The sequence below is a fragment of the Ischnura elegans genome, chromosome 4 (assembly GCF_921293095.1).
Source record: "Ischnura elegans chromosome 4, ioIscEleg1.1, whole genome shotgun sequence".
Taxonomy (NCBI): Eukaryota; Metazoa; Arthropoda; class Insecta; order Odonata; family Coenagrionidae; genus Ischnura; species Ischnura elegans.
Genome location: NC_060249.1, coordinates 59743091 through 59815179, shown reverse-complemented (window position 1 = coordinate 59815179; position 72089 = coordinate 59743091). Strand labels below are relative to the sequence as shown.

The window sequence follows — 72089 nt, the reverse complement described above, 5'->3', positions numbered from 1 at the left end:
CTCAAACCGGACAAATTTTTAGATACGTGTTGTTATATCCTGGCCGTCGATATATTCTTAACGAAAAATACGTTCCACACAACGATCCGAGGGAGAGAAAGCAATAAGCGCAGCATGTTGGGCAAACGATGAAAGTGACCGAGAAAAGTAAAGGGTACATTGATGAGATGAACAGGTGTATAAACAGTATAGCCATGATATAGTAGTCTGGAAATAAGTGAAGGAATTCATTTTTGGAAGCAAAGATTCGGCCCCCATCTAATTCCATCTTAAAAAGCTACTGACTCAGTGAATGAAACTGATTATTTGCTATCCTCAGTCCGAAATAATATTTCACATACTTGAGCCGTAGTCTTCAGGTAAAGCTTATAGCAATTTTCCACACACTCACAAAGCAACATTTAACATTGGTATTTCATTGTTAACATTGTTCATATTTCTTTAGATATTAATTCATATAAATTACACATAAAAAGTGGAGACAGGATGCAAGCAACCATACTTACTCGACGGCCTATTAGATCGGAAGGAAGTCGTCGAGTTCCCACACCGATACAGGAATTTGTAAGTGCACGGACAAAAAAAGAGAGCTTCCGTCATTATTAAAAGTATTTTCAGCTAATGAGCGAACAATAAAAGTCATTGCCGAGCACCTCATCGGTTCGAGTAATTTGCCTCATCACCTCCACAACTTTCTCAAATTTTCTGTTCCGATTTTTTCTGTTAGAGTCGGTACCATCCTTTCTAAAACAACAGTGGACTCCGAAAGTTTTCTGCTCTTTTCTTTTTTACGATCCAATACATTTTTCAACTTACTACCTGGATGAGGAAATAATTCTTTTGGGAAAAAAACATCTGAGAAACGCTTCTTACTTTCAAAAGCCCTGCCTACTCTTCCTTTCAACTCGGTGCAACACAATAAACTTAGAATACCACAAAACATCCCAGGGATACATCTAATTTGGTGCATAATCGGCCGGAAATATATTTCTAAATAAACAACTGATTGTAGGACAATTTTTGACCACTATGAAAAAAGGCGAGGTGCTCCCCATTCAGTTAAACACACGATCTATTTAAGTGTTGTGTTATTAAAGAAGCTCTACTGTTGAGCTTTAAAATCCATGATGCGAGTTCTTCTCTGCCCATTTCGAAGAATTACAAAGGGAATGGAACTTAACTCGTACATTTTTATTTAGGTATTGGTTTGCTTATAGATCATGGCATATTTAGGAAACCGAGATGATAACCTGAATTATAAATGCAATATGATTACATATACATTTTAATATATTATTATGATATTCCGTGATAGATTTACAGTGTAATTATACTTGTATTTTTCTGAGTTACAGAAGAGAGATGAAAATCAAATGGAACGACCAAATGAGGTATGAGGAAGTTCTAAGTAGAAAATACAAGCCTTATGAAAACTCTATTACGAAGGCGAAAGAACTTATCAGTCACTTCTTGAGGCATGACGGCTTTATGAAGGCAATCGTCGAGGGACAAGGAGATGGCAAAAATGGAAAGGGAAGACTTCTAACAAAATATATGGAGCTGGTGACAGAGAACATGAAAGAGAAGAAATGCGTAGTGCGAAAAGATTGGCTGATAGGAGAATCGAGTTACTGATAGTAAAAATGCGTCAGACCAATTTTAGGGTTATTGACCAATGATGATAGTAGTGACCGAATGGTACTATTAATGAATATAATTAACTTGATAATTAGTTCTAAACAAACACAGTCTTTCATCAAATTCGTTTTTCGAGCGTTTTTTCATGAAAACGACTTGAAAAAATGAAATTTAAAACAACATTATAAATCCGCATAAATATAACAATAAACGGTTTTAATTTTTCTGATGAATATTATTCAGGAATTCATCTCGCTCTCCACACCAGGTTAATTCAGTCGTATTGGCCAACGCTTCAATAAACGACTTGTCACTTGAGTTTAAATTCGGACATTCAGACAGTAGTCGTGAATCCGAAACGTCGTCGTCCAATACCACTAAAATAACCCGGTGTAGAGACCGAGAAGAATTTTTAAAATTTAATTCTGTTCGACCTACGTTTTGACGTGGCACGTCGTCATCTGGTACATTTGCATCGAAGATCACAGTATTAAATATACGTGGCATTATAAAGTTTTTTTTTCATTCCATTACCTTCCCTCATCGTTAAATTATCACTTGGCTATCAGCCATTCCCGTGATTACCACTTTGTTTTGTGCATCTATTCCTATGACGAATATCTTTTCGTGCACACTTTCCCACCATATTTTTCACGTCATTTTGGTACCAATACTGTTAAAGTTAATGAATTAATCCATTGCTAATTTAAATCAAAATAAATAAGTGTCAAGGCTCAAGAGTTGTTGATTAGTAACAGGATAAGATCAATCAGACCAAGAGACAACAACTACGTACAGTATAATTTGAGATAAATAAGATCATTATTTACGTTAATACTGTGTCTAATAGTATTTATGGAGCAAAAGAAGAACTAATTACAATAGGTTATGGGCTCGCAGGCACTTCATTAAAAGTGAAAAAGGTAAATAGTGAAAAAGCGTCAAGTTTTGGACCTTAAACACAGAAGTTAAAAAGTAAATTCAAGATGGATTTAGCAAAACACATGAAGCCGCTGGCGGGTGAGAGAGACTGGCCACTGTGGAAGAGGAAAGTTCGTGATTTGCTGGATTATCATGAAGGTGCTCTCGACGTCATTGACAACAGGTTAGAGAAACCAGGTGCGTTGGCTGAAGATACGACGGATAAACAAATCAAGGAGCACAAGATGAAGTCCGATTTGTACGGTAAGGCGGACACCTATGCAAAGTAAATGATTGTAAGCTCATTGATAGATGAGGTCTATCAAAAAATTATGGACAATGAAACTGCATATGAGACGGGTGGCATTGAAACAACTCTTCGAACCATCATGTAAGGACCAATAATTTCAATTTTGCACTGATTTCTTTGCTTTTGCTTGGACATCAGGAGAGGATGTATCAACGCACATCGCAAAGTTAAAGAGCCTGTGGAACGAGATAAATAATGGTTTTAAGGCGAAGGGTGAGAACGTCATGCCAGAGGTGAATTTTACGTGAAAAATTTTACACATTTTGCCGAGCACATTTGAGACATTCAAATCAACTTGGATGTTGTTGACAAAAGACAATGTCAATTCTATTGAGGAACTCACAAGCCAGTTAGAGCAAGAGGAATTGCAAGAAAAAGCCCCAAAGGTGAATTATTCGGTAACTTTCAACTCCCACCTGATATTACCACGCAGCTCTATGGGCTTGGCCTTTCTTTCCCGCAGCTTCATTCATTGCACGAGAACTCACTCCCACTAAAAATCTCCCAACGAAGAAGGCCCGACGGAGGGGCTGTTCTCCCAGTTTGAGTACCCACCCTCCGAGCAGGATAAAGAATCCACCCCCTGCCTTAGCAACAGGTTGTGCCGCAGGTCTTAGCCACCAGTGCGGGCAAGTCTCAACTTGCAGGGAAGATTTCGAAGCTGAGCCTTGGAAACGACGGTGAACAACTTACTCCTTTTTATTGTACGGTGGTAAAATAGATCAAGAATGTGTATATTTTACAAGATGTGTATGTATATATTACATAAGACATGCATAAAGATCTTAAAAAACAGCTTCCTTCATAATTTAATTTTCACTTGGCTATCAGCCTGTCCTGAGATTACCACTTTCTTTTGTGCATCTATTCGTATGACGAATAATTAGATAATTCATACAATGAATATAATCAATTTGATAAAAAGGCATAAACAATTTTTTAACTAATACATATTCACTGAGCAATAAGCCTATTCTGATCTACAGAAGGGAGATGAAAATGAAATTGGTCGACAAAGTGAGCAATCAGGAAGTTCTAGTAACAGTAGGGAGTAATGAAAGCCTTGTTAAAACTCTAATAAAAATACCATGCTTCCGTACCGAGAACTCATGTACAATGAACGGCGCACTTTGCATTAAGTAGACGATATGTAACATAGTATCCTGTGTTATTCTGATATGCTTTATTCGCAAAGAATCAATTAGACGAATTAAATTTTGAAAACAACTGATACGACACTCACTTATAAGAAACTTTTCAACTATATCATGTAAAACTAGTCACATCTAATTTTCATTGATTTCACCATTCAATTAGGTAGTTTAATTCAGTTAATTACGTCCTATTGATATTGAATTCCATTATTGAGACAGCATGCTCAAGAGAAGAAACTATGGAGGGTAAGCGATATGTTTTTCACGAGATGCCAAAATGTGTTTCCAAAACACGAGATTCCTCGACCTAGCTAGTCCACGGAATAGGCTGGCGGCATCATTTACAACCTGGGATGGAAAACGAATTATTTATGGCAATCAGGGGATATCTATGCTCGCGTTATTTTTTAAAGGGGTTGATTTTTGAATGGTACAGTTTTGGGAATCATAGCTAAAAATTCTTTAACACGGTCGAAAAGAAAGAAAATGGTCAGCAAGTAGGTTCACACAGATGCAAAACCTATGTTGGCGGCAGCGAATCCACAGATTACGTAAGGTCAATGTCCAGAGGAACAGGATAGGCGGAAATAGCGAGTTTTTTTTGTAGTATCTATTCTAGCACTTATGACTGCCCACTGCAGTCCATCCCATTCTTCCCACCTTGTGAACACGTAATTTCACTTTCTTCTTACTTCCTTCCTTTCCTGCCTCGTTTCCGTCACGCCCTCGCCGGTCTACGGGCACCGCGAACATACTTACGACATGACCGCTCCGGGATATGCGTAAGTAAATTCGAGGGGGTCCTTTCGCGGTGGCCTTGGGACAACCAAGCCCAGATGGAACACGGGATGGAAGACAACCGCCAAGAAAGACGCTGATAGCAGGAGGGGAGCACATATTTCAGGGGAAGCCGCAGTTTACGGCAAGCGATGATCACGGAAATTTCGGGGTTGAAAAATTACTCGAAACGCTGAGCCTCCTCCTAACTTCGTACCACGAGGTTTGGTACAGAACCTCTGGCAGAAAATAGTAGACCTTGAGTACAAAAAATCTTCGATCTACTTTAGTTATATTGGAAAACTTAAATAGAACGGAGTGGTTAAAATTATTTTTTATCAAGATATCGCGTTAAATTCAAGAAATTTCCTTCTCTTATGGCAAATAATCTCTCCCTTAACGAATTTTAAAACACTATCGAGAAAAGATTCTACATCTACATCTATATAATACCCCGCAAGCCGCCTAAAAGGCGTGTGGCAGGGGGTGTTAGGACACCAGCCGTTTACAGCTTTAAAAAAATGAAGTACTCTAACGACGTTGGTACTAGCGTTTATTAAAGTCCTTTATGGTTCGGGGGAAAAACGAATCCCCATATCTATCCGTTCGGCAAAACATCTCTCTTAATTTATCGCTTCTATCGGACCTGGAAATATAGTGTGGCTCTAATATTATGTTCTCTGTGTCGCTCTTAAAGATATCCATTCTCAATTGTTCAAGCAATATAAGCCTAGCGTGCAGCCTCCGAGTCTGCAATGGCTCCCAGCCTAATTCGCTTAACATCTGGGTAACGCTGTCTGTACGCCCGTAGCAGTTTTTGACGAAACGCGCAGCCTTCCTTTGTATTTTATTCAGTTCGCGGATTAAGTCTTTCTGCACCGGATCCCATACGCTCGCTACATATTCAAGGTGCGGTCGGACGAGAGCGAAATAGCACCTTTCTTTCACTTTCTCATCTGAAAATCTTCCCACAATACGCTTGACGAATCCTAATTTCTTCAGGGCTATACCGCAAATATTCTTTACATGTGTTCCCCACGTGAGGTTCGAGGTTATCGTAACTCCCAGGTATTTCACTTCGTCTGTTGCCTTTATGTTAATACCATCCACTGCATAAACATGGTTAGAATTGGACGAATTCCGCAAGAAATGTAACGCCATGCATTTGCTCAGATTAAGTTCGAGTCCCCACTCTTGGCTCCACAAATGAACGTTGTTTAGGTCAGATGATAGAATTTCATAATCAGAGTGATCACTTACATAGATTGTCAAGACAAGAAGTGGTGGAGACGTATTTCAAAAGGGATCGTTAGTTAGAAGCTAATTTAGGCAACGATTAACGAGCATCTCCTGCCAACAAATTCCGTGGCTCAAAATCGACTAGCAAACGACTATCAGATATTGAAAGTAGGTCCTTCAGCGATGAATTCTCCAAAAACTAATTACTGAAAATAATGTTGAGTAACCCATCACTAACATAATTGTTAACGAAATAGATCTTGCGAGTTCGGCATGTTTCACTCATTCCCGAGGCCAAGAAGAATAACTGCAGCTCCTCCTTCTTTCCGCGTACAATAATGGACCGCAATACCTGCAATAGTTTAGCTCTAGGATAGTTTGACTCGGACTAGGTAAAATTGGCTCTGCATGAGTAGTTAACAGCTTACAATATTTGTAAGCACTAGTTATCCCTATGCATTTCTTGGTATTTTATAACTCATGCAAGAATCACCAAATAAGCTAATATTTCGTTTTCTATCTCTATGCAGTAGTTTTATTTGCATTTTAGTAGTCCTAAGCACTCTCCTAGTTTCTGGTAGTGGCGTAACTATGGTGGTGATGAGGGGATAGATCCCCCCCCCAAACCTAAGAGAAATTTTAAAACATATTTAAAATTATTGTCTATTTTCGACATATAATAACTGCATCTACTTTAAGTCCAATTTTTAGTGCAAAAATGATGTAAAATGCATTTCCAGGCATGACATTTTTCATAAATATTACCAGATTTTGCCTTTGGGAGGGAGGAAGCGCCACTCCAGGCCATCCCGTCCTCCCTCCTTCTCCAAGGCATATTCCCAGTTACGCCACTGGTTTCTGCTATCGGAAATTGCGGGCTCCGCCTAGAACCGGGTGACTGGTGTGAACTATGCACTGTGCACAAAGCTTTCACTACCTCCACGAGAATGTACTAGCTACGAAAAGCACCATATTACTCACAGCCGAATCCCAATGCCGCTGTTTATCATAGATAGTCGCCAATGCCGTTTTGTGGCAACTGTGGTATCCAGGTAGGAATGTTCAAATAAAAAACTTATAGATATGATTATACGATAAATCTACATTCACGCAAATCGTAGGTAGGGGAGGCCCAAGCAAGAAGCATAGTGCGGATAAGGAAAGTAAGCGGTTTTTTCACATATCGCTAATAGATGGTGTCACTATACGCGTAGGCCGGGTCAGCTGATCGGTTTGGCGCCGCCATAGCAGTTAAATCAAAACAATACACACGCGAGTTTGTCGTTAAAGTGAACAAGGACGATTTCTGCTGTTTTATTACGACTTTCGCTCAGGTTTGTTCGCATTATTTTTGCAATAATTGTCTAGTAATCAATCATACTTTCTATGTTTTCGATGGCACGTTTATTTCGTGGCTGTATCCTTCCACTGACCGCCAAAGATATCTGAAATTTTATGCATCTTTCTAATATCATGGCTCCGGGCAAGACGGATTTGGTCAAAACGGATAGGTAGGTACTCATTTCGGAGGAGAAACATAACTTTGATGTGACTACCACATATAACATGGACAAACAGGTTTGAAGAGCAGCACAACTACCACCATTAATAGTTTTAAATATCAAAAGCAAAATCCAACCCGGAATAGTGAGCAGTGCATTAAGGGTCCGCTGACCACTATTATTTACTTCTGCAATGCAGCCGGTTACTGTTTTCTTAGCATTTTCACCAAGGTTTTTACATATTTTTTACATCAATTGTCTATAGGGTAAACAGAACACCAGCACTTCGGCGATATTCTATAAATCAGACCCATACTAGCTATAGTCACTCCCAAAACAAACCGTAAACACAAGAGGCAACAATAAGAGATACTGACGTCCAATTCTGTTAAAGCTGAGCAGGCTAAAAATATGATAAATTAAAAAACACAAAGATAACTGAATTTTAGGATCCAGCAATTGCAAGAAGACGGAGAAATCTAATAATAAAAATGCCATATATGATTTCTTTTGCTTGATGTGAACTGAAAATTACAGTGAGCCGATTATCGAAGACTGGATATAGTGCAGCCAGTGCCAAGGATGGGCACACCAGAAGTGCACATCATATGCAGGAGTAGCCAGCCACTTCTGAATAATTGTAGAGACTAACTTTTTTCATATTTCAAGTTAACCTTCTTGCCCTTACGGCGTATTCGTTTTTATTTAATTGACTTTAGGATAAGTTAGCGTTTATGCTCTCATCTTTTTAATAGCTCATCCAAAGTTTGTGAAACAAAGTACTGATTAATAATGAAGAAAATTCTGTTGATCATATATCTGAGCCATTATTTTCTACGCTTTCCCTGAAGATGTGCGTACTGCCTGGGCCTCCCCTACCTATTTGGTTGACAATGAAAGGGATTAAAAGATGTGGGGATACAAAAAGCGATTATCACTCATTCAATAAGGAATCTTTCATGAAATTCCCCAAAACAATTAACCGTCTGACAAAATCTAATAACCATTGGAAATAATTTGGTTAGCAAAACAGTTTGCCAGCCATAATATTACCTATGCTTGATGCATTGATAAACTTACCGAAGTAAGTTTTTGTCCAGCAAACAGTAATAATAGCCTCAACTATTCAAATCCTGCTGTTTTTATCCAGGGTCGCAGTCAGGGGGGGCCAGCGATAATTTTCTACAAATGTATTTATGCTAAGGATTATTTTACTATTCACTTTCATTAATCTTTTTTTATGTGTTTAAAAAAAACATGAACTGCAAGTAGTATACAATTGCATTCATTATACCCGCGCACCCATGGCAAAATATACTTGTTGCCCGACATGAAATCTATCAGTCCCCACTTGCCAATAATCCTAGTTTTACCGTATAGGTGGTAATAGCATTAGCCATATACGACAGTTATAATTGCAAATATTTTGGTAGCAATAAATTACTAAATTACAAAATTGAGTAAAACGAAAGTACAATGTTTTAAAAAATTGAAAAAATATTAACTTCCAAACAGTTGAAACGAATTTAGTCTTCTTTCGACAAAAACACCGATCATAAGAGCGAGTGCCTAATTCTCAAATATGTTTATAATTTACCAATATTCATTTCTTCTGCCAGATATCATCAGGTCTCATTATATAGTGGAAAAGTTATTTACATTCATTGTAATAAAATAAGCATAGTGAAATATTTTCCTCTCTTTCGTAGACATAGTGTTTCAAAATTTATAGGGCGTAGTCATTATCCTTTTAAGAAATTCTGAAGCCATTCATAACTAAAAATTGCCTGATTCATGCGTATTAATTTCAAATTTGATACCCGGAACACATCGCGTTCAAATACTGCACCTTGCAAACCTTTCAGTTCTCTGAGTAGATGTCACTAATGCATTTACCTCCGAAAGGCTGAATGAGTCTGAGCGAAATGTGCTGCCATCACGCGGCCAATAGTCGAAGCGCGTGATACGTGTGCACGGCTAGCGGTTGCTTGAAATAATAAGCGCGAGCACTTAAGCAGCATTTAAACATCTTAGCTGAGTTTTACGTATCTTTCAAATAGAATTGAATATACGTACTGTGGTCCCTCAAGTAAAAAATGTACAAAAAACGAGCAGCGAATCAAAATTTGGTCCATGATGCAGAAATTAGACGTAAAAAAGTTGTTGAAATCAATTGAATTATCGCACGGTTGTTACGAATTGGCCCAGAGGCGGATCAGGGACCGCACTCCCCCCCTTGCGAGGCTGCCACATTACCCAATCACAATTGTAAGTATTTATATCATAAGATAGCATTGTCTTGAATATGCATATAATCATTTTAAATAAAACCTCCATGAATTTTGCATGTAACCTGATTATTTTCATCACGATAAAAGTCTAGGTAGCTCAAAATATCTTTTGCGCTCCCCCACCTGAATTTTTTTTTCTTTATTCGTTACTGAATTGGCCTCGGAGTGCAAACGCGGTAACTATGAATGATTAACAATCTTTAGGAACACACATCCTTAGGCATTTATGGAGGCCGAAAATCTATCTAAGTGAGCACTGTGCGGCGCCTGAACAATCATGAGAAAGAGTTCATCTATTTTTGTTATAACCCATTTTTCCTTCTCAACATTACATGTAGGTACACCATCTCTGATCTCACCCTTCATGTAAAAACTTCCGTTTTAAACAAAAACCTCACCTTTACACGTATTTTCCCCCAAATAAATAAGTAGACTTCAGTATCCCGTTTAAGCTTTCGCGATCAATGATTAGGCACACGAGTAGTAATTTTTTAGGATTTTTTGCTACATATTTTTTTACAGAAAACCCGTCGTTACTTTTTTCTGACCGTTTCTTTCCATCACTGCCTGAGAATAAGCGACTAGCGTCTCACTCAGCGTCGGATTTATTTTACATAAAATACGCGGTAATGCCCAATTAAGTTGAAAAATAGTTACATTTTAGTAAATCACCTAAACTCAACCATTTTAATGCTCTACCTCAGCGTTCGGCAACCTTTTAAGAGGGAAGAGTCAAAAGTTATCATTTACAAAATTTCCTAGTTTTTACACTGCCACCGAAATTTTTGCTTTGGTATGACGGTACTTGATCAGGAATGGGTACATAAATTTGATTTTTTATTAAAAATCATTATATTTAAACACACAATAATATTTATTCATATAAAAAATTTAAACCTTAATTAAATTACTTTGATAGATCGCTGAAAATGCTACATCAATGAAAGCATTGGCCTTTTGCTTCTTGAAACTTTGCTAAAATATGGCTCATAACTTGTAACGTTTAGTTCCAATCACGTCTATAGATTTTTATTGTTGGTGGGCTTCTTACTTTAGTTTTTTATACTCGTGTAAGAGATCGCTTGCTCGCACCAATACGTTGACCCAATGATCGTCTTGCCGAACGGATAGACATGGGAATTCGTTTTTCCCCCGAACCGTAAAAGACTTCAATAAGTGCTGGTCGTAATTTTTTTTAGCATTTGCTCTTCATTTGTAAACGTCTGGTGTCCTAGCACCCCCTGCCACATACCTTTCTAAGCAGCTTGCGGGAGGGTTTGTAGATGTAGATCACTCAAAATGTCAACTTCTTCCACTCACCGTAGCATTCTGGTAGACCATTAGATGCGTCAAATATGAGTGTTCAGCAGCATTTCTTTTAGAGATGTCTACTTATGCAGTGCAACGTCCTTGCTTTTCCTGATCTCCTACTCTTCTAACTTGAGGAAAATTCACTAATTCTTGATTTACTTTGTGGTATTCCATCGTAAGTTTTCCTGGATATCAGACAATTACTTCTACCACTTATTTTTTATCACAGCGCGACCCGGGTTTCAATGAATTATCATCATCTGAAGAATGAATGAATTATCATTATTTGCGCCTGAAGCAGTGGCGGTTTGCCCATAAGGACTCTCGGACGCCGCCCCTCCCAAATATTTGAAAAAGTAAAAATAATAAAAATCTATTAATTTATAATTATACATCTGATTAATCAAAGTGTTTTTTCAGTCCCATACATCGAAAGTGTTAGAAAAACACGAAAAGAAATAGCGCGAGAAGTTCGTATTTGTAGCCGTGGGGCGCTGGCCAGAACGTCCCAATCCATCCCCATGCAGTCATATGGAGAGTGGTAGTGGTGGGGGCCGCTGGTGCTATGACGCGTCTAACGTTGTGTCTTATGGAAGTCTTGGGACGTCGTCCGAAAATGCGCAGAGCGACGTGTGAGTTGACATCGCTGCGCAGGCCGGCGGGCGTATAATCTGGCGTCTACTTGGTGCTGCCACAGAAAAGGGACGTACGGAATCAGAATGATCACTGTACTGGGTGTAGTTATACGATTTTAATTTTTAATTACTGGTAGGTATTGCTACAGAAAATAAATTATCCCATTATGCTTGCGTTTTTTGGTGTTTGAATTCCGGAACACATAAAATCCAACCAGTTAAAGGCCGTATTGATGTAGGAAAACCATTCTCGAGTATTTGCCACAGTTCTATTATGATTACGGATTTCAAGAACCTTGGGGAAACTAATATTATAATGTTTAGGCCTGAACAATGTATTCATATCTTCCCGATGTTTAGAAATGCGGTCGGTACCTATTTTTCAGATAAATTTATCAAAAGACCTGCAGTATTAGAAAAAATCAGTTAACATTCCCCACTGATTTATAATTTAAGAAATAGGCGCGTGCGTGATAGGGTGAAGGATTAAACATGATTTAACCCGTAAAACGTGACTTTAAATAGAGTCATTCAATGACTGTCAAGAAGTGCCGCGTACAACGCACCCTTTGTGTGTAGGTTCATCATTTTTCTAGCCGTCCTTGTTTTTTTAGTTCATGTTCACCTAATTCCTCAGCGGCAGAGCGGTAGCTGTCTGACGGAAAATGTCCACTTCGGTCTGATTTAAATGGCTTCGAAGAGTTCATATCAGTGCGGAGATCCTTACAACTCCTATCTGTGGCTCAGAGTCGTCGTCTTTTACGATCTAGAATTTATATTCTATTATATCATGGCAATGATTTCGAAGACATGGTTATTCCAAATGCGACCCGTTGGCGTCTCGTGTGTTTGCCACATATGAATCTTAGACTCAAGGAGATGGTCCGTGACGTCCTTGTTTGTTTAAATGCCTTTGCTGACCTTAAATTCGTCCGTCAGCTGAATCAGCATTAGTTGACCACGACTTCTATCTCCCTTGAGTCGTCCTTATAGTAACGGCAAGACTCTCGGAAGGAACGGAGTGAAATGAGTTCAGACATCATTTTCGAGGAGTTAACTGTGCGTAATTGCCGATTAAGAAGTTTCTTAGCGCTGTGTGTACATTCAAGAAGACAATTTTGAATTAATCAACAGTGCTCGTTTTTTTTAGGGAAATATAGGGAAAAATTGTCACAATTCTGTGTCCAGGCACCTTGTTCTTTTTGGTCGTATTTTTCGTCGGCCTATTTTGTGTCGTCCCTTGTTTATTTATAGACTAGTGCCCTTGCCATGCGTTCAATGGGAAAGAAATTGTTGTCCGGCGCTGATTTCAACGAACTTGTAATTGATCACTTTGCTGGACAAAAGGAAAGAAGGATGGACTTCTGCAATATAACTAAAGGCATGTGAGTATTTCAGATTATGTTAAAAATGTGTGAGAAATGTTTAATTGTTGATTTTAAATCATACTGTATTCAAGAAACAACGCGAACACCGCCATCAAAGTGTACATCTGCAATAGCAAAGCGCGCGCATTCTAGTAGTGTTTTTTGCCTAGTGGAAGTCTGTGACACTCCCCTCCCTCCTCAGGTGTTATAAGTGTCATTGTTACCTAAATCATTGCAAATGTTGTATAGATTTGACAAATAACGCATTATGATTGCAAAGCGAACAACAGAAGTGTATTGCGGGCATATCCGCACGAAGAATGTAGGCGCTAAAACGTATTTTCGTTTGTATTTGCATAATATCGCAGCAAATATATTTTTATTCTTCAAGATCATTGATCAGTATAATCGAGAGTCCGGACTAAGCCGATCCGTATGACCGAGAGTCTTCTGCATTTAGTATTTATTAATCAAGCCTTATTAGGAGAACTAGGTATTTTTGTTGAAAAAAACGGAACATATGGCATCACAAAATTTAATTCCTAGATTGCCGTAAAAACTTAATAAAATACACGAAATATTAAAAAATTATGACCCCCCGGTGGAGTGCGCCCCCCCTAGCATTTGACTCACGAGCCGCCACTGGCCTGAAGATGATGATAATTCATTGAAACCTGGGTCGCGCTCTGATAAAAAATAAGTGGAATAAGTAATTGTCTGATATCCAGGAAAACTCTTCTAACTTGCTCCTAAGTTCAGCAAACTTGCCGCTCTACAAGTGTTCGGTTTTCAAATCCAGCAATTGCATTTTATATGTTTACCAGAAAACATAATCACATGAAATAGTTTGCGGGTCACATCATCGGTTTGATACAATTGCATTTTTACAGTCGGACCATTTGATACTGGCGCAAAATTAGTCTCTGCCATATTTCTCTTCTGAAATAACCCAAAATCAAAGCATTTCACAGGATTCTATTTTGTTTAGAGATAATGTTTTCTTAACATGGTCTTGAATCACATCATAACAGTGCCAACAGGTGCAGAACAGAGACCTTTTATACGTCATTGTCTCCACGCACCGTTAGGTACCCATAGTAACAGTTGCGATAGGTTCATTAAATCAAATGCTTAGACACTCTCGCAACGATAATAAAAGACGTGTATTTTATTTCCATTTTTATGGCCATTTGTATTCCCAGTCCGTCCATGTTGACATTTGACAGGTTCTCTACGGCTAAACATTTATTATTCATGTAGTTCTAAATGATTCACTAAGTGGGATATCCCTGGCGAGGCATTATCGGTGTTTGGGTTCAGGAATGATATTGTAAAATCGAATAGGATTCAGTGTGGAGTATTTATGTGGAAAATTGCCTCCTGCCTAAGATTCTCAGTTTGATTGTGCCTCGCAGAATGTCATGAAGCTGTTAAAGATAATGTTTGGTGAAAGTCAAAATATGGCCAGCAGCCATACATCCGTTTAACCGGCGGTCAATTTCACGCCGGAGGCAAGAGCTCAGAGAATTCTGCCAAGCACAATAGTGTGTGGAATACCCGCACAGCAGAATGAAACGGAATAATAGCGTCTTTCACCGGCTTAGAGCCTAAGGAGTGGGTATACAGATATACAGTAGGTACACAGGGCCGGGTGATGAAAAGAGGCCCTTCCACCTCCCACTTAAAAGTTAGTAAATTACATAAGATGTAATACAATACATCATTTTTGTGGTATACATATATGTATATCACAACAATGTGGATATACATATATGTATATCCATATTGTATACGAAACATGTTTTTTTTAGAATAGTTTAATTTTAGTTTTTTTCAAACAATATGAATGTTAGCCCCTCTTGATCCTGAGACCTCAAGCTGAAGTATAGTTATCCAACAGGCAAATCCGGTCCTGCAAATATCTGATTCTTTGAAATCTTAGATATGTCCAGCATGGGCTGATTTGGAAGTATCCACGGAGATGTCGATATCAGGATACTAATATCAATAACCGAGCTATCAATCTATAGCAAAGTTGTTTTAAAAAACACGATTTTGCTACGCTCCTTTTCTGTACCACTGGTCATAAGAAATATGATAGGTGAATTTACACCCTAGACTGGGATTATCGGAATATTCCATTCACTTCTTTACCGTTGATTTCCATTAGATCCTTTTTTTAATTTCCATTAGCGCCTGTGATTATTAATCACAAGAGGACCAAAGTCATGCGGATAGAGCATCCGAGGGAAAGGAAGATGAAAGGAGATGGACACAAACTTGAGCAGTTGAAACAGAGCAATTACTTGGGAAGCACATTGATGGAAAACGGACACGGAATACAGCAGTAAGGACATCAGGAAGAGAAATTCGCTAGCAATGGAGACGTTCATTTAACAGGAAAGAGCTGGACTTAGAGTTAAAAGAAAAGGCGGCGACAGTCTAGTTTTATCGAGTGGCCAATTTTAGCCGGACATTCACCAAATTTATGGTTTCTCACTTATCAAAGATTCTAAAGAATTCTATACATAGACGATATCGCTGCAGCCACAACTAAATTGATTGCATGTATGATACTATTCTTAATGAGGGTATGGTAAATCGTTTAAATCGGGGTCCATCTCAGATTCACAATCATCAGGTCCATATCATAGACGGCTGAATAAACAAACAGCTAAATGATATGAAATGATTACATACAATAATTCGTCCTTCTTGTAAAATCCGAGGGAATGGATTTCGAAATTTTTATGCTGGCGGGTCGGATTATGATGTGATGGGTTGGGCCTGGTTAGTGGTTACTAATCTCCGGCTCGGGAGTGTTGCCTGAGATTCCGCTTTCACCCCTCAAACCCCTCACACGCCACCCTCAAACACAACTATCGGCACAGTGCGCTGTCACTAGGGGAAATATGTAACTAACTGCACTGTTGGCGGCGGTATATGCTTTCGACAGCGCAGTTAGTTCCATATTTCCCCTAGTGACAGCGCACTGTGCCCATAGTTGTCAGAGTCCTCTGGATTGTTGATAATACACTACAAAGACCCTATGAGGGAGTAGTGTAGAGAACTGCCATCCAGAGGACTCTGATAGTTATGTTTGAGGGAGGGGTTTGAGGGGTGAAAGCGGAATCTCAGGAAACACTCCCTAGCCGGAATATGTCGGGAGATTAGCAACCAGTGTAGCATGATGTTTATATAAAGCAGGGATGGCTATTGAAACTAAACGAAAGTCAAAACCAGTAAAATTTTAATAGCTTCGTTCCCGGGAGCGAAATGTAGAAACGAAGTGGATTTAAACCCGGAGAACAAGTATTACTAAATACAGGGTCGAAACGAAATCGGAGTCAAAACTACTTCGGGTCGAAACTAAACTAAAATTCCGGGACGAAACGAAGCATAGATAATGTTTCGCACCGGAGGTACCACGTGTTTCACCTTCGAACAGTTTAGTTTCGACCCACTCATTGAGTATGAAGTATGGTTGAATGAAGCAGAGGTTCGGCCTACCGCCATTAGATGCATGGGGCACTCAGATATCTACCACCAACAGGAGAACTGTGAACGCAAACTTTCGATATATAAGCTCAATGATTTAACCTCTCTGCATTCTGTCATGAAATTGGTCGAAACAATTCCCTCTTTTCCCCTTCCTCTCAACTTCTGCGATCGAAACTTAGGAGCAGCGGATTTTAGATTAATTAAATTTCGTTCCCGGGAGGTAAGATTCGTCTCGGGCCGAAACTAAACTCATTAGTGATTTTTATTTCGTGCGGGAATGAAACTTATCCTAGACCTCGTATTTTCCCTCGGGGTATAAACGAAACATTTTGTTTCGTTTCCCTAGCCATCCCTGATATAAAGGACACTATTTCCTCATCGTTACAAATCGTTTACTCGAAAAATCATTTTCACAGATCGAGATAACTTATTTTCCTCTAACGGCTCGCGAAATTGCACATATAATCATGTTTTTCTTTCCTGTCGCTGAGTAAATTGATTCTAAAATAGTAGACAGTAGAAAAGTAGACTGTTCCCGAAAAGGCTAGCGCAGAGACTGATACATAATGTAGCGCTTTACAATGTAGAAACATGGACGCAACGGAAGGAGGAGCACAGACTGGAGGTTTCGGAGATGTGGGTATGGTCGAGAATGGAGGTGATAAGAACGGAGAGGAAAGGGACGAAGGAGTGCAATACATGGTGGGCAAAGAGAGTGCTTGGATATAACGAGTGCGGGGATTGAAAGCTAAAAATCGAGATTGAAGAATGTTAAGTAAGCGTGGAAGGAATAAAATAGGATTTAAAGAAAGAATAAGAGGGAGTAGGCCTCCTTTTAAAATGAAAAGGGAAGTTCTGTTTGCCATGAGCACAAGTCACGGTAATTTGCATAATGCTTCAGGTAAACTTAACAGTTGGAATGCCTCGAATGATAGCCATGCATTAAAGTCGCATATGAGTATAACGGTAGAGCAATTAACTGCAGTCATGCCGGTCTCGAGTTATCATGCACAAAAAGCCAATAAACCACTTTATATGTTCAGGCCGCCTGAATAGACGTAAAATCTCTTATTTTCTATCAAAACATTTTCCGTTCCAAACAGGAAATCACCACTGAGAACAAAACAAATCAAATCAGATAGTAGTTGACATGCTTCAAGTTAGTAATGTAAATATTATAAAAATAAAATAAATAATTTAAAATACATAAATACAATTGGTTAAACATCACGGAACTACCAGAAATTACCAACACTACAATAACCACTTATGTGACTGACCTTCATGTGTTTCAGAGTGCCACAATAAATAATATAAAACAGTTTGTCTTGAAATAAAAAATAGCAAACTGAGTTTTCTCGCATATTCCATCTTCAAACTAAATTATTACAACTCTGCGTGAAAATATGGTCGCGAAATTGTTGATTTTCAAGACCAACAGTGAATGAATGTCACCTAATGACACACAAGCGTATGATAAATGAGTCATTTATAGTTGCAAATAGACCTAGGTTAACTGTATATAAACGCTGTTTTATTTACATGGGGCCAAAATTATTTCATCTACTGCCCGCAAGAATTAAAAAAATAATACCACATATGTCATGTTGAGACTTGCTAAAGACTGGCTCTTCTCGCTAGAAAAAGTTGAAAATTTATTTTGATGCTATTTACATAAAACTTAATGTATCACGTACTGCATTGTTATGTTTTGGCATACATTTTGTTAATTTATGGTGGCTCAATTCTGGTCGTATGACCTTCGAGTACACCTAAAGCTCCTTCTCTTTTTTCATTGTATTAAGATGTAAAAAAACAAAGGTAGGAGTAATAAATTATTATTATTTATTATTATATCAAGCCTTATTTACGTGCGTAAGTAGGTACGCATTTCAATTCAGAGTCAATGGAGCCGAGAACGTCGAATAATGAATGTGTAGTGGAGTTATATCCAATAATTTTAGGCATTTGAACCATGGGCGTACCCAGCGAGGGGCAGAAGGTGACAGCTGCCCCAGCCCCTCCCCCCGCCCCCACCCAAGAAGCAAAAAACGCAAATGTCTTTAAGGAAAATAATATTTTTTCAAGCAAATAATTTTAAAAACTAATAAAGAGCTGTTAGAATTTCCTTAAATGTGCTTTCATTCACCTTTTCCATACTTAAATCATACCTACAACTTGAACAATCATGGCTTGTCCCCCCCCCCCCCCCCCCCCCCCCAGTTTTGTTCCTGGGTAAGCCCTTGATTTGTACATCTAATAGAGAGCATTTAAACGTTTGTATAGTCAGGGAAAAGATTACTCAGAAAACCTACGGTATTAAATAACTAATAATCATGAACAGACGATAAAAATTACAATGAAGAAATTATAAAATTAAATTTCGAACTGGCAGCAGAAAACAAGAGGAATTACCTTGTTAATTTTTTGTGGTGCAATAAAAGCTCGGATTGGCTGCTCAGCAGATAACTTTCAAGGCTGAATAAGAAATTATCGTTGAACCGAAAGCAAATATTCACAAGAAATCTGCGGGAAAACAATCTAGATACAAAAGGTCATAGACAATTTCAATTTGATGCAATTGGTTACACATCGCATCAATTCCAATAATAACCTACATGACGATCACCACTCGAGTGGCTGACCTTCATGTGTTTTAGTATGCTAATCAGACCAGCGTCACGTGCAAACAGGAATTTAATTTAAATAAAGAAATTATTTAGAAATAGGCAAACTTCAAATGGCCTCGTTCGATTCCTTTACGTGGCATTAACCCTTTGTAACCCAGAGCTGACTCCGGGAGAAATCAAATTTCAAGATTTTTCCTTTTGAAAACTTGGAAATTTTACACTCAATGATAATCATCCTGGTAGCTAAATATTTCGTCATTAAAATTAACGCTACAAAATATTATTTAGCTTAGATATCTCCCAAATAGAGCTGAAATTTTAAACGTTTTTGATGTTGCTTAGAAGCAACATTGGGTTATGAAGGGCTAAATACTCAATTGCCTTACAATTGAGCCTTCTTATACTAAAATAATCTCTATTCTGAAAAAGGCTATTAATTCATTTTCATTACCCTGCATTACCGATTAGTTCGAGGAGGCACAGAGGAAAAGTTCCCCCCCAAAGCCAATTAATTTCCGAGGAAAAATATTAACCTATAAAACAAATTTATTCAAACATTAAATATTAATTATTAAAAAAAACAACTTCTCGGCGACCCATCAGCTGTGTAATATTAAGTGCCAAAATAGCATAAAATGTAATTTCTAGAGAGGAAAATGTCCACAATTTTCCGAAAGGGGGGTTCCACTTCCCTGACCCCCGGGTAGTGCCCCCCAACACGTCCTAGCTACGCCCCTGGCAGTGTACTTTAGTATACCACATACTGTATAAAAGTCAAACAATTTGAATATACAAAATAAAATAATAAATACACACTACATACCAAATAAAGAATTTCTTATTTACCCGGGAATCCTAGTAAAATCATGTCAATTCATCTTTCATTTTCTCTTTGTGTTTTGGCTGCACTGCTTGTCTTCAGTGTTCAAAAGGCTTCAATGACCACGTCCTACGGTATCTTCTCATCAGCTGTTTACACCATTTGTAGTGAAACGACCCGTTTGAAGTAAAAATACCAGAGTCGGAAACTCGCTGACACATCCAGTCAAAATCTTTCCTCATGCAGGCCTCGCTTCCAGCATTACCTTGACAGAGGATAAAAAAACTCACTTACTCAATCAGTTGATCGAAGTGGCATTCTAATGGAATTCTCCCGTGCTAGGAATGAAAATATAAAGAGAAGGCGTTAAAGGTAACGCGAGGAAAAAAAACATTTAACTGAATTAGAAAAAGGCAGGTAAATACGTGCTGAAGCGTATATTAACGGAAAGGGTACATAGAGCAAAGAAATTTGTTCATAGAAGAAATAAAATGAAATTTGAAATAGATTTTTTTTAAACATTAATGTGATTCAAAGACATCGGGAATGAGTAATGTACACAGATACTCGAGCCAAACAAACACTGATTTTAAGTTGGTTCAAATTCCCGAGGTATTTACTAATGTGGAAGTCCAAATTCATTAGCTGGCTATTTGTGACTAACGCACTTCACTGAAAAGCGCAAAGCCCCCATTGGTATAAACTCAACATCGATACGTGAAGAAATAGGAGTCATTTTGTTCGCTGGCATAAAAGAGGTATATGTATTTCATGAATTAAGACACTGTCAAACTGAAAGCGATAGGGAGGAAAATGAATTGTTTACAGGCAACATAATGGGAATAACACTAGGAAGAGGCTAGATACCTATGATGGTTTAAATTTTCTTAAATAATTCCAAGTAAATAGTCCATTCCGTAACAATTATTCCATAATCCGTAACGAGCCAAGGGTAGCTAACTTGATGAATACCGTGGAAATAAAATAATTTTTGGATTGATGAAATCAAGGGTGATTTCATTCAATGCTGAAATATTTCAAAGAGATTTAAGCATCATCAAAAAAGGTGAATTTTACATATTTTTCAATGGAATCAACACGTGTCAAGTAGCCGAAAATCACGCAATTCAATGAAAACAAATACGAATGAAACTTATGTGAGGTGAGACGAACAGAGAAAACAGGGACGAGTAAAGACATGGTGATGTAAGATAACGGTTTTTGATGTCCCGTGTTGATGGGCAGACATAAAGCGAGTGCGTTGCCTTGTTCAAGTAGTCAATATATATGAGACACCAATCACCAGCAGTTGGCCAAACTCGGTTGAACTTTCAAACGAAAGAAAATACATACCAACAGATAATGGAGTCACCCGTGCCAAAAATCTACCCAAAAGAATATGACCACAGCTTCTCCGCACAAAATTTAAACGTAATCCACAGATTATTTTGCCTGAAAATGAAACCAAGAACACACTAGGCTTTCGTAACTTATTGATGTATTGATTCTCTATATTTTACAGTTTTTGTATACAGATAAAATTGGTTATAATACATAAATTGTATGCACAACTCGCAATTTCGAACAGTGGCTTCCTGCATCATTTCGGCGATGAAGGTAGTTGGGGTTTCCGTATTTTTTCATAATTTATTATCCAATCGAGTGCACGCTAAACAAAATATTCATATCTCACAGTGAAAATCAATAAAAAAATTATTTAACATATAAACCATCATATTTTTAGCATCCATTCTAATGATGCTGAATTAATTCTCCCTGCACTTGTATCATCGAATCAAAACAGTGGTTACTGTCCACGGTCAGAGTATTCTAAACGCACATTTATAAATGGAAACCATTACTTTTATTTTTACATCACTAGGGTCAACATTTTTGACCCAACAAGGCAGATAATTGTCTGTTTCATTTGTCATGAACATGATTTTGATACGGGAAAAATGCATGTTCAGTACAAAAATAATAAAAGAATATTCAGTGTTTAAAATATTAGAACGCAGCCGAAGTGTGGCAAGAAAAGAATGGAAGATACTGCGGAGGAGAAAAGATAGCGTGATGAAAGACTACTTTTTTTGATGTTCCATTGATGGGCGAGCATAAAACGCTTTGCGTTGTTCAAGCGGACGATATATATGAGGGACGAATCGCCGGCAAGGCGCACTATAAAATAGCAATCGACGCGAGAGAAAGAGAAAAGTGTTGGACCGGGAGAGAGTCATGGGTGAGCGGCGATGGAGAGAGTCGCAAGGAGGTAAGGGTTGGGAGAGTCATGGGGGAGAATCCAAGCGAGGCGAAATTCATGAACCCACAGGGAGTGTACCCGCAGCTGACACTTAATCCATTGGGTGGAGCGGGCGCAGCATGGGCGTAGAAACTAGGGCAGGGGTCTTCAACTTTTTTTACACAATACTAATAATATAAGGGGCCAAAAATCCATTTCACATCATCCGGAGGGCCACAATGCCCCACGTCACTTTACCACCACATCAATAAAAAACATAATTTCCAAGGAATTTAAGTATACCGGGACTAGCCACGGTGATAACTTTTACGGGAGTCACCCGCAATGCACAATTGTGCGAAAAATCCACAGAGAAAAAATCATTCGCCTTGACCGGGATTCGAACCCGGACCCCTCGATTTCCGGCCGAGTGCTTTAGCCAGTTAAGCTACCGAGGCGTCATTCATCCCTGTGGAAATTTGTGGACTATACCGGACAAGGTGGTATGGACTGCTGAGCATATTATGCGACGAGCAGTCCAAATAATTTCCAAGTGCAATAATATTTATAGGTTAAAAAAGTTCAATCAATCAATGCGATTTTTTGATGAGTGTGTTGATATTTGGTTATATTTTTGTAGTTGCGATAAATATTTTCTTTCGACGATATAATAAAATAAAATCACTTAGTACTTTCCACACAATTTTAATATTTTGCGACCGGTTTCGACGTGTTCTGCGTCATTTTCAAGCTAAACTGCCATTCAAATTGTGAGGAAAGTGCAAAATGATTTTATTTTATCATGTATAACTTCCACAAAGTTAATTCACCAACCATCAACTTCATTTTCTTTAGCCTCTAAGGGCTGTAATAAATTAGCCAATGGGCCTCATGCGGCCCGAGGGCAGAGGGTTGAAGACCATTAAGCTAGGAGGATATCGGGAAAGAGCCCGTATTCCCCCAGATCAATTTAAAAGATCGATAAAACAAATATTCCAGTAATATACAAAATTGTCATCTGAAAATAGGCTTAGGAAATAAGTTCTGAGAAGGTAAAATTAAAATTAAAATATTTACTGGAGAGAAAAACTCCCTCTTGAAGTAGGGGTACCCCGTAAGACCGGTACACGGTGAATGACCGTGCGAATGATTATACAGAATGATCCTGCCATCATTCACGGTATCATGCGAGCAAAAATTGAACTTGTCCTAATTTTCCATAAATGATCATACACATGATGGATCATTCGCGAATTTTTCCGCTACACACGGCGCTATAATTTGATTCGCATGATTATTCACCATGTACAGCGGCCTTTAAACCCTGAAGAGCGGTTCCATGGTCCCGAAGCTAACTTCCCTGGTTACGTCGAAGGGTGATGGACAACCTTGGAACATTTATTATACCTATTTGAATTTTTCAATAGTAAATGATGTTACCATACAATTGTCAATGGATATGATGCTAATATAATTTTTTGCAGCTAAGTCCAATGTAAAATTTCACAATTACACGTGTACTGTAATTATTTCCGGGGTGATATCAATTCCTGAACATGAGCACATTTGGCAATATATATTTATCTCATAAGGTGAAAATACTGACTATATGAATAGTTTCGAGTCATTTTAAGGCAAGTCGCCCCTTCCCCCTGATTTCTGGAAAAATTTCGAAATAATGCGGCTCGTCAATAACAGTTTTTATGTCAGTAGCTTAACAATTTTTTTAATAATTTATAAAATATCTAAAGCCACTTGCCTGCGCATATCAGACCTCAAGACGAATTCTCGCTGAGAGGTATTGGTTATCCCAAAGGTGCTGCGTAAATAATCAATCTTTGGGACTCCCTCCCCCTTCCTGCACCCCAAAACAACGACCCCAATCCGTCACCCTGAAATTGATGATTATGAGGATAAAACACAGACATGTAACTGGTAACATAGGTGAGCAAGTGTCGTTATCTGCATCTGATAGGCCTTCAAAAATAAATACGCACGTTAAAATACTGTGAAATTTTGCCAGCAACTTTAGATATATTTATTTATTCCCAGCCCTCTGAATGAAGCTCATATTGGCATTTTCCATTGAGGTTTTCTACAAATGTTACAATTACACGTGCACGAACAACTATGCCCTGGATAGAGGAAATATAACCAGGTGGGAATCGAACCCGCGACCTCTTGTTTGGCAGGCGAGGATTTAACCCCATAGCCACCGAGGCCGGCGATTTAAATATTTTTACTATGAAATTTTAATTTACTGACGCTTAAGTATTTTTGGAAAATTTTCATTTACTTTTCGTGTCCTAACATGCTAGAACTCAGACAGGTTAAGCACGAAACGACTCTCTATATTCAGAATTAAAATAGGCATTCAACCACCTTAATGAAGGCGATTTCAAGAGAAGATGCGTCCAATACGTATGCACGCCGACTTACGCTACGTTTCCGTATGTGTGTCGTATTCTCCCTCCAGTGGCATAACTAGGTCAACGGCAAATTTATGAAAAATGACTTGCCTGTAAATACATTTTACATCATTTTGGCACTTAAAATTTCACTTTAAGCAGATGCAGTTATTACATGTCAAAACTAGGCAATAATTTTAAATACAGTAGATTCCGGTTACTTGGGACACATCAGGACTTGTGCACTTTGCCCCAATTAAGCGGCTGCCCCAATTAGGCGAACTATCCTGTATATGGGCATAAACAAAAGTTCAAATGATAGAAAGAAGACTAAAGAATGTTTATGATGCAACATAACTATTAATTTGATTAATAAATCAGCGAGTTTAGTTAATTTATTATGATTTTTAAGAATTATAACAATTTAGTTAAAAATATTTTTCACAGCCTCGGGCGACTCTGAATGAATGGCTTTTACTAAGTCCTATTAAAGAAAAGTCCTATCCTCTTGCGGATAGTATAACAACAAGAGCTTTCAAAATAGGGCAAGAATAGGAACATATGTAAAAATAAGAGTAAATCAAAGGAGGAAAATTAAAAAAATAGTATTCTGAAAACAAAAAAATTTAATTTCGTCACGAGTATAGAGTCTATGTCGCCGACTCGTGGCCCAATAAAGCGGCATGCTGTCCCAATTAAGCGGAGAATACTCTGGGATATTCCTCTATTGGGTTCTGTTCTTCGAGATCTGCCCCAATTAAGCGGCTGTCCCAAGTAACCGGTGGACCCATTAAACGGAATCCACTGTATTTTATTTATTTTTCTGAGGCTTTGGGGGGGAACTATCCTCATGATCCCCCCCTATAGTTACGCCACTGCTTCCCTCACTGAAAGTCTAAAGCGAGGGAACGGGATGATAATGGAGTTGTGGACAAGATAAAGAAGAATCTACGGAACGTGCTATTCGACCTCTTGAGTCTGATGGGAGTGCAGATGGCAAGGGGCAGGGATTGGAGAAAGCACGTGATAAGAAAGTGGAAAGGACTCGTTATAAGATAAGACGATGAAACAAAAGGAGGAAGATTGGAATAAATCAATCGCCGGTAGTGAAAAGAATGACGATAAGAGTGTTTTGAATGCATATACATACAAAGGTCGCATACAAACGCGCTGCGCTCGATACGAAAATGTCATTTAGACATCGCACTCAAACGGAAAGTAAATGGCTGAGTTGGCACAGAAAAACATCTGCAAGCAGAGAGAAGATTATTTGCGGACCAAAAATTTGAGCAACCACCCTAGTTTTTTCGTTCTTGCAAGGATTACACCCGCAAATATTACAAAAGAGGATCCTCAAGTCGGCCTTTAAATGCGTTGTCACGCACCGTGCATTTAAATGGGTTCACAAATTTCGCCGTTCGCGACTCTGGCGGACAAAGTGATCCGAGTTTCACGGGGAAATGAGGAATAATAAAGTATATTTTGCAGAAAAATAATACACAGGACGATGTGATCTATCAAACTCGTAATTTTTCAATGCTATTCGTCGCAATTACAAAAATTATGCTATAAAATATTGGAAAAACGAGGATCGCATGGCACTTGTAACCGCAGCGCGCAGATTTTTGAAAACCGATTAAAATGCGACCGAAGTGGCAGCAGAAATCAGCCTTCTGTGGGATGGAATTGGGCCTCCTCTACGCAGTCCTCTTGATTACACCACTCAGTTGCATGGGCGTACCCAGTGAGGGGCAGGAGGGGGCAGCTGGCCCCCTCTAAAAGCAAAAATCGCAAATTTCTTTGAGGAAAGTAATATTTTTTTAAGCGAATAATTTTAAAAATTAATAAAGAACTGTTACAGTTTCCTTAAAATGTTTATTCCATTCACCTTTTCCATGCTTTAATCTTATCTACAACTTGAAAAGCCATGGCTTGCCACCCCTCTAGTTTTGATCCTGGGTACGCCCTTGCACAGTTGCACACAAGCAGAGCCAAAGAGGCATGTTATTATTCAAATCCCACACTGAAAGTGAGGTCTGAAATTCGGTGCACGGAATAATGACGAAATATTTAACCCTACAAAAGAGCGCGGGCACATCAGTTTACTTCTTGCAGGAAAACGGAGGATAGATTTGGAAATTCTGATACAGCAAAAGGAAGAGGATCAGCAAACAGACGAAGAGGAACAAGAATGAAGGAATCCTAATTAGGAATAAAAATTGTACGTGGTATGGTATTTGAAGGAGGCGACCGAAAGCTGAGAGCGTTTTCGCCATGAGGAAAAGGTATGGAAGGAGTGTTTGAAAGAAACCCGGCGTAAGCAATAGGCTCTTAACGAAAGGCGCCAAGGGGACCACGGCTTAACGTCCCATCCGACGGACGGAGTATTGTTCTTAAAATTTCCTCCATATATCGGGCAGTCTTTGAAAATTTGCTACTACCGTCGCGTCGGAATTTGAACCTGAGTCCACTGGGTGGAAAGCAAACACTCTAGCCAATACACCAACACTATCCCCTACTCGTACGTTGGCAATGAAAAAGTCCTCATCGGCAATGAGTGAGAGAAAATCCTAATGTAGACCTCTGTTAAAATATACATTAAATAAATTAACTGGCGAGAGAGCCAATCATTCAAGGAAACCTTATGGGGATTCCAGGGGCGCAGACTTATAAAAAATATTGGGGGGGCCCATATCGGAGGTCTTGCCTCAGGAAGGGGTTAAATTGAAAGTGTGTCGCAGCACCGAAACACTACCATGATTCACAACATTTGATTCACTCAACCTGCTTAACCTTATAATTATTTGTTTCAACACTCATTGTTGAATTTATTTTAAAAGGTAACTATCGTCAAGCATGGGAAATAAATATCACCAATATATTTTTGTGATTTCACAAGGCATAATATAACTTAATTATTTTCTTGAATTATTGAGGGGGCTCCGCCCCCCCCCCGCCCCCCCAAACGAATCTTTGAGGGGGCTCGGGCCCCCTCAGGCCCCATGGAGTCGGCGCCACTGGGGGATTCTGCTTCTCTTACCTGAATATATTGCTGAAAGCAGGAGTTCTTTTTCTCAGTGGTTCCAAGTTGTACCTACAATGAAGCCAGAAGAGCAGCAGGAGAGACGTGTGTCTGAAGACTGGCGGTACCTGGAAGTGAACTTGATATGGCTGGCTTTGGGGGTCAGAATGGGATCATTTATCGCAGTTCTCAATGTCCATTAGACGATAAGCCTCGGACATTAATCCTCGAATTACGTCTGTATAGAAAACAGCAAGCAAAAAATCACAGCAATAGACTGAGTCGCGGGGCTGACTGGTCAACGCGGACCCAATGTATCAGGTCCGCGTTGAACAGCCGTCACCCTAAGTTCGTGATTCACCAAAACTTTAATCAAATGGTTCATTCATTTGCTTTGAAGTGGAAGAAGGCCTCTTTTTCTACGACTTCTTGTGTAAACATCGACGGCCCACGCGAGGCCCATTCGCAAAGCCGAGGAGTTTTTTTTTGCAGCTGAGTAGTGGTGACCCGCTACGCACGTGCTTGTGACGTCATCTTTTTACATGTACATATCGATGGCTAAGTTTTAACAACACTTATCTCAAAAATAGCAACTTTTCGTGAAAGCTAAAAAACGATTAATTTCTTTTACTTGCACACTGAAATTAAAAACCAAATGTTTATGAAACTGAAGAAGAAGCATTCTTTTGCAAACAGAGAGTTGGTTTTTGCTTGTATTTTATTTTTTAAATGTGATTACACTTTGTTTAACATACCTATCTCAAACCGGCCGAATATGAGATACGTGTTGTTAGAACTTAGCCATCGACATACATATACTAAACCGCCAGCCGCCTCACTAGGCGCGTGGCGGGGGTTGCTCGGGCACCAGCCGATAACAAATAAAAAAGAAATGCCCATAAAAAGTTCCGCCAAGAATTTATAAAATAAAAAGTCCTTTAATGCTATCGGGAAAAACGAATTCCTTCAGTTCGGGAAAATATCTCTCTTAATTTATCACTTTTGTCGGACCTGTTTATATAGTGGGGTGCTAATATGATGTTCTCCGTGTCGGACTTAAATTACTTAATCATGTCTTATCCCAGACGTACTCTCCAACCTATTTGGTTAACATGCGACTAAGGCTTGCTGTAGGTACACCCGTAGTAGTTTATGACGAATCGTGGGCCTTTCATCTGCACTTTATTATGTTCACGGATTAAGTTATCACGCGCCGAGTCTCAATACTGATATTCAACTGTGGGCGGACGAGTGCGAAAGAGCACCACCTTCTTAAATTAGCAGCGAAATGGTCGAAGCGAAAGTAACACCGTCGATTTTTCGTCGATTTCGGCATATTCGGATTTCGGCATCTCTTTATAATATAATCTCTATTGCTATGGGCAAAAGGAATAAAGTTAGTAAACGAGCTGATTAAAACTGGATGCCACCGCCGAAAATAAATTCTATAGTAAACTTCTTATTCTTAGCACCTTGTTTCATGAAAACGGCTTTTCCTGGGCATACAGCCTTTTCGGCATTTAATTTAACGCTCTGAATCTCTACGGAAGTTAAGTAATTCAATTTGGAGGAAAATGAGCTATTTCAATTTCCTGAAACGATTGATCTCTCTGCTTCATTAAACGAGAACTCTGAGCGAGTATAAACAATTCGCTTGCGCAATCTCAGCCATTTTGAGATTGATTGTTTCAGACAATTATAATCGCACATTTTTGTCCAACTATAACTATTCAATTTCCTTAAAAATCCATTGAATTTAAAAAAATCAAAAAGGCCGGATGCCGAGGCGTATTCATGGTGACTGCAAAGTGCATCAAAAAAAATGTTTGCGTTTCCATAGCTCGGTAACTAATGCATTGCGTTCCCATGGTTATGTACAAAAAATTCTTAAAGTTGTCTCCCCTACCACCTCCTGAAGTAATGCATATTCATCCTTGAACACCCTGTATACGTGCGATATAACCTCATTCATCGCACCGCGAGTCTCATATCTCGGATAACCGGCTCCAGTCACCACAGTGAGTGTAAGACCAGCACCCATGCCCGTGACGGGATTAGATGCCGTTGGCAATAAGGTCAACGGATAAAGACGTATCATATCAATCGAGTCGGGTTAGAAAGATCAATGCACTAAGTATGTACACACACAAAGTCAGCGGTGAACGAACTCGTCTGCATCCATGGCAAACATAACGAAATCAGCCGGGGTGCTCTCTTCCACGCAAGATCACGATTCCAATAATTAATTCTATACGTAGGACTCGAAAGAAAATTATTTGGATTTACAATAACATTCTTTTCCAAGTCATACACCAATATTTTATTTTTTTTAGCCAAAAGACTCACAAATTTACCACCCAATCAATTAGGTTACCCAAGTTGTGGGTAATTGGTGCACCAAATAAACTCTAAGCAAACGGTTATCCGCATGAACAAATCATTTACGGATAACGAAACTTCGTTTTATGACCCATAAATAACATTATCACAGCGATTACTTGCGTTAATCAATAAGGCATCATATAATCTACGCACAGTAGACGTGTTTCCCTGACAAAGAGGCGGATCTTATTAGAGGTGGAAGAAGCTCAAATAGCACTAAGCGAAGAAAAGCCCAAATCAAGAGAGAACTAATGATGAAAAAACTGCTTCTGTATTTGTATAGATGAAAATACTCGTGGAAAGACGCTAAAGTATAAAAACGCTACTGGATAAGATAGCGGAATGAAGAGATACCTCAAAATAATCTCAGGATTTTGACTTATGATGATGATATTTCATATAAAAATAGAGGTATGTGAGCAAAATCTGGCGAAATTGTCGTGTAGTGTTACATAATACGTTCTATAGATACTAAAAATCGAGATACATGAATATAAGAAGACAGAAAGAGTTGCGATCCAACTAAGACGACATGGAAGATAATTAAGAGGAAAAGGGTGGTTTCCTATTTTTTTTTTAGCATTAGCATATTAGCATTATCAAGGTGAAGAATTGCAGGTAAAATGACAAAATATATAGGAGAAGGTTGGGTAGTGAAATTTCCGGGAAATTTCCGTTGGTTAGGTGGAGGTAGGGGTGGGTATGGAGTTGGGTTAGGCGTCACTGCGGGTGGGGTGGGTGGAAGTTACGCCCGTTACTCTTAATTGTAGAGACTGTGAAATTGACAGATTTAGGATGTGATTTTTCCCGCGATCGATAAGAGATTATGATTGCAACGATAGGGCTATTTGACTGGAAGTGTATCTTACCAACTTACACACTATTCCATCAGGCATGTTTCTGAATGTTCCTGGTATTTCTGACGGCATGTTTTGTATGTTGTAGCTTCATAGGTAGATTACTTTCATAAGTAGAATATATATTAATCCAACATTTTATGCGTTCTGTGCAGCGCTGATGTAGCGTATTTCATTTAAGAGGAAGCAAATTTTAATCCCCTGGTGCATGTTAGTGATTGTTCACCCCATGCCAAACACTTCACTGGGTGGCTTGCAGGGTAATATGTAGATGTAGATATTGGTTTGATTGTCTTTAACTTGACTGGTCATTCAAATTTATATTAGCGGTATACCTGAGAGCATACAACAATTTTGAAGAAAAAATGAATTAAGGAGTGCCCTGGTGTATATTTTTAACAGTCATGGCCATTTCAGTTCAGTATTGGAAGTAAAATTTAACTCTTTGGTGCATGTTGGTGTTCGTTCACCCCCTGCCAAACACCTTCCTGGCTGCTTACAGGGCAATATGTATAAGTAGATATAAATGGGCGGAATACAGCAATCTAGCCACAACGACCACCTACTACCCTGAAGAAAACTATCACAAATAGAAATCCCCGAGAGGGAGACTATGATTCAAGTACTACCTAAACCCTTCCGCAACGCGAAACGAAAAAGCAACAGGAACGACAAATAGCACAATGGAAATCTGTAGCCGACAAATCACGATATAGCATGGTTTTTTTTTTAAGTAAATGAAAGGTCGTAGCACTTTTCCACAAGAATTTTTAATGCGTACAACGCATTTCGGCTCACTGAGCCATCATCTGGTACAAGATGGTCTTGTACCAGATGATGGCTCAGTGAGCCGAAACGCGTTGTACGCATTAAAAATTCTTGTGGAAAAGTGCTACGACCTTTCATTTACTTAAATATGTCTAACTTCCACCAATTGAAGCCTGAATCTGTTGAACTTATATAGCATGGTGTAATGATAAAAAAAAGAAAATGTCGTCTTTTTTACTGATAGAAAACATTTATTGCAGCCATAAAGAATGGATCCATTGATGTTCGCGCAAAAAGTATATTGAAACATGAACCACAGCCAGAATGACATAATGTAGCCGAGACGATTTTTTCTTCACGGATATCATAAACGGAGAGAAACGACAATTGCTTTTAATTTTACGATGCAGCCTGCCATATATTTAGCTATGACGATGATGTTGGCAGAGTCTGTCGCGCGCAATTCTCCAAGACATGACTCCAAAGGGAAGACAGCCAAGAAGATGTTAGCGCGATAATATCAACCCAAAAAGGTAGGCAACAAATCAAGCCTCATAGCTGAATCATCTGTAAAACATCTCAAGTCAGCTACTAGCTGGCATAAACTTACTTGGAATATCGGACTGCAATAGAATTTAATCTTCAAGTCCTTGCGCATTAACGTGCATGCGGGGAATTTTTACGTTAAAAACTATCTTAAAAATGATATCTAAGTTTGTTACGGGTGTCCATCTGAGGATTAATACTCTCATTGGTAGCATAATTATCGGTGCATGTTTTAAGAGAGCTAACACCTGCCATATAATTGCATGTACACATACGATAGCGCCTACAATTTGGGGGGGGGGGAATGCTAACCGCCTGCCAAGCACTCCATACATGGTGTATTCATATGTACCTCCCAGTTTAAACATTGGCTCCTTTTACGATATTCGGAAATATCTCCGATACCCGGAATTCGATCAGCAATATTCAGAAATATTTCCACTTGAAGTATTACCAGCAAGGAATTCTCCCCATTGCTTTTCGGGTGCGCTGCGTCCAGGTGTCCATTTGGCTCGGAAAGCCAAAGGTCCGTGGTTCGATTCCCGGTCCAGGGGATTTTTTTCTCATGGCAATTGTTGTATATTTCACCGCCGTTCACGCGGCAGGGTTAGAAATATTACACATACCGCTTTGCGCGGCTTTAGCGCAGGTTTGAGGTTCTCAACCGGTTGTGGCTTCTTGGAAGTCCTTTCTCCCTCGCGTTGCCATCCTTCATGGACCACGAGGGCCTAACACCTAGTACCATGAGTCTCGGTATAATTGCCATGGGAGTTAAAGAACCTGGGTAGCGTAGTGGTACGCGCATTGGCCCAGAAAGCCAAGGGTCCGTTGTTCGATTCCCGGTCCAGGGGAATTTTTTCTCATGGCAATTGTTGAATATTTCCGATATTCGGAATTCGATCGGCAATATTCGGAAATATTTCCACTTGAAGTATTACTATTACTAGTAATTCTCTCCATTGCTTTCTAGGTTCACTGCGTCCAGCTGGGAATCATTACTCTCATAGGTGGCATTAAATTAAAGAAATAGCTTGTAATGACTTGCCTTTTAAAAGAATATGTTATGCAAAAGAAGAGTGTGATGCAAAAACTGTTAAAAGCGATAGACATCTTATCAGCTCAACCAAACTCGTCAGCTTCAAAACCTGCAAAAGAAATTCGTAAGAATGCTTGGTGTCCGACTTGGCTACACCTTCAGTACTACACCAGTTAGCGATTTGGAGAGTCGTTTTTATCTCCTCCCCCTTCAATAGGGTGGCTTCCTATTCATTTTTTGCTTAATTCAAAAAATTACTACTCCTGGCGCACGCATTTCATGATTTTAGATTTTTAAATGACGATATCTATATTTCGCTATTAAATGTAAAGTGAAAAATTTCTAGCGCGCGAAAACGCGACGGCTAAGTAGGAATGCTGGGAAATACCCGTGTGACGTATTCCTGGTTCCAGCTGTCGCCGTGAGAGGTGACCTTGGGGCGAGGCTTTGATCCCTGATACGACGCATGCTGCTAGCAGGTAGCAGAGTACCCTGCTAGCAGGTAGCGCTTGGCTTAAATAAGGATTATTATTGCCCTATCAAACGAAGGAAACTTTCCGAACTTAGGTAATTTTAATTGGTGATAATTAAGAGATGTTTCCCCGAGCTCTGTGCCTCACACATGCATTGGTAATCTCAGACGATGTAAAACTCCTATCTACTTGTATAGAAACTAGGTCCCTGTGACGTCACGCGGAGTGGCATCGCATGGGCGCCAATCAGGCCTTTTTCAAATGCAGTTAGAATTGACCATTGCCATTCGTATAAACTGGAATTTCTAAAACCAAATAATTTGTATATTATGAATACATTAATGATGGGTAACAAATCGCAATCGATGCCTTTCGTTTTTTTTATGAAGGAAACTACCCTATTACGGCGCCAACATGCTGACGTAATTCTTACTGTATAAATTGGTGAATGTCCTCATCGACAGTCCGGTGCTCATGGGTGGCATTGACACGTCAGTGCCAAGGGGTCTTCGATCAATGACCATCTTTCTCCGACGTTTCTACGTATTACGCCTATCACAAAGGGCTCTCCCGACTTCTTAGAACCGGTAGTTCTGCTACTATGCAGTCAAAGTACTCAAAGAAAGAAACCTTTCAGTGCAGCTCTTGCAGTGCCCAGCGATTGCATAATAGGAGTCATTCGTAGCAATATTTATTAATTTTACTAGCTGGTGATTATTTTCTATCGCTATTATATCTGTTATCCACATATAAAAGTGAATGAGACCATATTGCATCCACACGCTTGCCGCGTCGCCATACTCTCCGCCGCCGCCGGCCAGAACCGGAGTCGACCGCACGCTCGAAAAACCGATTTAAAATTAGGGGATGCAAGTTGGGGCAAGGTTTTAATTTAGATACACAATGTAGAATCTTCATAGAACGACGTGGTATCAGTTACTTGGCGGAAGTCCGGAGTAATGTGTACTTTTTCTCTACGTTTATGTAAAAAAAAAGGGGCTGAAAACAGGCTCCGCCATTTTGTTATATATCTATGGTTATTAATGAAAAAAATCTTTAAAACCCCTTCAAATGAAATAAAAAGAAGTGTCAATTAAGACCTTATAACAGTTTTGTCGATAAAACTTTTCATGAAACCACTGCACGAGGATAAAGACGGCAATTTTCAGAAAAAATCGAGGGTGTCCGTTTTTCGCTAAATTTGTTCAACTTTGACCTCACATATATTGTTAATGTGAAAACACAGGAAAACAATAATCAGTAAAGTTATGCACAATTTATTTGAGAATATGTATGGGAAGTTTCAAATTCCTAGCTCAAAAAAATCGATTTTGAGGTTTTGGCCAGCTTTTTTCGATTCTAGCCCACTGTGCGTCGGCACTCTTCAAATATCTTACCCGCGCGAAAACCCGAGACAAGTTGAAATATTCTGTTCACCGGGAAAGTGTAAAATCATACGGAATTAAATTTTTTTTAATAAAATTTAATGTCAATTCAACGCAGAGAAGCTAATGAATATCAACTACATAAATGCAGGGATCCGCTAATCCCGGTTTTTCCTCTCCTAATTATCACCACAACTTCTTTGGGAAAAGCAGGAAGGTGAGAAATAATATTTTCGGAGGATCTTGGCTGTTTCCATTATATATTCTCATTCTACAAAAAAGTGGTCCCATAGACCCATTACAACCCAATGTTGCCACTAAGTAACATTAACAATGTACAAATTTCTGCTCTACTCAGGAAAGATATAAACTACGTGTTCTTTCGTGCCGCAAAGTTTAATGGCGCAATACGTAGGTGCCACAATAAATAAGATAGAGCAAAAAAATTTCACTTTTTTAAAATGAGGAGTCTTTAAATTTAATTTCTCCCACGAGCAGCTCTGAGTTGCTAAGGTCACTTCTAATTCTCTGAGTCTACCAACTATTGCTCTCTTAAAGTTGAAATGGAATGTACGATTCATCTGACGCAAGAAGCAAGGCTCTAGAATATTGAAAAAATAAAATAACATAATATTTATTCAATTGGACGGATGACTAAGAAGAAGCAAGACTCAAGAGATTTGCAATGAATGCCGAAGCAAGCTGATTGCATTCCTGATCGCAATATCGGAACGCGTGCCTGAAGCGTGTTTTCAGATAATCTTGCAAGAAAACTGCACTGCTTAATCACGATTTAATTACTAAAAGGAAATATAAGAGTCAAGGGCGATACTCTTTCCTTGGGCTACAACCTTGTCGCGGTGGAAAGGCTTGCGCGTTCCTATGACCCCTAGAGCTGCAATGGCGGGGTTTATTCTCAATTAATTTGACCACAATTACGTGAATTGTAGGCAAATTAAATAATAATAGTTTAATCCTCCCGAACATGAGCAATAATTGGATGAAAACACATAAATAGTCTGGGTAACCCCTAATATCAAAACCGGTGTTGGTGTAACCAAATACCGTGCATACAGAATTTACAGAATATATTACATAATTATTTTACAAGTATATATTACACATTCATGTTGCAAAACAATGTCATGTATATCTAAAGTAAAATTTCAATATCATCACATTCAAACAACCGTTTTAAAGGTGTTCTGAAAATAACAATATTTTTCCTTTTTAATTCATCTGGTTTTTAGGTTAAATATTTTTGGAGCTAAATACAGAAAACATCTCTGAAATATATATATATATATATATATATATGAGGCCTTGGCATGCGGAGAAAGAAAGTAGACCCGAAAAATGATAATAAAAGAGCCGAAAAATGCGCAAATGACTATTAAAAAAACGTTACAAGACTGAAACAAATCTGCTTTGAGAATAACTAAAAATGGTACACTTCCACAAAATTTTATTTATTTAAAAAACCGACCCGGTTTCGACACGTAGTGTCATTATCAAGGTACAAATTTGGCCGTCCTCGTTCTATACAGGGTGTCTCAATTATCTTGACCACCCGAAATAACTTTTTGTCCAGATGCAAATTCAAAAATGTTTAAAGCAAATGTTCATTAGCCGTCAGGGGGACATTAATAAGCATGACAGCCTTTCTTGTAGCTTTGTTATTTACAAAGATATGAACAGCGGTATGTCTTTTTTAAATGGCACCCTATATTTTTTATGAGTGACTGGTGTGTATTTTACTATGTTTTCATTTGTTCACTGCCAACGTTAGCTAGTGGAGTAGTTCCAATACCCGCGTACCTGCACTAAGCGCTAGTGAGTCAGTCATTTTTCATAACGTTTATGTTAATGGCCCACTGTGCTACATTTTTTAATAAGTCTTTATGAGAGGAAATGAATTGCCGAATAAAAAATATAGAGTGCCATTTAAAAAAGACATACCGCTGTTCATATCTTGGTAAATAACAAAGCTGCAAGGAGGGCAATCATGCTAATAAATGTCCCCCTGACGGCTAATGGACATTTGCCTGACACATTTTTGAATTTGTATCTGGACAAAAAGTTATTTCGGGTGGTCAAGATAAATGGGACACTCTGTGTACACAGCAAGAGAAGGATGAAGTGGAAAGGTTCGCAAGCGGAGAAACGTGATGATATTGAAATTTTATCTTTCGTTAAGAGCAGGCTAATGCCGACGCCGAGTGTTTCTCCGCCATTTCTACCATACCCTTCCCTCATGAAACAAATGACCTCAACTGTCGGTCGCTTCCTCCAAATTCTCTCCACTCTTTCACATTACCACTTCCACTTCCTCCACTTCACGTTCTTCACTCTTCTCCATACCCACAATCTCAAGTTTTTAATCCACACTCTGTTTTGGGAATACCACCCTTTCCTCCCCCAACCATAAATTGAAGAAAAAGCTGGTGGGGGAGACCGAGAGAAGCGCGCTCTGTCATACCCCTCCAGCCCCCACCCTTCTCCCACTCTCCCCACCCTTCCTTCGATCGACGCTCCCAGAACCGTCTCCAGCCTCGACGTATCATTCGCACGCACTCCTATCGTAAAAGAGACATCGCCCAGACACGTTAACCCCACGACGCTCTTGAAGGCCCACTCGGGTCCTGGCAAGCCTCGACGTCGCAAGCGAACCCCGTCGCAGTGTAGCACTTCCGGGACGACCCCTTAAGACTTTCCACTAAGAACACGGCCAGAAGACGGCAAAGAAGAAGAATCCTGTCTCCAGAGAAGTACTGCTTCCCGTGGAGAGAGGAATTGAACGGAGAAGAACTGCAGGAAGTGGAGATTCCTGGAGATCTCAACGCACGCATCACGGTAGGCTTTGGTTTTTAATCGATTCGTAACGTGGTAAAACGTCTCGCGAGTGAGTAAACAGTTCTAAGCGTAGCTCAAAAATCGCCAAGACCATGAGGTTGTGTCGCAGGTAAATCAGCCATTCTGAAATCTTCGTTTTCACAGAAATTTTGCACAGTGTTCCAAACTGCCACCGCATTTTGCGAACTATGTTATCGCAGATTTGATAATGGTACCTATTAAAGCAACGTTACCCCAAAAATAATACGACAGGTTGATTGAAAACAGTGAATTAATATAGCAGACTGTTAAAATATTTTTTGTGACATAAATTAATCTGGGTATTTTTTTACGTGCACTTAGGTATATTTATTGGAAATTTCGATACCCTTTTTAAATCAAAGCTCCTATTCTTACGCCATTTACTGAGCAAAACTTTTTCACCTACAACGGTCGTTTGCTGTTCAAATTATTTTTTTACGGTTTGGCAGAGTAGTAAATGATCATCAAATCGAGACCCGCCTTTTCCATTCACCAGTAAACGTAAACGTTACAGTTTTTCGAGGAATATACATTAGCTGGCTGCGCGCTCTGTCCACAAAAAGGAGGGAAAGCTTGTGGTATTTTATAAGAGGCCAAAACTTAATTCTTGGGCGCTCTCCCGAAAGATCTGTATTCAGGAGCCAAGGTCATCCCGCATTTCTTCCCAAGCACTTGCGTTCAAGATCTAATGCAATCGGTTTTTAAGAGGACCAAATTCCATTTCAACCCACAGTGGTCCGAAATCGGAAAAATTTGGACAAAGTCCGAAATGACTTTTTTTTAGATAGAGATTGAAAACAAAGCGTAAATACTCATAAATGATTGCAAAATAGGCATTAATACATAATTTTACATAAATTTGATCCGTTGTTGAGATGCAGTAGCTCAAACATGATCAATTTTTTAAAAACGTGCGCGATCTCGTTTTTCACCGAAAATCTTTGAAATTAAGCAGGAGGTGTTCCAGTGGTATGATTTTTATGGAATAAAAAAAACACAATATTCCTTCGACCAAATGCTTTGGCTGAATTTTCCATGATTTTTGAAGATTTTGCTTAATATCTGCGTGGTTTTACAACAATATATGGCTTACCCTTTTTTCGCGTGAAATTTGAAATAAATTAGACATTACGTACCTTTCGTTTACGAAATACATAACTCAGTAAACTTACATCACTGTGTGAAGTAGAGAATTCTTAAGATTACTATCCGCAGAAATATTGGAAAAAAGTTATTAATATAGCATTATCGAAAGTACTGCGACGAAAATCACGCTACCAGCGCCACTTCGTGTATATTAGTTTTGGGACGTTAGCTTACCATGGTGTGCCTCAAAACCAGAGTTGGCAAGTGAAACGAAACGATAGTCAAAACCAGTAAAATTTCAATAGTTTCGTTCCAGGGAGTGGAGTGTAGAAGATAAACGAAATTGATTTAAAAACAGAGGAGCTAAACTCAGTGTCGAAGGAAATAGGAGTCAAAACTACTTCCGGTCGAAACTAAAGTAAAACTATGGGACGAAACGGAACGCAGATAATGTTTTGCACCGCAGGGATCACGTGCTTCACGTTCGAACAGTTTAGTTTCGACCCAGACACCGAGTACAAAGTATGGTTGAATGAAGTAGATGTTCGGCCTACCGCCATAACATGCATTGGGCTCTCATATTTTTACCACTTGCAGGAGAACGGTGAACGCAAACTGACCATTCGCTTTTTGAATAATGTATTAACCTCTCCACAAGTTTGTCAAACGTAATGGGTCGAAACTATATCTTCTTATCCCACTCCTCTCAACTTATGGGATCAAAACATAAGCATGAGCAGCGGAGTTTCGATTAATTAAGTTTCGTTTCTGGGAGTAAAGTTTCGTCCCGAGTAGAAACTTAACTCCCTGATGATTTTAGCTTTGCGGAAACGAAACCTTGACCTCGTATTTTCGTTTCCCTCCGGGTCTAAACTAAACATTTTCGTTTCGTTTCATTTGCCAGCCCTGCTTATAACCTCCTATATGCTTCGACCTTGCCGGCTGGGAAGAGTGAAGGACAACAGGTTCTCGTTTGGGACCTTAACAGCTATACGGAGGTATCTGGGCTCATATAGAAATTACTGACCGGAAATTTTGAAACAATGTTCAAAATTTTTAAGCAATTTAATTCACAACCCGAAACAATATAATGACCTTGCCGTCCCAACATCAAGCACGCGAAGGGTCTCATTTGAAGAGGCTCTTCCGAAGCGAGTAAAAAAACAACAATGGTTACGCCTGGAAAAAAGAATTTGCGGAGAGGTAGAAGTTATCACCTCAAAGGAGGCATTTCTATGACTGAGGAAAATGTGAGAAAATCTGAAAAGTAGGTGAAGAAAAATAAAAAGACAAAAGTGCACCATGAGGAAAGTAGTGATGTAGATAATGTTGAGGAATGCACAAATGATTCAGATAATTCTGAACTACAAGAAAAAATCTAATTTTGTCAAAAGAAGAAAATGAAAATGTTTGTTTGTTAGATGACGGAAGAGGAGGCATGTCTGCAAGTAAAATTTGTTCGAAGAATTCGTTCAACATCAATATTTCGTTGGCTCTACATTAAGGATAAGGGTATAGTTCAACCTAAAGACATTTTTACTTTCTACTGCCTCTATTATTTGAGAAGCGAGGCAAAATCAATATGACATCTCATTCGATTATTACAATATAGGTAAATGTATGAAAATTAATGAGCAATTCCATTTTTATGGTAACTTTTGTATGTTATTGAATTATTTGTAATTACCTCAATGATATTTCTTAGCACCTCAACAGAGATACCCGATATTCGATCAGCAGCTCTTGATCTAGTTTATTGAGAAATAATTCATAAAAATCGTAATTTGAAGCATGACTGATAGTCAGTTTTGACTTAAAACACTCTTACCAGGATTATGGATCGATTGATTTGAACATTTAACGCATTCCTCTAGTGAAGATGGTAACGATTAGATTTCTGTGGAACCATTCTACGTATAAGAAGTATATTTCGGATATTGTTGTATTGTTTGTAAAAAGAGAGAGAGAAATAAACAGTTTCTGGGAAAGGTAGAAGCCTATGCTCTTTGTCCTTTTCAATCCCCGCCGAGGTGGGTCGCGCGGAAAGAGACGTTTTATTAGGACCCATAGCCTTAAAGCAATGAAATATAAGTAAGAGAGAATTACGAGACTTTTTTTCAAGGACTCGGTGATACAGAAATTCCATTGGCAGAAATACATTCATTCCCGAGAATTAAGAGTAAATGCGAGTGATTGTGCCAAAAAGCATTAGGGGAATATATCGCTGGCATTGACTCAGAGGAGAGTAGTAGACTGCGTTATACATGCTTCGCCCATCGATAAAAAAATAATACACCACTCCCGGTAGGTTTTGGTGAAAGCAAAGTCAACAGCTTCCAAAATGGTACAGCTTCGTCAAGAGCATAGCCAGAAAAGGGATCTGTAGCGTATACATAACTATCCTAAAAAACTTTTCTCATTGAAAATTACTAAATTATGCCATAAAAGAATAAAATCACTTAAATATAAGCATTAACTAATTCATCATAATTTTAAATCAGAGCATTAAGGTTTTAGTCAACTGAATCTCAATTTAATAAGAATTCCGTCAAAACTTCATTTTGACTTACGAGGGAAGGAGAAAAACGACACGGGAATCAAATTATCAATGCACCTTAACTCTCCTCTTTTATCTGCATAACCTGCCTTATTATTATCCTTAACTTTTTATCAAAAAATGCTTCCCTCAACCAGAAGAGTACCCTCACGGCCATAGAGATCCACTGTTGAAAGGAAAAAATATTGTAGTCCTTTCAAAAAAGTGCTAAACATTTGATGAAGATATCGCTCATTTTCATATCTAACCCGTTTATTTCAAAACTCACAGAACGACGAGCAAAATGTGGCAATAGAGCTTACGGAACAAATTTCTGGAGTTAATCCTTTGGCTATTTTACTGAAATACACTGTTTACCTATACTAGTTCGAGCGATAACTGCAGAGAAATAATACGTATATTTTAACGTAGTCATTTAAACTCGTATTACTGTGACCTATGGAAGAGAAAGGTATACTTTTAACTCCAAATTTAACTCAATGATTCTTTATCACACCCCAAACGATGGGAAATTTCATCGCCCTGATGTACAAGACGTGGCGCATGAGTTCAGATGGTCAGTTAGCAGTAGGAAACGAACTCCGAAGAGTATCACCTTGATCGAGGCTTCCCATTAGCAACTGTCTCTCGGAGGATTTTCCATGATCTACTCTCCATGTTCAAGGCCGATGCAAACGAACTGTTCGTCACTTGGCATGCGCGTAGAGCTAGCGCGATAAACAAATGATTAATCCTAACTAACCTTCCTCACTGAAGAATGAAAACAAGCGCTCGCCATTACGATATATTCATGAAGCCTCGGGTTTCACTGCGTTGAGGTAATGTTTAAGAAATAAATTTCAAGCAGCTGATTGTTATTGCAGTTGTGATGACTGATAAACACTTGTTATCGTTTTTATCTATGGCATTCGTACTGATCGTCCTCCAACACCCCAAAACGAGTTTCAATTAGACTCCAGCCGTATATTTATTTCCCTTTTCGTTCCCTATTGGGATGGCGAGAACGAACTACGAACCGATGATGATAGGGTGCGTGTGGTCAGTAAGATTATTCGCAGGTACTCTTTTAATTTTATTATATATTCCTCGATTAATATCACTTTGACTTTAATACGGTTTTCTAAAACTCTTATTCTAAAGAAATATAAAATGACGTTTTCAACGTCTGAAAATTTTCCGACTTCGCAAATGGCGACATGGATCGTATCAGTGGAGTAGCGGACCCCCCTCCCCCCCCCGAAATATTTTAACACAATTATTTTGCTTCATAAAAGAAAACAAAATATTGAAAAATCATGTATTCACAAAACTGACCTTGAAACAGGATCTTAATATTGATTTTTATTTTGATCTGTCAATCGTAGATCTAAAATCATGCTTGAGAGATTTTTTTAAGGTTTCATGACGAAATTGACGACTTTTTCTAGTTTTTTTTCACGATAGTCACAATTCACGGCTTAATCACGGTTTTAAGGTTTTTCACGGATGATTGGGAGCCCTGATTTAATGTCATTTACAATCCATATTTTTAAATAAAATGTCGAAAAGGCCAAGAAACACCGTTTTCATGGTAACTCCAGAGTGCATTCAAAAAAATGTACTCGTTGTCATTTCTCAGTAACTAAGGAGCTGCGACCTCATGTTTATAGTACAAAAAGTGCTTACAAATGTCTCTCCTACCACCTCCTGAAATAATGCAGATTCCTCTTTTAACTACCTGTAGCTAAACCGTTTCTATACTCAGAGATAGCGGTAGCATAAGAATATCGGAGCTCCAACAATATCGGAATTTAGAATACAGCCTCGAAAGATACAATTTAAATTTAAGATTTTCCCAGGACGTCACCTCTGCATAGCTTGACTAAGACAGTGCACAGCTTCTCCTGAATAAGGCCTTCATGCGCCTCCACAAGCGCCACAAAAGTATCAGCGAATAATTCATGGCGGCAAACGAGAAAATCTAACGCTGCGACATCTCACATATCTATTTTCATTCCACCAGGCCGCGCAGGCATACCAGATGACAAGGAAATGGACGAGAGCTAGCGGAATTCCATACGTGACAATGAACAATTACAAATTAATTTACAGCGTGTTTTTACACTTAATCACCTAATACCAATTGCAATAAACAATAAAAATTTATTTTCATGATGAACTATTAATCAGTCCCTTCCAGCAATTTTACAATGATAAATAATATTAATAATTTATTTACTCCCAACATTTTTATTTTAGAGCTGATAATAACAAAGAAGAGGGAGCTTTAGGTGGTCTCCAAGGACAGGAGACCAGAATTGAGCCACCATCAAGTAGCAAAAATGTGCCGAAAAATTATGCTGTAAATATAACATAAAGGTTGTTAGATAAATAACATCAAAATAAATGTTCAATCATCTCTTGAGAATAAAGCCAGTACTTGGAAAATCTTAACATTTTATTTGAGAATTTAATTTGTTAAATTTTAGCGGGCAGTAAATTAAATATATTTGGCCCCATGCAGAGAAAGGAGCGTTTCTATAAAGTTAATCTTTTTCAGTTTGTTACACTGACTGATTCACTCCTTAAATTATATTTACGTTTATCAGATACATTTCCCATGTTGCCACTTCTGGCATAAAACAATTTCAAGGCCTTAAATAAATACAAATGCCTTAGTGGTAACAATATGAGGGCCACGAACCATGAAAATGAGTGTTCCTAAGAATTTTTGGACTGCATTACCCGAAATTATTTTTTTTGCAAAACGAGTGCACACTTAATTGTGTTCGTGCATGCAATGCCCCAGAAAATTATACCATAAGAGATTTTGGAATGAACAAGGGCATGATAAATGGTTTTTTGACCTGAAGTGGACATTTGTTTCGTAATAAGTAAAATTTGGACAAGGCACTTCGAAGGAATTTGTTCACAGTAAGTAAATGTTTATCTCAGCGTATATTACTGTTAAAAATTACGCCTATATATTTAATTTCATTCACTCTATCAATAACTGAACCGTTACAAGCAAAATTGATACATATTTTAGCATGATATACAGTTATAAATACTTGTATTACATACGTCATAACACATAAACTTCGTATTTTTACTTAAATCTAACTCATTGAAAACAAACTATTTTCGTCAGATAAGTAGATCCTCTTTCACAAATGTTTCTGCACAACTCCAATTAGGTGATGAGTAGTACAGCGCATTATCATCAGCAAAATCTGTGAGTTTACCACTGAATTTATTTTCACACAAATCGTTTACGTTACCTATTCAAAAACAGAATAATTCCTAAAACGGAGCCCTATGGTCCTGCCGTCTCAATAGTTACATATTCACTAAAGCAATTATTTTGTTTCACACATTATGCTCTCGTCGACAAATAACTTTCGAAACACATCAATGGCTCTTAGTTATTTTCTTTCCATAATATCATTTCCAATTACGTACTTCTCACTACTACGTTAAAATAAAATTAATATGAATTTTTGTTTTTGTTGAAAGAGAATACAATTACAGTAGTAATTAGAATATTTAAGATTTCGTAATCATTTTTATGACTATTATTTTTAGAATTTCTGTCTATAATTCGTTAATACTATTATTTTGAGAATCTATTTATATTATAAACTGCCAAATCACAAACCAAGTACGCAATAGTCCATTAATTATAGAGTAAAGAATTATTTTCCCCAAAGTTTCACTTTAATCCTCAATTGTAAACAAATTTTAATTATCTTACTCTAATTGATAACCTTCATAATAAACTGACTCGTCAGGATAGCTACTAATTTAATCTTAATACGACATAAAATATAGAATAATGTCACTGAAGATCTGGGTTCACAGTGCTAAATGATAAAATACATGCATGCGTTCCGAATATTCCAGGCAGCTTAGTCATTCTAGCTATATACATTGTGCATAAAGTTGATTGCCACCTGAACCCACCTTAAATAATCACTTCCCCATCCACCACCATATTACGAGGGTGGATCGAAAAGTAACGCCCAAAATTTTTTTATACAGAAAGTTTAATAAGTTAGGCAAAATACATTTTAAAGCATTGAAGATACTTGAAGTTGATGCGTAGTTTTCCGTGGCGTTGTCTAGATGATGTCTCCATGTTTCTGGGTTTCACCGCGTGGATTTTCTTTGTGTCAATTTTTGGTGACTTATATAGTTCATTTTTTTTTTCGCCAATTTTTCATGCTGGATGCTGATTGGTCCACCTTCTTTTCTCTCGTATGACCCTCTTCCACGAGCTGTGGAGAGGGTAGCCGTCTTCTCTATTCATGTTTTTCGGTGTCTTGAATATTTCGATAGCCTCCTTTATTAGCCTGGGATAATATCTATTTTCTTTTGCAACAATTGTTGCTTCGTCAAACAGTATCTGGTGTCCGGGTTCGCTCCATGCATGCTCCGCAATAGCAAAGAGCTGAAATTGCTTATTTCCTGTGGCTCTTCTGTGTTCCTGGATGCGCACTTTCATTGATCTACACGTCTCTCCTATGTAGTCTTTGAACATGGCACCTTATAGACACCTTCTTGAATATCGTGCGGCAAAACGTCTTTTGGACCCGGTAGCACATCGGAATACCGGAGAAACTGTCGTTACAAAGAAAATCCACGCGGTGAAACCCAGAAACATGGAGACATTGAAGATACTTGTTTTACCTATTTTTCAACGTAAGATCCAAGTCCCTCGACACATTTCTCCCATCGTGGCACTAGTTTGGAAATTCCCTGTTCATAGAACTCAGTTTTTTGAGATTACAACCATCTGCGCACAGTCGATTTGACTTCTTCATCAGTGTCGAATCGTTGTCCCCCTAGGAATTTCTTCAAAGGACCAAACAAATGAAAGTCCGAAGGAGGAAGGTCTGGACTGTAGGGTGGGTGTTGGAGTACCTCCCAGCCAAAGTTGTCAATTTTTTCACGAACAGAAGCAGCAATATGGGGACGAGCATTGCCGTGGAGCAGTATCACATTTGGCATATTGCGTTTGTCGCGAATGGCACGATGCGACTTTGACAACGTCTTACCATAATTTTCAGCATTCACAGTTGTCCCTTTCGCAATAAATTCCACCAACAGTACACCACGCACATCCCAGAACACTGTCATGAACACTTTTTGATAGACTGCGTCATTTTGAACTTCTTCTTTGCGGGGGAATGGGGATGCTTCCATTCCATAGAGGCTTGCTTTCTTTCGGGCGTATGGTGGTACACCCACGACTCCTCACCGGTTACAATTTCTTCCAGGATGGTCTGACCCAGGAAGGTGCTACGCAACGAAAGAAGCTAAGGGGTGCTGCTTGAACTTTTATAGCCAATTCAACTTTACGATGGAACTCAAATGAATTTTTTAATGACATAACCCCCAATGATTTATTGTTACCTTGAGACATCAGGGAAAAAAGTGGAAAACAGAATGCAATTATGACGCATCTATGTGACAAGCGTCGTTTTTCAATGGATAGTGAGAGCTTTAATAAGCGACATTGTTTTCTACTGATGATTCAACATCTGACACAGTGTCATTTTTACTTTTCCACAACTATTCCGTTTTCTTAGAGAAAGGAAATAATAATATCAGCAGATAGAGAGACCCAGAGAAAAACCAGAAAATTTTCAATAGTTTCGTTCCCGGGAACGAAAAGTAGAAACAAAATGGAAAAGAATGAAACCCGAGGAGCTAAACTCAGGGTCGAAACGAAATCGGAGTCAAAACTACTTCCGGTCGAAACTAAAGTAAAACTATTACACGAAACGAAACGCAGATAATGTTTTGCACCGCAGGGACCACGTGCTCCAACTTCGAGCAGTTTAGTTTCGACCCACACACCGAGTACGAAGTATGGTTGAATGAAGTAGAGGTTCGGCCTACCGCTACAACATGCATGGGGCTCTCATTTGTTTACCACTAGCAGGAGAACGGTGAACGCAAACTGACCTTTCGATTTTTGAGCTAAATGTATTAACCTCTCCACACATTTGTCAAACGTAATGGGTCGTAGCTATTCCCTCATATCCCCCTCCACTCAACATCAGGGTCGAAACTTAACTATAAGCAGAGGAGTTTTGATTAATTTAGTTTCGTTCCCGGGAGTAAAGTTTCGTCCCGAGTCGAAACTTTCCTCGTGATTTTAATTTCATTGGGGAACGAAACGAAACCCATGCCTCGTATTTTCGTTTCCCTCCGGGTCGAAAGGAAGCATTTTCGTTTCGTTTCACATGCCATCTCTTGGAAGAAGTAGTTTTCATTTCGTTCATTTGAATTGCCTCCTCCATTTCCGAAGAAAATACCTCGAAGTTCAGCAGAACTGAGTGAAAAGCAGAGGATTGAGTCATCCAAATGTTTCCCTTGAAATACTGAACGAAGCGTAGGCCATGATACATCGAACATTCGGCTTCTAGTTAGGACAGAAGAGGGGCTGGACTACTCGAAAGAGGTTTGCAAAATTCATCCTACAGTCAACTACTCCAATGACAATACAATGTAAAAGTTAAATTTCAGCAAGTAAAGAGGTTTTCAAGAATGAAATAGCCATGAAAAATCGTCTGGACCTCTTACAATGTTTTGTGAAGTTTCACAGATCAGAAAAATGTTCGCATTGAGTATGCATCATCAATCCGTCACCAAGATTTAATCCGTAGACTCTCTGTTCCGTAGGATGATACTTTACCCACTACACTGGTATCGATGCTTTTTCGGTAAGCGGCCAAACGGTTAACGGATGCCCAATTGCCAACATGTTGTAATACATATTTTGCATTATTCTCGTTAACGTTATTCCAGTTATATACGTAAGTGTGGCAAACGACTTATAAACATTTCGATACAAAACATAAGACGACTATCTCGGCACAGTGTTTCTTGTATTCAAAATTGATGAGAAAAATAATTTGAGATGCATGTAAGTAATTCAAACGATGAGTGAAAAATATCATCTCGTGAAACTTATTTTCAACGAATTCAACGACCAATTCAACATCTATACCAGCTGCTACATCTTTCAACTTTTGTAAACGGGCTCAAGAGACAAGAAATCGAAAAGCTTGAATATTGCACACTTTACTTCAAATCCAATGAGAAAGAGCAAAATATTCCTATACCACGTATATAGGGATCTCGTCAAATTATTTTTCACATACTTGATCTTCTCGCGGGGAAAAAATGGATGTATTTTTTCCACATTCATTTAGGCATCGAGAAACTGAATGTTTCTCCAAAAAAGTTTTTCCCTTTTCCCGAATTTATCTGCTTATCTAAGATATTAACGACTCCGAGTCAAGATAAACACACCTCCAATGGTACAGCCGTATCCTCAACCCTTTCCAACCCAGGGCTGCTTCTGGAAGTAATCAAATTTCAAGACTTCTCTAAAAAATGTGAAAATTTTCAACCCAATCATGAATATTGTGACAGCTATATATTTCGCCATTAAATACTAAAGCAAAAAAGAATACGAATCTTTAAGCTTTCCTGAATGGAGGTGGAAATTTATATATTTTTGATGTTACTTAGAAGCAGGAATGGGTTATAATGGGTTAATTGATATCCCTTGACTACATTGTCAGTAATTAACACGTTGTCTTTAATTATTTTTAGGTAATTACGATCCAGTGGAGAGGTGAGTTCACGAGTGGAAAACATGGGTCTCCTGGGATACTTGATGCGGAACTGCAACAGCAAAGAGAGGCTGGACGGTAAAGTTGCCGTCATCACAGGATGCAACACTGGCATTGGCTTCGAGACGGCCAAGAGCCTGGCGCTGAGAGGCAAGTTCAAAGAATTCAGTTTCCTTTTTGCAGAAACAGATACGGCCGATACTTAATGGAGCTCCATAACGTCAAATAATTATTTATAAACACTTAACTGCATGAATTTCTAAATACGTGCCAAAAATATTTCTTTATAAAATATATCCAGATACGCTTCTTAATTACTACCTTTTAATTGCTTTTTCTGCTATCTTTTAATTTCCAAGGAGACATTTTAATATGTAATACATGTGATAAATTATGGTTATAGACAACTTTTACATTACATGGATATGTATCGCAGATTTGGCAATTTTTAAAAGAAGGTTTTCATTTCACATACGTATTAAAAACTTCTCATTGGCGCCCGCACCTTAACTATTTACATAGTGCGAACTACACGTTCATCATCATCATCGTCACTGGTCAACAATCCTAGGATTGGTTTGACGCAGCTCTCCACTCAGTTCTCCTATCAGCTAATCTTTTCACACCTACGAATTTCTTCTCTTTCACATCTCTCTTTACCTGTTCCATTTATTTTGTTCAAGGTCTTCCTTTTCCATTCTTGCCTTCCGCTTGTCCTTCGACGATTGTCTTCATCAGGCCATCATGTCTCAAGATGTGGCCTATAAGGTTGTTCCGTCTTCTTATTAAGGTTTTCATGAGGCTTCTCTTCTCTCCTATCCTTCTTAGGACTTCCTCGTTACTAACTCGGTCGATCCATTTGATTTTCATCATTCTTCTGTAGCACCACATTTCAAAGACCTCTATCCTTGCTTTCTCCGCTGCGGTCATTGTCCATGCCTCACTTCCGTATAGGAGCATACTCCAGATGTAGGTTCTCATAAATTGTTTCTTAACTTCCATATTTAAGTTTCCCGCTGTAATCAGGTCTCTCTTTTGGTGGAATGCTCTCTTCGCCTGGGCTATTCTGCTGATAATTTCTTTCTTGCTTCTCCCGTCACTAGTTATCTTGCTTCCCAAATAACAGAATTCATCCACCTCTATCAGTTTTTGCCTCCCTATTTTAATGTTGGTCTTGACTTCTTCTCTTCTGCTGTATACTTAGATCTTGGTTTTCTTCGTGCTTATTTTCAGTTGATATCTACTCATTACCGTACCCATATTAACCAGAATATTTTTCAAATCCTTCTCTGTTTCTGCTATATTGGCTATGTCATCGGCAAATCTTAGCATGCTAATTTTTTCTCCATGAATATTCACTCCCAATGCCTTTTCTTTGATTTCATTAATGGCTTTCTCAATGTAAACGTTGAAAATTACGGGTGACAATGTACAGCCTTGTCGCACTCCTTTCTTAATTCTTGCTTCTTCACAGCTGGGCCCTGATTTTATCACGGCTACTTGGTTTTTGTATAAACTGTGGATGATTCTTCTGTCATTATAAAGAACCCCAATTTCCTTTAGGATTCCAAGCATTGTGCTCCAATCCACGTAGTCAAATGCTTTCTCTAAGTCCACAAACGCAACGAATGTTGGCTTGTTCTTTTCCATTCTCTTCTCTATGAGCAGTCTTAGGGCCAATATTGCTTCCCTTGTGCCTTTGTTTTTCCTGAATCCAAATTGGTCCTCATCCAAGTACTCTTCTGCTTTTCGTTCTATTCTTCTATAGATGATCCTTGTCAGTATCTTTGACGCATGTGTAGTAAGGCTTATGGTCCTAAAATCTTCGCACTTCTCCGCTCTTTTCTTCTAAGGAATAGGGATTATAATGTTCCTCTCGAAATCCTTTGGTATCTCACCTGTCGTATACATTTCACTGATTATTTTGTATAGCTGGTTCAACGTCCTCTCTCCTGAATTTTTAATTAATTCTGCAGGAATGTCATCAATGCCAGACGCTTTATTTATCCTGAGGTCTCTTACAGCCGCATCAAATTCCGATCTTAAAATTGGGGCTCCCATGTCATCGGCATCCACTTCCCTCTCGTTTTCGATAGCATTCGTTCTGAGGCGACTTCCTTTGTACAAATCTTCCAGATATTCCTTCCATCTCTTCCCTTTTTCTTCGTTTTTAATCAATAGTTCTCCGTTTTTGTCCCCAAGGGTATTAACTCTTACGCCCCTTTCCTTAAAATGGTTCCTCACTATCCTATAAGCGGCCTCTACTTTTCCATTTTTAAGATTGTTTTGCACATCTTCGCAAATGCTTTACATTACTAGTTACTAATTACATACGCTAAGTTCGAATAACACGTAAGTTCAAAATTTGGCCGGTCTGAGTTAATACTGCTAAGGCTAAGTATGAAAGCTGGAAAACGCCACTGTTACGTCATTCTGATTCCGGCTGCCGCCGAGTGACGCCACCTCGGTGCGAGGCTATGAGCGCCGATACAACGCAGGCTGCTTGCAGGTAGCCCAGTAACCTGCTAGGCGGTAGAGCTTGGCTTAAATAAGGGTTATTGCCCTATCAAACGAAGGAAACGTTCCGACCATAGGCAATTTTAATATGTAATTATTAAGAGATGTTTCACTGAGCTCTGTGCCTCATGCATGCATTGGCAATCTCAGACGATGTAAAACATATGGCAACAGGAATCAAAGTAGCTGACATCTGGTGGCCAATTTCAGAAATGAGACGTGGAGGATCGGCCGGTTTGTTTACTAATGCTACAGCCTAGCGGTGTGCGATACGGATGTGTTTTCAGCAATTATGTGAAGGGAATACTGATGTATATGGTAAATCTCAGCTGTGAATAATGGATGAAGTAATTTTCTCCACATCTGACGTTTTGGAGTTCAAAAGAGACATCAAGAGGTCCCTCGTTGACGGCTATGAGGTGGAATGCTGTAACCTGTCATGGTTGAAGCACTTTGGAGTATTTGGTTCTTGCAATGGGCTTTAGCATACAAACAAGCGTTATTAATGGCATGTCACACGAGATACAAGCTTTTCAGAAGAAAATTGGCGCTTCTTTTTCCGTTTTTGTGCGTATTGTTTGACGATTTTATCAACCATCTATTACAAGAGATATATCATTATTAAAATCATCAAACAATATGATAGGCATCTACTCACATAAGCCATACGTCCTCAATAATCTATTCTTCTTGAGGGAATTCGACGTCGGTGTGGTCGTGAGTGGAATTCCCCTTGTATTGGCGTTTTGACTGCTATGTGGAGTCACTCGACTCTCACCGGCTAGCGAAGATCGATGGGGAAGTGGCGAGACGGGTCGCGCGAGGGTCTCCGTGCCTTGGCCCCGGAATTTTGGCCATTTGGGCAAAGCGACTCTAGAAATCCTTTAACACAACGAAGCACGCAGGCCTTAGAAACGTCGGGGTTTCGCACCGCATCGTATTCGGAAGAGCAGGGCCTAGTTATTGAATGAGGAAGAGACAGATGTTTTAAGGGCCGACCCGGTTTTGACGGGCCCCCGGGCGGAAGATGTCCCGCCGATCGTGGGGGGGATCGCCTGGGAAAAGTTTGTGCGACTTTGGGAGAAATTACTTGTCTCAAGCAGACTTAGTCCCGGCAATTGGTGGGTAGCCGGCCGGGAATATTCATATAATTCTCAGTTGTCGCGATTCGAATCATTTCCCCAACCTTAACTTTCCTGGCTTATTGGATATCTGAAAATTCAGAGATAGTTATTGCAAGTTTGTTCAACCGTTTCCGTCGGCATCTCATCCTCTGACACCTCCATACTTACGCGAACAATTTTTAAGTAGGCATTAAATGATACAATGAAGGTGTCATGCCTTCATATGTTTCTCTATGACACATTCTTGTTTTTTTCTTAAATAAAACTAGCATGCTAGCTCACTCTTGCCCATTCTTCATGACGTGCTCCCACTTCTTTCCCAAATTAAGGGTGTTGCGGAATCTATGTAGAGAGATAGCTTTTGTCTCACACTGGTCGGTGCAATCATAAACGCCGCACATTTTGTTGCTCATGAACTTTTCCTTCTAAGTTTTTCATCATAATGCCATTGATATTCGGCTAAACGGTATAGTGCTGGCCGGCTAACGTTTCACACGAACAAGCGTACTAATTATGCATCCGATCCTCCATATTCGGCCATGACACCTAATTTAGTGCTGTCACCTGGATTCCCTTCCAGATGCAATTGTCAATAAGAACAATGACGCTTTCAATAAGAACATAAAACTCGGGTATTCGCAGGTTATCGTTCCACACAAACAAACGTACTAAAGTGGGCGATCCTCCCTATTCGGCCATGACACCTAACTTAGTGCTGCCACCTGGATTTCCTTCCATTTGCCAATAGCCTCTGGGCCCCTGTGACGTCACGCGGAGTGGCATCGCATGGGCGCCAATCTGGCCTTTTTCAAATGAGGTTAAAATTGACCATTAACATTCTATCTACATAATACCCAGCAAGTCGCCTAAAAGGCGTGTGGCAGGGGTTGTTAATTCGTCTAAACTGACAATCGTCTAAACTGGGATTTCCAAAACCAAATAATTTATATATTATGAATGCGCTAATGGTGGGTAACGAATCACAATCAATGCCTTTCGTTTTCTTTGATGGAGGAAACTACCTTATTGTGCCCTACAGAAATAACCGGCAATGAGTGTAGAGTACCATATTTGATAAAAAAATGCAGTGAAGGGTAAATAACCTACAGCCTAATTATGTGAACCGAAAATCAACACTTATACGCCATCTTACTAGCACGTTAATTGTCAATCAACGGAAAAAAAAGATGCGGTTGGTGGTTAGGAAATCAAATTGGTGTTTTATTTGGAACAAGGACTTTCAATATCGAATATTTAAGTTCGAATGTGAAAAGGGTGGAAAAAATTAATCAGCGGTACACCCAATGTTCCTTCTGCGGTAATTTCCAGAAAATTTAGACTCAAATGCGAAAGAGTAAAAAAGTTCAATCATTCTCAAGTGAATGAAAGTTCAATGAACGGATCTCTTGGCTTAGAGATCAAATTGGTGCTTTATTTGGAGCAAGGACTTTGAATATCGAAAATTTAAGTTCGAATGTGAAAAGGAAAAAAATAATAAGCAGTACACCCAAGGCTCCTTCAACGGCAATTTCCAGAAAATTTAGACTCAAATTCAGAAGAGAGAAAAAGTTCAATCATTCTCAAGTGAATGTAAGCTCAGTGAACGGATCTCTTGGTGTATATCGCTTCCAGTAAACCTCAAACGACAGTTTCATTCGAGCCCCGATTTCGATTACGGCGACCACGAATATTTCTTGACATCGACATAATTGCAAGAATACATTACGAAAAAACAACATTAAAAGATTTCAAAACGTAAAGAGAGAAAAAAGGAGAGAGCTTTAAATTAATATCTCCCTTCATATAGAGTAGCTGAGGTAAATTCGAGGGTTCGATAATTTTTTCAGATAATCGTACATAATTAAAGTGATGCAACGTACCGGTAGCGGGCATGAGCAGAGTTGCAATAAACAATAAGCACGAAAGAAACCATTTTTCAAAAATAGTATCACATCTAAAATTTAAAGGAGAGACCACTTGATAGCATACGTAGAAAAGGCCCGGGTTCAATTACCGGTGAACCCCGCGGAAAATTCCAGCTTCAAACGTCGCGGAATATTAAGGAACAACTTAAAGTTACCACATACGGCTTACCACATTTATTACCACGGAATGGAATAGTTAAACAGATTAACGTAGATACTTAATTTGAAAATATGCACGAATAACTTGCTAAAATTTCCCCCACAACTTTCAAATTACCACCTTGATGAGAGTTAGGAGATCAATGCAAGCTACGTTTAATCCCTTCGCATGCAAGTTGCATCGAATTTCTTCTATGTGAAAAAACGTAAGGCGCCTCATGGGAGCCCTTAACGTCTCGATGGAAACCGATGGGGGCTTTCTAAAACCCATGAGGAAACTTCGCTTCCCATGAATGCGATAATGCCACGGAGGAAAAATCAATTGCTTTGACCGGGGTTCGAACCCTAATCTCCTTTATTTCGCGATAGGTGTTCTATCACGCGCACTATCTAGATATCAAGGCGGAGTTTTTAAGGCTTTAGAGAACAAATTGGTTTCCGCACTTGAAAAGCAATAGCGGGTGACTCCGTAAGGGTGAGCCGCTGCCTAGTCCACTTCTATTTCCTTGAGTAATGTCTATGGTGACCGCCATAGCGTTCCAAGTTCGGGTAATAGCCTCAAGGAGGCTGTGTGTATTTACAACCTCCTTGCATAGCCTCCACACTGTGACGCAATGTAGTGTAATGGTTATTCAACGGGTTTACACCCTTTTCCCAGTTCACAGAAAAATTTTACAAGGGAAAGGAATAAAATTTAAAGAGAGATACATAAAATACATAGGTATGCAGAGGACTTATTATATTAAAAATATATGATATTATAATAAAAATGTATAACATGGTTACATTATTTAGCACATATTTCTTAAAACTAGTAGAAGAAGAATGGAAAAGATCGAAGTTATCACAATATAAATTAATATCTGACTTTTCTCTGAAAATAATGAGTTTTTTTGTATAGTTGGATGGCTGGTAAGGAACACAGAAAGTTGATGAATTTCTCGTATGGATGTTTGGGAATCGGAGAGTTACTTTAGTAACTTATAAGGGCAATAAATTGCGGGAATTTAATCTTATTAGGAAAAAATTCCAATGCGTCTTCTAGGAATTTAGAGTGATTGCAAATTCAAATGTTGTTTAGAAATTTGCACAAACTTGCTGCCTTCTGGCACTGTATGTCTGGCAGCATAAACCAACTTGCCATCTAACGCTAAAAAAATCCGCAGAGGATGAGGATGCCATGGTATATCAAGTGATAGAACACTTCGGCCAAATTCGGAAGATCCGGGTTAGAATCCAAGCCAATGCAGTCCGTTTTACCACAGCGGAATTTTCGCTCTTAAGTGCATCAGCGGGTGACTCCGTTAAGGTACATCGCTTGATAGTCTGTGGTCGTGTCCTTGAATAATTATTTTCCGCGTGTTATTCAACCGGAAGCTAAGGAAAAATTCTCTACGAGTAATCCACAGGGTGGAAATTAAAGAGCATAAAAACATCTTCTTAACATTATTTCACGGCCAACAATCGTTAGCGGTGCGAAAGCAGAAAATGATAGCTAACTACCTAAAGATTATAAGAATATGTAAGGACAAGGATATACGGAAGCGTTTACCCAACTGAAATTCCTAGAGTATCCAACTACTAATCAGGTGACTGGGATATGTCCAAATGAAGATAATCACTGCATATGAGCAATTTCTCATTGCGCTGAGAGATGGAGATAAAAAAAACAGCATTTCATAACAAATTTGATTACATTAGAGCGTAATAAATGGCACAATCAGTTGACTGGGATATGTCCAAATGAAGATAATCACTGCATATGAGCAATTTCTCATTGCGCTGAGAGATGGAGATAAAAAACATTTCATAACAAATTTGAATACATTAGAGCGTAATAAATGGCACACCCAGTTTTCATAAAAAGTTTTAAAATTTAAAGTAGAAATAGGTTATAGAATAGCATTTAAAAGGACATTATTATGATCACTGGCGCACAGTGGGCGGAAATCGAAAAAAGCTGGCCAAAATCCAACATTTTATCATTTTGTATTGATCCAAAAGTTGTATAATATTGTTCAATCTGGAATACCTAGATGCTCAAGAACTAAATACTAAAAACTTGTAATTAATGTATAATGGCCAATCAGAAAGTGATATTTTTCAAGAAATTTATTTTTTTAATGTATTATGGCCATGGCCATAATACATGGCCATAATACATTAATTTCAAATTAACTGTTTTTCGCTTAAATTTTCACTAAACCAGAGATAAACTTGCTTATCTCCGCGGAGATATTTTCATCAGTTGTTAGAGTGATGCTTATTCTATGTAACGGAACAATAAAATCCTGCGCAAACTTGCAACTTTCCGATTTATTGTGGTAAAGCAAATTGATGTCGGCGGTTATCGCGCACGGTGACCCGCAATACACGGTGTATGCCCTCGGGAACTTTTCGATTTCAGGCCACTCTGGGACGCCGCGCCGGTAGGAAAATTGCTAGGGGGTTCATTCAATGCCGCCCCTAGGTCACTGTATCACCAGATGTGGCCATGTAGTTTTTGCATCAACAGTAAAACAAGAGTAGTTTTGTTTGCAAAGGACTCTCTCATAGCTGTTCTTACCAGCAATGTTTTCCTTTTGTAGATACACTCTTCTCGCAAATTACAAAAGCAGTCAATACAATCATATCCCTAAATGTTTCGTTCAAGTGAAAAACCTTATACTCTACTCCCAGCACCCATAATTATGAGGAACATCTCCCATATTTCCAAGCAGTGAGTATTCAATAATCTTCTACAAAAGAATAGCAGCTAACAACTTGACTAATCTACTTTTTAATTTTTATGTAACAAAAAGAGTACAAAAGTTACAATACCAGTGTATATTGGTGAAGCCAGTGGCGTAACTAGGAATTTGATTTGAGGGGGGGATGGAGGGGTCTTGCCGGAAGTCTACCCTCCCCTCAGGAAATTTAAAAAAATGACTCATCTCAATGACTTAAACTACCGTTTCAATTTTTTTTGTTTCTCTGAGGCTTTCAGGGGGAATCTATCCCCCATCCCCCAGTAGTTATGCCACTTGGTGAAGTCTTATCGGGTTTTCCACCGGGTGAGTTGATTGTCGGCCGACATTTCAATGGCTGCCCCTACCATCAGCTTCAGGGCATGACGTAGTACCATGTCCAGAAGAAATGATTGTTATGCCCTGAAGCTGATGGCAGAGGCAGCCATCGCAATGTCGTAAAGTTTTACATTGATGGTGAAATTTGTCATAAAAGAATCATTTGACTATGCTGTAATGCATCAATCTATCCCAATATAGCCCAGATACAGTGGCAGCAAGGGAGGGTGGGGTTTGGAGGATAAAACCCCTCCCAGAGCTCAGAGAAATTTTTGTTCAAAAATGTTTTAATGTGCCAAATTTTGTAATTAATATTAGGGGATGGATGACTCACAAACAAAGTATCAAACTATTCATAGATCCTTAAAACTCACTATTTTGAACCATTTATCTTAAAAAAATTCTGGGGGAGGGCCCCACACCTCCTGCTTACCCTGGCAAGCATTTCATACCTCCCAGGCCTCTCAGTTTTAGTTGTGCCTAAAACCCCCCTAGCCTTAATTCCCAGCTGCACCCCAGCCAAACTAAGCCAAATGATTTTTTCATTGGGGAATTTCATCCTTGGTTCAAATAAACAGAGGACTCTGTAAATGGCAGCATACCAATTAGCAGAGCCATCATCCCAAACAGAGAGGTATCATAAATCTCGACATCGTCACATCTACTCTCATCATCGCTCTCTATTTCCCCCTTGTTGGTACCTAATCATACTTCACCAAAGCCTTGGAGTATAATGCAAGATATATATCATATATTTATACACCTTCCTGCATGTGGAAGGCATGGGTGTAGCTAGGAATTACGGCCAGCCAGTGGCGCAGCGAGGGGGGGGGTTTTGGGGGATAAAATCCCCCCCAGAGGTCAGAGAAATTTTTAAGTTTAATCCATTTTACTTATTTGGATCAGTATTACTTATAGAAGAGTGTAAGGATTTATAAAATATCCCTCAGAAACCCGTAAAAATAGACATTTTGAACTATTACTCTTCAATTTTTTTTGGAAGGAGGGCCCCCGCAACTTGTGCTTACCCTGGTAGGTATGCAATACCCCCACACCCGTAAGTATTAGTTGCACCTAAAACTTAGCCTTAATTCCTAGCTGTGCCCCTGCAGCTCGAGGTTTTAGGCACAATTAATACTGAAGAACACTCCCCTAGAAAATATTTAAGGTAAATGGTTCAAAATGCAGTGTTTTACAGCTTTCTGAGGGGTATTTTATTGATCCTTTAATTAGTCTATTAGTAATATTAAACCAATTCAGTAACATGGATCAAACTTAAGCATTTTATAATAATAATAGACAAAAAGTTTATAGAGCTTTGAAGAAAAATTATGGTAAACTATTAAATTACCTCAGATAATATTTAATCAAATTCACTTAATTATATTTAACAATTTCTCTTGGTTTTTGGGGGGGTTATCCCCTAAATCCCCCCTCGCTGCACCAAAGGTGGGAAGAGTTGATTTCAAGATAAGCCAATCTGGTTCTTTCTCAAAAATTTTATCATTTCTCACACAAACAGGCTGCCGAGTTGTCATGGCTTGTAGAGACCTTGAGAAAGCTCACAATGCTGCAGAAGGAATAAAACAAATTGTCAGAGACCGCCGAGAAAAAAATAACCAGAAGGTAATGAAGGACAAAGTTAATAATGACATCATGAACAATGAAGAAAATGAAGATTCCATTGTGGCAGTGTATCACCTTGACCTCAGCTCTCTGAAATCAGTGAGGAAGTGTGCAGAGGCCATACTTCTAGCTGAACCAAAAATAAACCTCTTGATAAACAATGCAGGTAAACACTTCATCACTAAATGCAATTAACTTCACTGCACTCCATGCAACTTATTTTCCAATGCTCAATTTCAATAGACTCTGGGAACTAATCACAGTACAAGAGGTAAGATAAAGTCATATAAAGGAAATTAAGAGAAATCTCAACTATTCAGAGTCTTTACATAAAATAAACTAGTCATTGTACGATGCTCATCTTTGTCTCCCTTAGATCAACGTCTGCCTATGTTCTTCTGGAGATGTTTTATCTTGGAAATTTTGAGCAATCTGAGATTTTGAGTGAAAGTGTGGGTTGTTATTTTACTGTGTACTTGTTTCAGTCTGCCAACATAACCAGTCATTCTAAGCCAATTCCTTTCAGCCCTAGAAGAATTCCTGGCAGTAACCCAGGACGTTTTGGTCATATCAGTTCTTACAATGGACCCCAAATGGGTTTAGTGAATGCATAAAAATTCCAGCAGAGACATTGGGGATTGGTCCCCACAGTGAAACTCACCCTTTCCCACACAACAGGAGTGATTTATTGTGTACTTGGGACGAGCATTGGGAGAAGAATTTTCACAGCCATTGGCCAGTTACTCCTTAGTATAACTAGTTTTTTTAAGAGTGACTTCAAATAGGTATCTTAGTATGTAGCCTCAGGACCCACTCACAAATACAAAGTTATGTTTTTCCTCATCTTACTATCTCGATGGAAGTACATATAATTGGCAGTAATTTACAGCTAGTTTATATTTCATATTGTCAAATTAAGATACCATTAAGCTTAAAGTTCCCCTTTATTTCACCTTACCATAATGCAAGTGATAAGCTGTGTGGGATTTTGAGAGGTTGGGGAAATGGATTATTTTTGTCAATTAATTAAAATTTTAATGCTCATTAACCATTAGACTACCTAATTTTCTTTAAGTGAAGGTTAAATTAGCATACAATGAGCTGCTATTCTATTAAACTCAATTTTTTACACCAATGCAGCATAATTTAATAAACTGCAATTGCAGGAGTAATGGCATGCCCTCGCAAATTGACAGAAGATGGCTACGAGTGGCAGTTTGCAGTGAACCACTTGGGCCACTTTCTCTTCACTCTGCTACTGCTCGAGAGGATATGTGAATCGCCTGGAGCTAGGATAGTAAACCTAGCATCTTTAGCACATTTCTGTGAGTCTCCCTCCTCTCTAACCATTTAAAAACTACATACTACACAAAACAATTATACCATAACATATTTCCTTTTACAAAAAAAATGGAAGTTTCATTTGACCATATCTGTAATTGAAACACATGGATTTATTAAGTAGCACCAAACATAGTATACCTTTCATCTTTTGGACCATGAAGTAGTGGCGTAGACAGCAATTTCATTCAGGGGGGGTTCAAAACCAGGGGGGGGGAAATTTTTGAAAAACAGGGTACATACATACTAAGTAATGGGTTTTGAAGTAATTCTAACAATTTTCATGAAAACTAAATTTTTTTAACGAAATATTTTTTAAATTCATGATTTTTCAATATTTTGCTTTCTTTTACAAAGGAAAATAATTTTGTTTTTATATTTTTGGGGGGGTCCAGACCCCCCGGGCCTCCCCCCTGACTTCGCCACTGCCATGAAGGCTAACAAAGTATGCAACCATGATATTCTATAATTTATATCATCCACTACAGTAATGAAAGTATGTACATACATATAGGTTGAAACCTTAATTACAACATATTTCTTGAGAGGTGCTCGATTCAATTTTATTACATATTGAACAAGAGGATAACCTAACATTTTTGAAAGTACATATAGTAATATTAAACCAGCTAAACTGAAAAATGACTATGGAACATATTTTTCCATTTTAAATCCTATACAGGGGGAAGCATTCACTTTGATGACTTGAATTTGGAGAGGAGATACTCACCAACTGGTGCATACTTCCGAAGTAAACTGGCAAATGTATTGTTCACAAAAGACTTAGCTCAAAGACTTAAAGGTAAATATCAAGTCCTGGACACTTGTCATTAAAATAGCACATATGTGTATGGAAACCTTTCAATCAAAGCATGATGACACAGCTATAAGATTGCAAGGTGCAGACTAATCAGCATCATAAAAAGACTTCATTTATCCAAAAAGTAAATAAATTCTGTTATACCAAATTTTCCTTAACCCTTTCGCTGCTGTTCAATCTCCGAAAACCTACTCCTCACATGCGGCGAAAATGTTAAAATGCGTTTCCTGGGCCCATGGAGCAGGTACTTCCAGGATGGGTGTGGTAAACCCTCCGAAGGGTCGCTAATCTGCGGCCCTATCCAAGACGAACTCACCCACGCAGGACCTTCTCTTCGACCCTACCAGCGGGGGGCCTACCTCCCGAAAAGGGACCACTCTGACTGCAATTTGAAAATCAATCACTCAATCCAATCATCAAAAAATGATTATTATCATCGCAATCCTACCAATCAAGCAATCAAGCATGTCTTTTAACCGTGTTTCTACAATGAAAAATAACGATTTTGTTAGCTTTTCTAGAAACATGGCTGCGGACAACCGGAAAAATGGCCATTTTAGCAAAGTTAACAAAACCGTTATTTTTCATCGCAGAAACACGGTTCAAAGACGTACTTGATTGCATGATTGGCAGGAGTGCGATGAAAACAATAAGTTTTTGATGATCGTATTGAGTGATTGATTTTAAAATTGCAGTCAGAGCGGTCACTTTTCGGGAGGTAGGCTGCCTGCTCGTAGGGTCGAGGAGACGGTCCTGCGTGGGTGAGCTGGTCGAGGATAGGGTCGCGGATTAGCGACCCTTCAAAGTGCTTCGGCGAAAGTGCTGACCGCATGGTAGGGAGGAAGAAAAAGTACGTCCACAGCAGTCTGCCATGCGGACGTACTAGGTACGTCCACAGCAGTGAAAGGGTTAAATGATGAAAAGATAGAGTGATGCCAAAAGAATAAAACTAATACAATTCAGGAAAAGTCAGACTTATAACAAAGCATGTGGAAATAGAATCAATCTAATCTGAACCTCTATGTACTGTCTGGCTTACCCATTAGTCTGAATAAAATATGTATCTGTAAGCTGCCATCATTCATCAACTACAACATTAGCTGCATCACTGAAGTCAGGTATTTTTCTTTGTAAGAAAATACCATTTTCATTAGATTAGTACATATGTGAGTACTTCATGAAAGCTTTGCTCTTCCATTTTCTATCACCTCCAGCTATTTAAAGATTCTAATTAAAAATGAATTCAAATATTCATACATTTTTTTATATTAAAATTGAAATTTCTTCAATGCTTGAGGTAGATATAATTGTGTCGTTGAATTTTTTCTCAATTTCCCCTCAAACCATATTGAGAAGAGGTATTTTTTCAACTTATGATATACCAAGGCCCTCAATGTCATAACCAGGTAATAAAAACTGTCGCGAGGGGGAGGGTCAAGGGGATCCGGACCTACCGCCCCCCCCCCCTGAAATATAAAAACACAGTTACTTTGCTTCATAAAATAAAAAAATATGGAAAAATCATGCATTTGCAAAAGATTTTTTTGACAAATGAAGTTTTTTCGATCGTTAAAAGTATTAAATTAGTTTAAAAACCTCTACTTAGTACTCTATTTTCCAAAATTTTCCCCTCTGGTTTTGGATCCCCCCCTCCCAAACAAAATTTCTGGCTATGCCACTGATCAAACCCACTTCTGCTTGAAAAATTGCTTTCGTTGGCTCTTCCCCTTATCTATCTCCTGAGGCAGATTAAGGAGGGGGGCAGCCAATCCTCCATTACATCCTAATTTATGAAAAAATTGAATAGAGGGGTATGTATGAGGAGACTCTGCAATAAAAATAGTAAATTCACCGGCTTAAAAAAAAACAATGCATTACTGAATGATTTATAGATATCAAAAGGCCACTTGTCCACACATGTCAGACCTCTGATGTATTATTACTGAGAGGTGTTGAGAGTGACGAGAGAAGTGAACACCACCACAGTGCCGCACAAAGTGACGAACCTTCTCCTCCCTCCCACCCAAAAAAATGGCCTAAACCCTTTCCTGCCAGCACCTACCATAGGAAAACGATTTACATGCTACGAGCGGCATAAGAATATTTTAAACCTCTCCGTACAGAGCTCTTTTTTGGAGAGGAGATGCTGTGAGGTGTTCTGGCTCCCCAGATTTGGGAACCAACACAACAGGGTGCCTGGCCATTACCCCAGTCACTGGGCTAGATCCACAGACCCTATCTTAGCACGAGGCCAAGGACAACTTTTTGCATATCCAATGCTTTTCTACACAAATGCTATTGCTTGTGATTTTCAATAATTTACTCTTCTATAAGAATGACTATTTTTTTTTTAATTTTGCAGAATTTTAAACAGATTCCAAGCACTGATTATGAGAAATTGAGAGAACACAAAGTGCTTACACTCTAAATCCAGAAGTCTGTTATTTTTAACATTAAAATTTCATTGAAAAAATGCTTATGCACAGAACAAAATGAATAATTCATTTCAAAGTTTAAAAAATTGGAGTATGTAACAGAATGTTTCCTTGCAAAAACTATTGGCAATATAACAACTTCAATACAAACACTTGTTGAAAGGAGGGTCATAAATGCGTGGGAGGGTCGGCATCAATTGCCGATGAGTGGCTGACCGGAAGTCGGCCACTCATTGGTAATTAATGCTGTAGCCAACTTCGGGTTGTTTGCAATGCAAAACCCACGCTGGCTATAACAGATATTAAGTGTTCTACATATGAATATGCTCATCAGCTCCACCTGGCATTCAGCATGTGTTGTAGTATACACTTAGGGTGGTGCCCCTTTCACAGTCAGTGAGTTGGTACCACTGACTTATCCTTATTTTCCAGTTGGCCCCAGAAGTGTTGTTAGTGGTGTTCATATTGTAATGGCAACTGTTATAAATAAAGTCCTACTAGTATTTATTAATATTGCATTCTTTTTTAAATAATAACAGCCAAATGTTGCATTAAGTGACAACATAAAACAGCATGAAAGGGTAAATACAAGCCTACCACTGTCTCAAGGGGAAATGTGTTCCTTGGGTATCTTCACATTATTCCTATTAATTCTAGCTGTCTATTCATAGCATCCAATGATTTGATCTTTGGATTTTACTTATTTATAGTAAAATCTTCCAAAATTGTTGGTACAGTAAAGTATGGTTTCGCTAGTTGTGGACCCTGGTCGCTTTCATAGAGGTGAGGGTATACCCCACTCTAGAGACATCATTGGGCTCCTTATTGCGATGGCACCTCCTTTTTCCTTCCCATTCCACTCCCCTCTCCAGGTGTTTCGGCGTGTCAGTTAAATTAATGGGTCCCGGCCCCATTGTGTTGTTACCTTCCAAAAACCCCCTTTGGGTTCTCATTCATGTCTATTAATAGCATCCAACATAATGATCATTGGAATTTTCTCTTTTATAGAAAAATATTCCAATTTTGTTGGCATAACAAGAAATGGTTTCGCTAGTAGTGGGCCCCAGGGGCGCAGCTAGGAATTAAGGCTAGGGGGGGTTTCAGACGTAACTAATACTGGGGGGCCTAGGGGTATGGCATACCTGCCAGGGTAAGCAGGAGATGCGAGGGCCCTCCACCATTAAAAAAATTAAGATAAATGGTTCAAAATGGTGTTCTTTACGGGGTTCTGAGGGATATTTTATAAATCCTTACCCTATTCTATAAGTAATATTAATCCAATTAAATAAAATAGATTAAACTTAAAAAATTGTCTGAGCTCTGGGGGGGTTTATCCCCCAAAGCCCCCCCACGCTGCACCACTGGTGGGTTACGACGTATCATTAGTGGTACGGGTATTCCCTATTCTTACCTTTCATTACTATCACTTCCTTGGAGATGTTGTCAGGCTTTCATCATGGGGATGCCTCACATCCTTCATTCCTTCCTCAGTCCTTCCCCCCTTGGGATGGCTTGGGCGTAAAAGTCTCCGACTTGGTTCTCCGCTCTCAGGAGAGTAAACTGTGTGGGCCCGCCCTGCCCTATTAGCACCAAAAGGATTACATCTATAAATATTTCAGATTCCGAAATACGTCATCGGTATACAGATTTGCAAATCTGTATATTATATATGTCTGATGATCCACAGTCCTTGATGTACATATTCCAGAATCTTTAAAATATACAAAATGATATCCTTACGGGGTAACCAGGGATCAGCAGGCATGTATGAGATATATATAATATACAGACTTACGACGAGTTATACATATTTAATCTATATAAAATACATATTATGGCAGCAGATATAATACACATGATATCTAGATATTATCTGCATGGTAGAGGACATTTGCATGTATTTTATATAGATATAATATGTATACAGTGTAGACTATGATACGTATTAAATCTAGCTATATTAATTCTTTTGGTGCTACTAGGGTGGGTACCTGATTCTACTCTGTTCATACCCCAAAATGAAGGGGCTAAATGCTTAACTCCATATCCCTTATTGACAATAATAGATGAAGATTATATAAGGTCAAAAGAGTCTAAATAAATAGGCGCTTTTCAATTTTTTCAGTTTCAAATTTTTTCATTACCAAACATTTTAACAACAGGCACTGGTGTGACTACTTATGCTGTGCACCCCGGGATCGTGGCAACGGAAATGAGCCGCCACTTTAGCAACACCCTAATACCAGGAATGACGTGGGTGTGCCAGAAACTTGGACCATACTTTGCGCAGAATTGTGCTCAAGGCTGCCAAACTACTTTGTACTGTGCTATTGATGAGAGGGCAGCAAATGAAAATGGACTTTACTACAGGTGTGAATAGTCTAGCTTAGTAAATATGCACCCACTTCTTCAAATACTGATTCATGTTTTAAAAATTGCCTGCTAAGCTGCTACGATATCAATCCAAAAAAATTACCATCAGATTGCATGGATTGTATGTCTTTGACTGCACAGCAGGCTATATTTGAAGAATACTTCAGGATGCATTGAGATTTAGTTATTTTTATTCACATTATATATGCATCAAATAAAATCAGACAACTGTTTTTCATTACAAGAACAAATATTTCAAAATATATTCAAGGGAAGATAGCAGGGCATTTTGAAACACTATTATGATATAAGGTCTTACACAAGGCCTCTTTAATTAACTAGCTTTCATGAAAAAAGCAATACACAACTAAATGTAAGCATTGTTATTTTCTGTTCTTCATCTTTTTACCATAAGGTATAAGGTCATTTCCTTACGTAGCTTTGGATTGAAAGGAATGCTTGCAAACTCATGTTCTCACATTAAAATAAGCTCATGCTATCACAGTTTTTAAAAATATTTGTAAAATACAGAAGAAAGTGGAAATTGATGCAAACTGGAACCAGGACCAAGAGATGATCTTTTTTTCAAACAGCAACATTCCCTTCAAATAGCATATTTCCAACATGAAGAAAGGAATAAAATAATACTGATGGTTTATGATATCATTTAGTGGCATAACTAGTAATATAATTTGGGGGGAGATAGGGAGGCCTAGGGGGCAACTACCCTCCCCCAGGCAACGGAGGAAATGTCCAGGGAAATTTTTTAAATATGATATGCCCAGAAATGCATTTTATATCATTAATAAATGATCTTTAACTTTTAACCGAAGCAGTTATAATGTGTAGAAAGTAGACAATAGTTTTAAATATTTTTTTAAATTTCTCTCAGGCTTTGAAGGGGGAGAAACCAAAAAATGATCTTTTTTCAAACAGCTATCCCCTCAACTTCCCCCCTCCTCCCCATAGTTATTCTACTGATATCATTCTGTATTCAGTGTCAAAACATTTGGTAAATTATACTTTTTAACAGCAGATTTTCTACTGTAACTTGTCTCCACGAAAAAATGTTAGCCAGATGCTCAAATGCTTATAAAAAAGCAAGAGATATTGGGTGAAACCCAGATGTCTATGAGAAACTTCATTGGGCCATTATTGATAATCCTTAATAGGAGACATAGTCATCTACTTACAATGAGTGTAATTAATAATTTTGAAGGACTAAACTAGTTCATTCTATGCGTACAAAGAATTCAAACATAAATACATACATATTTTATTTTCACATTCCGAAGTACTTTTACCAGAATGGGGCCACAAATGAGGGCAATGCAACAGTGAATAACATAGCCAATTTGCAACCAAACCAATTAAAAGAGCATATATGTAATATGTTTGTACTTCTGTATAGTAACTGTAAGCCAGTATCTCCAAGTGACAAAGCCAAAGATCCTGAATTGGCAAGGAGACTATGGGATGTGAGCCTCAAATTGGTTGGCATTGAGGAGGACCCCTCAAGAGATCTTGCACGTCGAATGCAGAATGCAAGCATCACTAGACTGTGATATGAGTGAGTATCAACCATGCATTACTTATAGCTATCATTATGATGTGTATTACCATGATAATTAGTTGATGATATAACAAGGCCTACGCTGGGCCGCAGGGACACTGGGACGTATCCCAGTGCACCCTCCAGTCTGGATGTCTTTGGTCCCCTCCTGTTCCGAAAATGACAAAATTTACAGTCAGAATACAAACATTAAGCAGTTAGCTTGATCTCAATGTCATCTCATTTTACAGCATACTAAACACCGTCTTCATTAAACAAAATAACAATTTAAATTAATATAATTCAATCTGGTAAGATTCAATTCAATCTCAAGAGGGAAGGGATTTAAATTTCAAAATTTATTTATTATATTCCAAACCCCCAGATATTAAATCTAGAATACTATAACATCATCATTTACCTCGAGAATGAGAGAAAAGTCAGAAGTGCAACGAGAAAAAAAAGGCCTAACTTTTCAAAGATCCATGTAGATCCAGTTTAGTCCTCCACCTGCATTGTGCTGGTGCCCTTTGGCCATGAATGTCCACTGCCCTAAGAAGGGGTCCAGCACAGGCCTGGATATAACGATGGATCTCCACTACTCCTTTTATTGCTCAAAAGTTCTTAAGATCTAAATTCATGCGTAGGTTTCCATGGCAATATTCATGATGACTGCCAAATTCCGGGTTCTCCACCCACATCTGTCGTTTTTGATTGACTAGAGTTTCAAAATCCATCCTACTTTAGTGTGCAGGTTGAAGGTGATAAGTGTTGATTTTTTGCCACCTTTAGGAAGGATGGCCGGTGCTATATAATAACCCCAAAATTTAGCAGTCATTCTTATGATCTACTCAACTTTCAACATAAATCTTGACAGTTGAGTAGATCTATGTTGAACAGGTCAGGGCATTGAAGGCTCAAAAAAACAACAGTTAGATTTTGAACCGGCCAGATGTTTAGTAACGGCTTCCTTGGGCCACCAAATGAGAAGCAAATGGCCCAACTTGAAATTCCATAATTGCAATCGGTTATCAATAGCCTCCTTATTAATCCGACTCCATTATATTTTACAGCAAGAGAACGACTTTGTCCGATAATCATAAATGGAGTGAAATGCACCAAAGGATGTTGCCATGAAAAAATATTTGATTTAGCCGGCATTCTAACACGGATCTCCCGATTGCCGGTCAGGTGTGTTAGCCAGTTATACCACCGAGCCATTTTCTCAGAGCAAACTTCGGGATTGGTTTTGCAGAACTAGATGTTGACATCACAAGTCCACACTGTGGCACACGTGGCGAGGGTCGTGCTTACTATGCCACTGTCGGCGTGAAAAACCCCTAATTTGTCGCTGGTCGGCGACGACGAATTTCAAAGCACTGCAGAAGAGACAACGCAGTCACGCGCACGGGTGCAAAGTTAAATACACCAAAGGATGAAGTTCGCCATGGAAAATATTTGGCTTAGTCAGGATTCGAACCCGGATCTCCCGATTACCAGTCAGGTGTGGTAGCCAGTTACACCACTAATTGTAAGCCATTTTCTCAGAGCGAACTTTGGCGTCAAGTGGTCTGAAGCAATGTCATTTGATCAGCCAAGATGAGAATTTTTCTTTTCAACCAGCGTTCAGCAACCTCAAGAGTACCAATAGCACTAAAGTATAACACTAATATATATGTAGAAAAATCCATCGGAACACATCATCACCATGGATCATTCCATCTATTTTCCTGAGACCATGATGCTAACCTGCCACCAACTGTTCTGAAATTGGGTTGTTAAGAAGGCTAATGAAATCTAGAATACTAAAATATCATCATTTACCTCAGGAATGAGAGAAAAGTCAGTAGCTTAATGAAAAAGAAAAGGCCTAACTTTTCAAAGATCCTTGTAGACTTAGGCCGGCGCTTATTTTTTCAAAATGATTTGATTTAAAAATTGGTGGTGGAAAAATGTGTGAAATGCCGAGGAAAAAAAATATAAAAAAGTTTCACATTCGTGTGACGTCGGATAGCTGTGCCTTAAGCACCTATAGGGTCTTAATACAGTTATTTCGAATGTTGAGTTTTTCGAGGTATGGTATGGTATTTGGAGGAGGCGACCGACAGATGAGGTCATTTGCGCCAAGAGGGAAGGGTATGGAAGGAAGGTTGGAGAAAAACCCGGCGTCGGCATTAGCCTGCTCTCAACGAAAGGCGCCAAGGGGACCACGGCTTAACGTCCCATCCGACGGACGGATTGTTGCGCTTGAAATATCCTCCACACAACACTCAAGCAGGGATCGGGCAGTCTCTGAAAATTCTCTGCCACTGCCGGGATTTGAACCCGAGCCCGCCGGGTGGGAAGCCAACACTCTAGCCACCACACCAACCTGATCCCCGAGTTTTTCGACCCAGATAAAATATTTTCTAAGGTAAACATGATATTTTAGAGACCTTTGGAAAAAAAAAAATTCAACCGTTTCGTCATATCTTGATTCCTTCATGCTGAAATGCTGCCTCAAAGGTGCTATTGTAGACTACCTAAATTTATAAAATAATTAATTCCTGGTAATCATAAATACCAAGTAATGAAACCTACGTTTGTTTCAGCTGTTATAAGCATTGAATAAAACATTGCTCCGTCAAAATAATTACAAACTTGTTTCTCTCTTCCACAGGTGCCTTGTTTGTGCTCAATAGGGGCCACAGCTGAATTATTGCATCATCATATGATCTGAGATGGATGATTTGATTGTACCATGTCATTGATGAAAGATTGGTGAGGATTTTTAGAGAAGATATGTTCAACTATGATAGATGAAGCTGCTCTTAGTACTCAGATTTTTTACTTGAAAATACATAGATCTCTTTTAATATCATAGAGAGGAATATTTTGAACTATACTTTAAATCATCAGAGAGGAAAAGATGGATCTATTGTCATAGCAGTGTATTGGTGGATCTAAGGGGGAGGGCACAGGGGCAAGTGCCCCCTACAGACCCTTAAAAACATGCATGCTTTTTAATACGTTCCCGTTATCATCGCGTTCGTTTTGTATTACGAGGTATACTTGTGCCCCCCCCAGAACAAAATCCTGGATACGGCCTTGCTTGTGCCCCCCCCCCCCCCCCCCAGAAAGAAATCCTGGATCCGCTCCTGTAGCAGTATGTAATACTTGCTTTTAGAGCATTTCTAAAATTCTCTAGCTGGGATGAGCTCCTGACGAGATCCACCTCAGTGGAAATACCTAATCTACAATGTTCATTTAACCATTTCACCCACAGTACACAGATGAATGTCTGTAATACAGTTAATGAGTGTCTGCTTATATACTCATGAGTCCTTCGATTGATGTTACTGTGCATTTTCAATAATAATTATTTCAGAAAAATTTTAACTCAGACCATCTTTCACTGTAAGGCACAGGCATTTTTTTAATGCAGGATATCCATCACATATCCAATTTGTATTTGTAGAAAAGCCTATGGGCATCCTTCAAATGTCCTTTTTGAACTAAATTAGGGCAAAGATTGGGGTCAGAATGATGAATATTAGTGAAGACATTCATGCTGATGTGTCCTATGAGCAGAGGAAATGAACCATGAGCAAGTCAAAGCAAAACCTTAGAAACACAAGGCATAAGGAAAATAGTACTACATATATAGGTATTATTTAGACCGTAAAGGAAAATTGATTATTCCATGTAGTCCACCATCTAAAACAAAGCTCAAAAATAATAAATGTGGTATTCTTAAATATTAGCCAATCTTTGTATACAATCTGTACAAGAAGAGCACATCAAACAAAAATTAAT

General features: G+C 38.8%; 1 protein-coding gene across 1 annotated transcript; it reads left to right on the top strand.

The window, feature by feature from the left end:
• The first annotated feature begins 37772 nt into the window (after positions 1 to 37772).
• On the top strand, positions 37773 to 71393 carry LOC124157565 (retinol dehydrogenase 12-like). The gene is made up of 8 exons (XM_046532396.1): positions 37773 to 38065; positions 49338 to 49507; positions 59670 to 59939; positions 60940 to 61098; positions 61797 to 61916; positions 66532 to 66739; positions 68154 to 68312; positions 70954 to 71393. Exons 2-7 carry the CDS (start codon positions 49381 to 49383, stop codon positions 68305 to 68307), a joined length of 1038 nt encoding a protein of 345 aa, XP_046388352.1. The 5' UTR covers positions 37773 to 38065; positions 49338 to 49380; the 3' UTR covers positions 68308 to 68312; positions 70954 to 71393.
• Positions 71394 to 72089: the final 696 nt, after the last annotated feature.

Bases quoted from the DNA above. Each gene is read 5' to 3' on its own strand.
- LOC124157565 (XM_046532396.1), top strand. From the start codon at position 49,381: ATGGGTCTCCTGGGATACTTGATGCGGAACTGCAACAGCAAAGAGAGG. The intron at 49,508-59,669 runs GCAAGTTCAAAG...TCACACAAACAG, and splicing joins CAAGAGCCTGGCGCTGAGAG to GCTGCCGAGTTGTCATGGCT. The intron at 61,917-66,531 runs GTAAATATCAAG...TTTTAACAACAG, and splicing joins CTTAGCTCAAAGACTTAAAG to GCACTGGTGTGACTACTTAT.